This window comes from Narcine bancroftii, chromosome 2, assembly GCF_036971445.1.
Source record: "Narcine bancroftii isolate sNarBan1 chromosome 2, sNarBan1.hap1, whole genome shotgun sequence".
Lineage (NCBI taxonomy): Eukaryota > Metazoa > Chordata > Chondrichthyes > Torpediniformes > Narcinidae > Narcine > Narcine bancroftii.
In genome coordinates, this window is record NC_091470.1 from 299,283,439 (window position 1) to 299,355,527 (window position 72,089).

Below are 72,089 nucleotides of genomic sequence, written 5' to 3' on the forward strand. Positions count from 1 at the left end.
GGGAGGGTGCATTGCTTTGAGACCATGGACGGGAACTGTTTCAGGGAGGTGGCCACCCACACATGTCATGTAAACATAGAGAAATGTGCAAGCTCAGTGATTGGCTACATCAGCAAGTTGATTGAGGATGCCACTGAGATCAAATGCTTCACAACCAGGGGTAACCAGAAACTATGGTTGGATGCAATGGTCCAGTCCCTTCTAAGAGTTCATGATACTGCCTTTAGGACAGGGTGTAGGATGGCACTAAGATCAGCCAGGGCTGGACTCTCCATTGCAATCTAAAAGGCAAAGCTGTGGTATGCACCGAAGATCCACAGACAGCTGTGTGACATCAGCAACATGAGGCGCACAACGCAAGGGATCAAGACTATTACAGATCACAAGTCAACCTTGTGAATTAAGGACTATGATGGTTTCCTTCCAGACAGACTGAACGCCTCATATGCATGGTTTGATGAGAATAATAGGATGACATCAAATAAAGCTCCATGTCCCCCTAATGAATGGGCACCCCACATGGCTCAGCCAAGGTGAAAAGAACCCTATCTAAGGTGGCAGGATCAGACACCTTACCTGGTCAGATACTGAAGAACTGTGCAGACCAATTGATGGAGGTTATCACAGATATCTTCAACACCTCTCTTCAGAAGTCCATCATTCTCACAAGGTTCAAGACAGGCACCATCATCCCAGTACCCTAGAGGGTGACAATAATAGGCCTCGATTACTGCACCATGTGGAACTGACCTCCATCATTATAAAATGCTCCAAGCACACCTTTCAGAGTTGCTGGACCCATTTCATTTTGCCTATAGAACTATAGGAGAAACCATTTCACAAGCAATGCTATAGCCTTGTGGTTTCACTCTGTCCTAATCCACCTGAAGAGCGATAACTAGTATACCAGGCTGCTGTTCATTGAATTCAGCTCAGTGTTTAATACAATCATTCTCCAGAGGCTGGGACTCAACACCCTCTCTGTAATTAGATCCTGGTCCTCGTAATGCAGAACGTCGAGCACTGTCACTGGCGCAGCCCACTCCTGTTCACATTACTGATTCACGACTGCACTGCCAGATCCAGCTCCAACAATGTCATCAAGTTTGCAGATGACACAACAGTGGTTGGCCTCATCAGTAACAGCAATGGGTTGCACTGCAAAGAAGAGGTGGAAAATCTCATGAAATGGTGCAAGAGTTAACACCCTGAGTCTCAACGTGGACAAGACAAAGGCAATGATCGTGGACTTCTAGAGGACCAGGAATGACCATTCTCCACTACACAGCAATAACTCTGTAGTGTAGAGAGTGGTGAGCACCAAATTCCTTGGAGTTAACTTCACTAGTGACCTATCATCAACGTTCAACATCTCCTCACTTGTCAGGAAGGTACAACAGCGACTGCACTTCCTGAGAAGACTGAAACTACCAGCCACCATTATGTCAACCTTCAATAGGAGCTCCACTGAGAGCATCCTGGCCAACTGCATCACAGTCTGGTATGGTTTCTGCAGATAAATAGATTGGAGGTCAATTCACAGAGAGGATCACTGGAGTTTCTATCCCCCCCCACCCCCCCATCAATGTGATCTTCTAGTATAATTTTCTGAAGAGACCATGTAAAATTATTGAGGACCTCTTCCACCCTGCTCACAGCATGTTTCAGCTGCTCTTGTTGGGGAAGAGAGACAGGAGGATCAGAGGCAGCGCCACCAGGCTGAGGAGCAGCTTCTTCTCATGGGCAATGAGAATGCTGAACGACTAAAGGTACTGCCAACACTAACCATCCAAAAGACTCATTTATACAAACCAATATTTATTTATTTGTATAGAGGTAATACTTGTCCTGCATATGTATTGTTTGTCTGTATGTGAGTTATGTCTGGTTGTGTATCTGCATGTTTTTGCACCAAGGACCGGAGAACACTGTTTCATTGGTTTGTACTTGTACAATTAGATGACAAAAGACTTGGCTTGAAATTATTTATCTAATTAATATCTTAAACTTTAATTATTTCAAAATGGATTGCAGTTGGTTTTCATTGTATGAATTTATTGGGTAACTGAAGAGTATCTCCTGAAAGAAATAATCAGATTTGTGATGCTATATTCCTAACTCCCTTTGCTCAATATTTGCAGGAATACATCAGTCATGTAACAACGATCAGCAAAGGTCATGTCAAAAACTACCTGAAGCAACACACAGGATGCTGGAAGAACTCAGCAACATCCATGAAAGGTCAACGTTTAGGTCCAAAACTACTTATTTTCCTCCTTCATGTGAAGATAAAATTAGAAAACAATTCTTCTTTCAAGTTAAGTTGCAACAGCAAATTTGATCTACAATATAAAACTTCCCTAAAAATCCATCATGCAGAGAGAGTACCTTAGTCCTGGATTAGACCATCTCTTTCTGTCTTTGCATATTGGTGCTTGCCCAATTGGACTTAAAGGAGTGAGTAAAAGTTAACACAGCAAGAAAAAAATGCAAATCTCTATGACTTTCCATTTTTTAATGATTTTAAATTTTAAGAACAAGTAATCCTTATCTATATCAACCATCAATGCCAGCACATTCTTGGACCTTGGCCAATCCCTTCTAAAGAGAAAGATTCCAGTCCCATCATGGTTCAGCTGATTTCATAAAAGAGACAAGATCCATGGAAGATGTAGACAATTGCACTGTGTGTCTGTTGTGGGATTATTGGCTTTCTTCATTTACTTATCCATGTAGGTTTCGGTAAATCATTCAGGTGTCCACATTTGGCTTTCCCAGCTTTGTGTCATGAATGGAGCCTTCCAAAACTACACCCTTTTCATCCTGAAGTCAAATCATAAAAAGTATTTTCTCACTCTACAGCAAATATAAAATATTCAAACAATGCTTTTAGATAATTTAGAATAACGTTTTGGCATCTGTATTTTCAGAAAAATGTGTTGCATTAATAAAGTTTAGTACAAGAAGAGCATATTTAATAATTGCTTCAGAGAGCAGCCTGAAATGGGCTTACTGATATCAATATTGTTCTATCTAAATGTATATTATTTTGCCTTTTTTTTTTAAATATTTGTTATTTGAACTCCCTATTTTCAATCTTACTCTTTCCCATACATCACAGGACATGCTTCAAGCCAGTTGTAGTAAATTAAATACATTGACACTAACTTACTCTTTAACTACTAGCTTTTATTTGTTCGGCCCAATGTATGTGTTTTTTTGTGATGCTGGTTTTAGTTCAGGAAGCTCTCTGTCTAGCATATGTGTTATAGCCATTGTCTGCATCTTCAAATGAGGTGTGAATATTTTTAGAATATTTGGATTTCTGCTTCCTTAAAAAAAGCCAGAAACTTCCTTTCAGGACCAAAAGTTCACATTTTGCTGAAGCAGCAACATTCTTTGGAAAAGTTTTCTCAAAAGTACAAACTAAAGTAAAGGTATGTAAACTCTTCTGACATGCAAATAAAAAGAAATAATCCTACTTTAGTGAAAATAAATCAGCGATTTTTCTATTTCATTTCTGATTTTCATGGCAATATTCTGCAGTCCAGACTTAGCACAAAGGTGCGGATATGTGGTGGTCTACTCCACTTTTCCCCTGCTTCTGAGCCTGTAGTTCCTCTGTTTTGTTTAATCTATGACAGGCTGTCTCACTCTGTTTTTACACCTCTGCCTCTAATCAATCCATGTATTTGTCCACTTTTGTCTTTTTTGGTTTTCCGTTCTACATAATTTATTTATCTTATTTCAACTTTACATTCTCGCCCATGCTAAAATCCATATCTCCCATGCCCTTTGATGTCAGCTTCCTCATGGGCAAAGAATTAACTTCCAGATAAAGGCATAACTTCGAAATCTTTCTGTTACTTTCTCCCAGTGCCTTTTGATGTCCAGTTGTGTGCGCGCTTCCATATTTTTTGTGCACTTAATCATTTCTATACTTCCAAATACAATTTCTTCTGCCATGCTACAACCAGAATCTCAGCCTTTGCTAAGAACTTACAGACGTCCACTCCCAATAATCACTCCCCAACTTAATTCTACAGCAACTTCTCCTTTCTACTTTGTCAAAGTCTTTGAAATACTTTCTCTCTAGTCAAGATGCATTATTCTCTCCATCCCACAGTTTCCTTCTCCTTTTATCTCTATGCCCATTGTTGAAAATTGCTTTTTAAAGTACAGTACCGAGATGTTTGCTTGATATGTTTATCTTCAGATGTAAAACCAAATTTTGTCCATGGAGCAATATTTTAAACAAATGGGCAGTTCTCTAATAATTAGGAAATTTAAGTGTTTTGTAAGGTCTTCATATTATTTATGGTGATTTTTGAGTAGCAGTACACTATGCCAAGAATTTTTAAAGCACTTCCCTAATCCAGGAAATTCCAGGCTATCTTTAGAGAAGATAAAAAAGCAGGAGATAACTAAAAGAAGTGGATTGAGGGAAAAGCCCAGGATGTTAATGTGATTATTCAGATTTCAGATTGATTGTCAAAATATGACATACAACCCTGAGATTTATTTTTTCCTGTGGCCAAGGCAGATTTACCACTTATAAGTAGTGTAAAAGAACACTGACTCAACGTACACATGTAAACAAATTTAAAAAAAACCTGACTGTGCAATACAGAGAAAAAAAATCAATAAAGTACAAAAGTAAGTCTTTAAATGAGTCCATGACTGAGTTTGAGCGTGGTTACCCCGAGCCCAATGATCTCTTTTGTTTCATTAGCGTTCACTTACAGGTTGTTAGCTCTGCACCAGTCCTTATCCCTGTATGGCTGACTCCTCATTCTTACTAATAAGGCCATCCACAGTCATATTGTCAGCGAACTTGATGATGCGGTTCAAACTGTATTTAGCCATACAGTCTTGGGTCAGCAAAGTGAACAGCAGTGGACCTAGAGGGCCCCTGTGTTCAGTGTGATGGTCTTTGAAGTGGTGTTACCAATCTGGACTGCTTGAGGTCTCTCCGACAGGAAGTCAAGAATCCAATTGCAGAGGGAGGTGTTTAGACCCAACAGTCTCAACTTTCTTTTCAGGTACTGAGGTACGATGGTGTTGATTGCCAAGCTGAAGTCAATGAACAGTAGTTGAGCATACAAGTCCTTATTTTCCAGGTGGGTGAGGGCTAGATGGAGGGTGGTGGTATCATTCATAGAGTGGTTGTAACTGTATGAGAACTGCAGGGGGTCCAGTGACGGGGGCAGCAGGAGCTTGATGGGCCCAATGATGAGCCTCTAGAAGTACTTCATGATGATGATGGATGTGAGTGCGACAGGGTGGTAATCATTGAGGCAGGGCATAGATGACTTTTTCAGCATGGGGACAATGGTGATGAATCATTCTTTTAATTAGAATATGATAATAATATCACAGTGTTTGAAATAGGATTAACAATGTTTAATGATGTCTTTTATGATTTATTCATTCCTGCTCATGTCATGAAATTTAAAAGGAGCATTTGTTTTGTCAGATAAAAGATAAGTTATCAAGGCTGCCATCGTTATCTCAATACATAAGAGGGCAACAGTAACAGGCCTCAATGACTACTGCCTAGTGGCAATGACCTCCACCATCATGAAGTTTTTTGGGCTTCTGGGGATAGAATGTATCAAGGCACACTCCTAGCGACACTGGACCCATATGAATCGCCAACCGATAGAACCATTCCACTGACGATGCTACAGCCTTGTCCCTCCACTCTGTCCTAACCCATCTGGAGACCAACACCTTATATCCCAGGCTGATGTTCATTGACTTCAGCTTGGCATTTAATATAATCATACCCAAGAGTCTAGTGGAGAAGCTGTCCTCGCTGGGACTCAACATTGATCTCTCTCTCTGGACCCTGGACTTCCAAATGGAAAGGTCACAGTGTGTCTGAGTCAGTAGCAGAACGTCGAGCGCCATCGCACCAAGCACTGGTGCACCTCAGAGCTCAACCTGCTCCTGTTCATGCTACTGACCTACCATGGCATTGCCAGATCCAGCATCATCAATGTCATCAAGTTTGCAGATGACATAATAGTAGTCGGCCTCATCACCAACAATGATAATTTGCACTACAAAAAAAAGGTGGAAAATCTCGTGAAACGGTGTGAGAGTAACAACTAGAATTTCAACATCCACAGGGCAGAGGAGATGAGCGTGGACTTCTAGAGGACAAGGAATGACCACCCTCCACTATATATCAATAACTCTGTAGTGGAGAGAGTGGAGAGCACCAAGTTCCTTGGAGTTCACTTAACTATTCACTATCGTGGACACTCAACATCTTCTCACTTGTTAGGAAGAGAGCAACAGGTGGCAGAAAGGATCAATGGGGTCTCCCTGACCCCCCCAAGATCATTGTCTGAAGAGGGTGAGCCAAATCATTGATGACCCCTTCCACCCTGCATACAGCATCTTTCAACTGCTCCTGTTGGGGAAGAGATGCAAGAGTATCAGAGCCCGCACCACAAGGTTGAGGTATAGCTTCTTCCCATGGTCAGTGAAAAAGATGAATGACCAAAGGAACTGCTCACATGAACCATCTGGCACTCTCATATTTATGAAACAATATTTATTTATTTGTATGGATGAAGTACTTATCAGCATTGTTTTTCTGTATGTGAGTTAAGTCTCATTGTATGCCTGCATGTGTTTTGCACCAAAGACTGGAGAATGCTCTTTCATCAGGTTGTACTTTGACAATCAGATTACAATTAACTTGACTTAAGTTGAAAATCATGTGAGATGATGCAAGAATAGCAACCTGAGTCTCAACCTGAACAAACCAAAGAAAATGATTGTGGAGTTCAGGAGGATCAGGAATGACCACCCTTCACTACATATTAATAGCTCAGTCATCGAGTGAACGGACAGCACCAAGTTCCTCGATGTCCACTTAAGAAGTGACACACAACATCTCCTCACTTAACAGGAAGTTGCAACAATGACTGGATTTCCTTAGAAGGCTGAGGTGGGCAAGGCTTTAGTTTCTTCCCACGGGCAGTGAGACTGCTGAATGACTGCAAAAACAAGTCTATGTGACTCGACTATTAATTAATAATATTTTAATTTATGCACATAATTGATGTGTACATGTATCATTTGTATGCATGTTATGTCTGTAAACTTGTTTTGCTCTGTTCTGTGCCATGGACCAAAGAATGCTGTTTCATTGGGTTTTACTGTTACAATCTGATGACAAATAAACTTGAACTTGAACTCAATAGCTGATAATTCTTGTATGAATTTATATTTTTTTGTGACTTAACTGCAGAGTGGATCATCTCCACCAAACAGTAGACATTAGCCCAACAACATCATCATTAGATCTAGAGGCTATGAAGACCTGAAAAAGTGAAAAGAAATGGATCCAATGTTTTATACAACTGTTGGCAATCCAGCATGCAAAGAACAATTAAAAAAAAAATAATTTGAACTAATGCTAGAAGGAAATCAACATATAGATTCATAACTTACTATCTGATTTCATCAGTGTGCCTCACAGAACAGCAATGGCAAATAGAAAATAGGATTGAGGAGATATTGACTTTGCTTCAGCATAAGAATTGTAATGGGTTACAGGGAAATAGGGAATTATCTTGATGGGATTGATCACAAAGCTAGTCTAGGATCAAAGAGCTAACTTGTCTCCCATTTTGTGTGAAATAAAAAATTTCAACCCCAAAGTAGCTCAATCCAATCTCGTGACACAGGACAAGCACCTTCTACATGCGGACTGCTGAAGAACACCTCAAAAACCACCTGAAAGTCCACATCCTAATTTGGACAGCATGAATAATTGGTATCAATAATTAGACAGAGATAAACATGGCATCAATTGTATTGACAGTATCATTTGACTCTTCACCAATTATATATTCATAAGGTGTGTGATTTGTTATGGGAAGGGTTACAGTATAACTTAAAGTTCTCCTGAAAATCAGAATGGGTGAATAACCAAAGAAAACCTGAAATTTCCATTTTACCACAAATGTCAGACCTGTGGTCAATCTATTTTTAGAAAAAAAAACCCTGAGTGATAGCAAGATAAAAATATGCAGTCATTTAATGTGTGAAAAACAGTGTATGAACTAATCCTGAAACTAAAGAACCAGGTTTCATCAATAGTTTGCATTTATTCTTCATTTCGGGAATAAATGGGAATTTTTACTTCCTTAAACAGCATCGAGTCCACGCTGCTGAAGATCCAGCTGCGCTGGGTGGATCACGTCTCCAGAATGGAGGACCATCGCCTTTCCAAGATCGTGTTATATGGCGAGCTCTCCACTGGCCACCGTGACAGAGGTGCACCAAAGAAAAGGTACAAGGACTGCCTAAAGAAATCTCTTGGTGCCTGCCACATTGACCACCGCCAGTGGGCTGATATCGCCTCAAACCGTGCATCTTGGTGCCTCACAGTTCGGCGGGCAGCAACCTCCTTTGAAGAAGACCGCAGAGCCCACCTCACTGACAAAAGGCAAAGGAGGAAAAACCCAACACCCAACCCCAACCAACCAATTTTCCCTTGCAACCGCTGCAACCGTGTCTGCCTGTCCCGCATCGGACATCAGCCACAAATGAGCCTACAACTGACGTGGACATTTACCCCCTCCATAAATCTTCGTCCGCGAAGCCAAGCCAAAGAAAAAAAAGAGAAAAAGAAAGAAACATGAGAGAGGTGAATAGCAACTCACCTGCCTAATGTTTAAGGAAGAACAAACAACTGAGTCCATTGGCTACCTTTGCTGAAATTATTGGATACAACCCTGAATTGCAGATCCTTTCTTTCCATTTGTAGTCACCCATGTAGCCACAATAGGCATACAGTGAGGGAAAGAAACATGCAGAGTCGAAAGTGACTACATGGGTGACTACAAATTGAAAGAAAGTTCTATCATCTTTGAGCTGGTGTCCCGAGCATGTGCAATTCAAGGCTGTATCCAGTAAATCACATCAGGATCACCAGTGTAGTCCCCCATATAATCACTTTCGACTCTGCATGTTTCTTTCTCTCACTGCGTGCCTCATGCAATTACAAATTGCTCTTTTAGCATTGTTCAGAACAGCAAGGTTCCTGATGCCTCCTTATCCTGATGAAGATGGCTGGAAATAAATCAGGAAGAGGGACCCTTCCAAAGGTTTTGGTTGGACAAAGACTAAGCCCAACACTAGCAATGGAAATGTAGACTTTCTTCATTTCCAGACTCAACCACATGACAGCTCTTCTACTCTTGCCATCTTTCCAAATGCTGAGTGCTGTGGAACTCAATATCTACACTGGTCACTAATATATCTCGTACCATTGCTTACTTAACCACAAATTGTTTTCTGAAAATTCAGTCAGCAGCAGGTTAATGATACTGCCTATCTAGGCCTCCGTTCCTAGCCATACTAATTGTTCACAATGCTATTTATGTTCTCTCTAATTAATAAAACTATCTTGGCAAGACAGATTACTCAAATGTAATAGCTTTTATGTTGACTAGATATTAATTGTCTGATAATATTCAGAATTCAAGAAAACTAATGATTTTCTGAAATGTAGTTAATTGATTAAGAATATAGTTAAAGCAAAAAAATATATTTTAATATATTTCAAAGCACAAGAACCTCAAATTTTCCCATATCAGCAAACAACAAATTATAATATTCCATCAGATTTTTTAAAAATTGGTGATTTAAAACAGACCTTGTAGAGCCTGTTCTGTAGAACATTCATTGTTGATCAATTCCATAATCGTCAGAGAGACTTTTTTTTACAAGAGTGTCCATTTTGTTGATCAATAGGGTTTTCATGGGAATAAAAGTCAGAGAAAATGATTCAAAGGAGCTCCAAACCTTCTTGAAGACATGAAATTGTCTCTCTCATTCCAAAGAATATTGGGTCCAGGACCATGGAAAGAGAAAGAACAGCATTTGAGGTGGTGCTGAGAACCAGGAGGTCATCGATTTGGAGCATATAGCAACCATGCATAAATCACGGAAGGAGCAGACCACATCTTCTGCTTAACCTGTTGAAGAATTACATAAGGTTAATCAGTCACCTTCCAAAGCAAGAGTGCAAGAAAGTCATCCTCCATAATGAGGGCCTGCTTTAAAAGAAGAGAGAGCAGAGGGAGAAGGGAGAGGAGCTCAAAATATATGATTTTTCTTTCGTCTTCCAGGTTTGGCACAAAAATCTGAGTCTTCACAGAGTAGAAGCTTCCTGAAACACATGACCTGGCTGTGAACTATGAAAATAAATTGTGAAAAATAAATGCAATCATATAATGTTGTGAATTACTTCACAACATTTACCCAGCATAAAATAAAACTAGGGGAGAATTTGAATAGAGCAAAGTTTAAGATATGTTTCACAACACTACTTCCCTTCGTGCCTTTCCACTGTTGCTATCAAACCTCAGCCAAGCCATGAGAGAACTCGTGAAAATGAAAGAAGGCAAACTTGCATCTATGTACAATCTTTCCATCAATTTAGCCTAAATCATTTTTAAGGGAATGAATTGTATTCACTATTGGAAGCATGGAAGTATATTTTTCCACAGCATTTTCCCATAAGCTCTGGAACAGGAAGATCCCCTCTGCTCTCCTTCAAAATGCAAAAGCCTGGAAAACCTTTTGCATCTGGAGAGGTGTGAAACTTCAATGTGGCTCAGTGACCCTTGTCACTGAGGCGTGCCACTGGAAAATTCTAGAGTGCGTGGATCCAAAAGCCCTAACATGATGAAAACCCTTTATCTATTCTTCTCATGTGACTCAAGGGTTGGATTAAGTCACTGGAACTAGGGTGGGGTGGGTGGGTGAGATTATCAGCAGTTTATGGGCATGAGCAGATTAAGTTCAATATCAGGGATGGAATTACTGTACACAAGATGGAGATGTGAGAAACGGGGTTCACAATCAAGAGAATGTTCGGGTTGATCTGATAATTGTGTTGGGGTGATGGAGGGTATCACAAAGGTGGTGAAATCAGGCAACCTAACGGGGAGTTCCTGCATGAGAGGTGTATCTTATCTTTAATTTCTTCACAATTAAAAAAGATGGGTTTTTTTTGTAGGACAGAACACTTCATCTACAGGCCTAATATAACACTGAAAAGTGAATAAATAATTACATATTTTGGTGATCATTCTGCCACAGAGCACTGGTGTAATACTAGTCAACATTAGGGCTCAGGCCTGAAAAATTGGTTATATCCTTTTGCTTCCTATAGATGCTGTGTGACCTACTGAATATCTCCAGCACTTTTGAATATTGCAAGCAGATTACTTAAAACATTTTTAATTGTTTTTGATAATTGAATTGCAAGGACATCATATCATTATCAACTAATTTCAACCTTTTGGAGAACAGTGAGCAAAGAGGGTGGGGGAAGCTGCATTATAACATCAGATTCAGCTTTGCATGCATTCCCTTGGAACATCATGAGAGTTAAAGAAGGCATCATGCTTTAAGAACCACAAGAGTTTTCATAAATTAAATTTGAATCAAAAATAAAATCACTCCTATCTTTTGCAACAGGTAGTTTAGATTAAAATTGCATCCATGTGTTTTACTGGTTAATTGGAGGGAACAATAGAAATCGAATCAACCCGTGTAATCTTCATGCATCTTTTGAAGACTTACCTACCTGCTTTTTGTCAGAATATAAAGTATGAGAGAAAAGATTAAATGGAGAGAACATTTTTTTTCAAAAATGAATCTTACACATATAATTGGAGATACATGATTCAATTGGAACTTTGTGAAACAAGAATGAAATCTTTTTTTTTCCAATTTGCACTACGGAAACTACCAAAAAGGCTTTGTTCTTCAATTGTGATTATTGCAGGACCAAAAATATCTGTGCAGCAAGCTACCATAAGCCAGCTGCAGCATTAACATTCAAGTCATTCAGCAAGTATTGGTGAGGCATTGTAAATTAATTAGTCAAGGAAGTAAAACAACAACTGTAAAAACACTCCAGCAGAATGAATTGTGGACATTAAATTAGAACATTAAATAAACTAGTCTGATAGTCATTGAAATTTAAAGACAAACCGTGCAGCGTAATTTCAGCAAATTGTGCAAGTCCCACTGATGACTGTTCCATCACAACACCCAAATGTGATGTGGCTCCTTCATCCCAGATTTTCAGTCAGGCATTATGGTGCTGCATGCCTGTAGTGTTTGTCCCGTGGATGCCATGATGTTGCACAAATTTTTTAAGATATTCTTGTGTTCTATTTCTGTCATAGTTTTTGAACTAAATTTATGAAGTCACTGTTCCAAGCAAAGTAAATATGAATTCACTTTATCCAGCTGGGGGAATTGTTCTTAAAGGCTGGAGACTGGAAAATCAAAACTTTTGAATTAATTGTTTTCTAACTTACCAAGTCCAAAGCTGGTTATAAAGTTGTGCATGATGTAAGAAAGGGTCATGATGTCACTGCAATTTTATATATATACTTCCTTTGGCCTTTGAAATTCTCAGTTTAATTTAAGTTGATGCTGTAGTGAGAAAGCAAAATTTCTACTTTTATACTACATAAATTGTACAGACAAGTTCACAAGAATGTTGAAATATAGTACTGGAACCAACAGTACAGCTCCATTCAATATAGTAATCACATACTTTCAGATTGCTGTCCAATTCCCATATCTCTTAATTTCTTTAGTAGCAAAAATCTATCAATTTCATCTTTAAAAGGTAGAGAATTCCAAAGGTTTACATCCCTGTAAGTGAAGTATCTCCTTATCCCTATCCTGGATGGTCACTTTATTTTCTTGAGACTTTGTTTACTAGTTGTACATTCTTCAACCAACTTTAAAAAAACTTCCCAGCATTTACTTTGCTTCTTAGCCTCCCAGTACCCTTTCCTGTATCTTGTAGGCATCCAGATTGCCACACAGGACCAACCTATTCGATGTCCCCTCACTGGCCACACCTGATTTCTGTAAACTGGGCCCAAGGCAAATGTGTTCTTTCTAGGTTCAGAGACTGAAACTTCACTTCTGTTTTATCAAACCAACACATCGGACAATAGTTGCGTGACTTCTTATTCTTGTACTCAAACTTTTTTACAATGAAAGCCAAGTACCTTGTGCCTTCCAATTGTTTGATAGCCTACATGCTGATTTTCTGCAATTCATCGACCAGTCCACCCATATCTTTCTGTAGATCAATTTGTTTCCCATCACTTAAAAGAGATTATTTTACTATTCTTACCATTAGGTATGTTTTATGTCGGACTAAATCTTAATATCCCTTATTGCACTCCTGACACTTGCTGCCTAGACTCTGTGAGGTAACCAAGTGAGTGGTGGCATCTTCAGGGTTATCAAGTGGGCACCCTTCTTCCTCAGTGTTTTGATGGTAGACCCACGACACCTCCGAAGGGTTCAGCAGTGAATCCTGGCATCCCAGGCTCACCCCCTAAATGCCCTTCACTCACTTGGGTGCCCAAGTGGAATCCTTTCTCCTCATCCAGAGTCACTGACTACCCTTTTCAGCAGCTCTGGAGAGATCTTTGACTGCTTGTTGGTGTATCTTTCTTCGCATTCTCAACTCCTGGAGTAGTCTTGATGTCGACGTAACTACAAGTCCTCTGCAGCCTACATCAACTGGTCGGACTCTTGCCTTTCAGCCACGTGACTGCACATCAGCTGCAAGCTCAGCATACCTCAGTTACTTTTGCACTCATAGCCCTCCAGCACTGCATCCTCCCATGGCACTGTAAGCAATTATATAAATGAAATGGAGTGAGGCCTACCAAATAAATAGTAAAATTTTCTCACATATTTCATTTCACACCTTCTTCCTCATTCATTCAACCTCTATGTACCACTTGGCAGACTCTGAATTCTCACACATTACATTTCTCACCAGTTTTGTTTTATCAGCAAACTGTGACAAACTGCACTCAGTTTTTTTTCATCTTACGCATTAATATAAATTGTCAATTCCTGAAAGCCCAGTTCTGATCCCTGTGGCAACACACTATTATCCTAATACCCCACAAGTGTTTATTCCAACTTGCTACTTTCTCTCCTTTAAATAATTTGCTCCTTGTGTAAATACACTATCTGTGGCCATCTGAGCCCTTATTTCATTTGGTAACCATTTAGAATATTTTCTTTGGCTTGGCTTTGCGGACGAAGATTTATGGAGGGGGTAAAAAGTCCATGTCAGCTGCAGTCTCGTTTGTGGCTGACAAGTCCGATGCGGGACAGGCAGACACGATTGCAGCGGTTGCAGGGGAAAATTGGTTGGTTGGGGATGGGTGTTGGGTTTTTCCTCCTTTGCCTTTTGTCAGTGAGGTAGGCTCTGCGGTCTTCTTCAAAGGAGGTTGCTGCCCGCCAAACTGTGAGGCGCCAAGATGCACGGTTTGAGGCGATATCAGCCCACTGGCGGTGGTCAATGTGGCAGGCACCAAGAGATTTCTTTAGGCAGTCCTTGTACCTTTTCTTTGGTGCACCTCTGTCACGGTGGCCAGTGGAGAGCTCGCCATATAACACGATCTTGGGAAGGCGATGGTCCTCCATTCTGGAGACGTGACCCATCCAGCGCAGCTGGATCTTCAGCAGCGTGGACTCGATGCTGTCGACCTCTGCCATCTCGAGTACTTCGACGTTAGGGATGTAAGCGCTCCAATGGATGTTGAGGATGGAGCGGAATATGGTAGCTAATTAACCAACCTTTCACAGTACAACCAGCATTTTGATATACATTCTTATCTACCCTGTTAGTTACATATGCACAAAAAACTATTTTAGATTTGTCAAAGGCTCTAGTGCTCTAAAAGGCTTCCTACAATGTAATGACCAGAATTGCAGGCTGTACTCTATCTGTGGATGACCTAATGTTTCATATAAATGTATCACAATTTTCTTGCTCATATTCTGTGCCCTGGCTAATAAAGTCAACTATCTTGTTGTATGTTTTTTTAGCTGCCTTATCTAACTGTGCTGAAGCACAATATATCACTCAGAGTCCTGTCATTTATTGTGCAAATTTTAGACATTTACTCCCAAAGTACCACAGCTGGATTTTTTGGGGTGATTGAGCCCCCTCTGACCTGTATCTGCCCACCTTACCAATGGAGAAATGTAATTTTATAGGTAAAGATTCCAGCCTCAAAGGCTTTCCACACACTGTCAATCTTCCTTTCATTAATGAACTTACAAATCAAATAATTTGCAATCACATTCCGATAATTCATGTAAATAACACAGAACACATATCCGAGTACCAATCCCTGTGGTAGACAATGGGTTACAGGCCTCCAATCGCATAACCTCTGCCCTTCTGGCTATGTCAAAAATTTTCAATTAATTTCCATGAAACCAATTTTCAAGCCCTGAAGTAAAGGGGGAAAAAAAGACTTGTCATCATTTATGGGCAAGGGGCCAATCGAATGGGACTGATTGGACATTTCTTTCAAAGAGTTATTAATACCATGATGAACTGATTGGCTGCCTTCTGCTTGAATAATATTGTTATTTAGATTGTACAATACACCACTTGCTGCAGCCAACCAGGTACATGTATAAAAATAGAAAACTGAATTGAAATGAAAGAGTCCATATATACATAAGATGGTTACAGGTCAAATATTCATAGTTATCCTAATGTACAAATATAACTTTCAATAGTACCGACAAATCTTTTGTGCTGTTGGAACCCACCATAATGAGTGCAACAAGGTGAGGTTCAAAGCCTGAGAGGTGTGGGAAATAATTTCCTGAACCTAGAGGTGCTGAATTTCAGACTTTCTGCAGCTTTTCAATCAGAATCAGAATTTATTGCCAGGAGCATGGCACAAAATTTGGTGGCATGGACCCATGAGCTGAAAGATCCAGTTACCATGCTGCATATTTAAATTTAAATCAAATAAAATTTCAAAGAAATTGGTGGTTTTCTAGCAGCAAAGAAGAGAAAGTAAGGCGATGTCAGTGGTTCTTTGGATATAATTATGTGCCTTGTCCAGCATATGGAAGGCACTTGTGTCTATATTGATCCGCTGGATTAGTATCTTGTTTTTAACACCTCTTTTTTTTCTTTTCCTTTTCTCATAGTTAAAACATACACATTGAGTTATTGATTATCTTCATAGTGATGGCAGCGTGATGCAACTTCCGAGGGCTGGGAATGTTGTGTGTGGAGGAAATGAGGTTTCCCTGCCTGCCTGGAATGTGTGTATTGTGGGTGGTCACGGGTCTTCTCCATCTGAAACTTATTTGGAAGTCAAATCACCTGTCAACCAAGGTTGAACATAAATACATACTGGCTTTGGAGGCAGTGCAGAGGAGGTTCACCAGATTGATTACATAGATGAGGGAGATAGCCTATAAAGAGAGATTGAGTGATCTGGAACTATACTCATTGGAAAATAAATATATCAAATTATGAACAGGATAGGTAAAATACAGGCAGGAATTTTTTTCCCATTGGTAAGTGAGTCTGGAACTTACAGACATAGCCTCAATATTCAGGGAAGAGGATTTAGAATGGAGATGAGAAGGACCTGCTCTTCCCAGAGAGTAGTGAATTTGTGGAACTCTGCTCAAGGAAGAAGCAGAACCTCCATTATTTGAATTGTAGGGGAAGTAAGGGTTATTGGGAAAGAGAGGTAGATGCAGCTTCTAAATGGTGGAGATGGCCTTCTCCTGCTCATGTTTCTTCTGTTCTTATGGTTTCTGCATCATTCTCATGAAGGGTGACTTCACATCTCTTGATACTAGTGCAGATGTATTTCTGAGGAAATAAATATCAAAATGTAAAATGGGGTTGTTTGCCTCTAGTCCAGAGAGAACATCTAAAATCCTGATTCACTATATTTAAAACTTTTGGTTTAATGTCTCATCCAAAGTTGTTACCTCCAGTGAGGCTGAGACTTGCCTCACTACAGACATAATCAATGCCAAGCCATGGCAGCACATGGCTCTCCAAAATGTTGTTGCTGTTATTCGTCTCATCTGGGAGCCAGGAAACTAGAAATTCTACATGCTGGATATTTTATGTAGCGTAGACACTGTTTGATGTTTAGCTTTTGTGTCTGTTGTTCCACTTTGGCACATGCATCATTTAATATTGTGAAATTTGATGAATTGCCATGTGATTATTCCTCAAATGCAAACAAAGTGGGAAATTAATTTGGGTTATTCCTTTGGGAGAGCCAAACTAAAATCACTAGCACTGAAGTGGTCACTATCGAGTAACTAAGAACAGAAATTATGCTTCCTATTATAATCCCTTATTTTTATTTCCTTATCATTTTGATCTTTGATTATGGATAAACACAGACCAGGACTTTAAAAATTTTTAAAAAAAGGACTAAGTCCTAGAAATATACAAGAAACCATTGAACATTTTATAAAAGACAATACTGCTTTGGATTACAAGCCTTCATCAGACTGGTGAAATGCCAAGAACTTGACAAGGTGCACTTACCCAAAAGCTCCACAAGTGGTAAAACCTCACAAGATAATTACAGATAAGAACATTTGCTCCTGTAGGATCTAATTGTTTTCTAAATAATTCCAGGAATCTCACCTCTGTGTAAAAGTGTTGATCTGTAGCGACAAGGTAAATTTTTGTTACAGACATATATATATATAATTTTCTGTAACATTTTAGATTTACTTTTCTATATCTTGTACTATGTCTAATCCTGAAGAAGAGTACATGCCCTTGTAGACTTTCTCTATAATTCTACATTGTGAATTGACAAATACTGTGAAATTGGTTTGAAATTAAATCTCAAGACCAGCGATATTGGAAATCTCCATGTGTTGAATTTTACAGGGAGAACTTCATCTTTTAGGAACATCAGAAATAGGAACAGGAGTATGCCAAAAATGGCCCATCGAGCCTGCTCTGCCATTCAAAACGATCATGGCTGATCTAACTTATGACCTAACTCCACCTACCTGCCTTCTCCCCATATCCCCTAATTCCTCTATCATGTAAAAATTTATCTAATCGAATTTTAAATATGTTTAATGAAGCAGCCTCAACCACTTCTCTGGTTAGAGAATTCCAAACATTCACTATTCTCTGGGAAAAACTATTTTTCCTCATCTCTGTCCTAAATCTACTCCCCCGAATCTTGAGACTGTGTCCTCTCATTTCAGTTACCCCAGCCAGCTCAAAAAACCTTCCTACATCTATCCTATCCATACCCTTCATAATTCTATATCTTTCTATAAGATCTCCTCTCATTCTTCTAAACTCGAGCGAATTCAATCCTAGATGATTTAATCTTTCATCATAAGTCAACCCCTTCATCCCAGGGATCCACCTAGTAAACCTCCTCTGGACTGTCTCCAAAGCTAGTATATCCTTCCTCAAATATGGAGACCAGAACTGGACACAGTACTCCAGGTGCGGTCTCACCAGTACCTTATACAGTTGCAACATTACCTCCCTACACCTGAATTCAATTCCTCTAGCGATGAAGGCCAACATTCCATTTGCCTTCTTAATAACCTGCTGCACCTGCAACCTAACTTTTTCAACTGATTGTTGAATGCATTGAAATACTTCTAACTGAATGAAGATGTGAGCAAACTAATAATGGTCATACACAAGTATGCACACGTTTAGACAAAGATAAATGTATTGGTTTGTATTTTAAAGCAGTGGGACTCAACTCTTGTATGTTTTTCTAATTATTAATTCTTTCCTCGAACTTACTGTAACAATCCATCCCATAGTAAACAAACAGAACCTGTAAGAATCAAGTTTATTATTACAATATTTATTTAAATATTATTTCTATTGTTTCTGTCAAAGAAACAGCCTGAGATTGGTACTGCTGGTAGTCATGATTTGTCAGTCATTATGCCTCCACAGTGGGATCATCTTCACCAGTGTAATAATGAAGTCAACTCATGTTAATCCTGCTGGGTATTCCACCTCTGGAGCCTGTTAGCCTTTGGGCTGTCAACAACTCACCAAGGGATCAATTTACACCAGCTGGGATAGGATCAACAAACCATAATTTGGTGAGATAAGAGCCACTGGCGGGATTATCAGTCTCTCCTGACTACATGGGGTGCATCAAGTCTGGATAAATCCCCACAGTAGGTGGCCTGTATTAACAGCAAGGGCCAGGTTGAAGAAGAGATTACAACAGGAGCCAATAGATAATGGAGAAAAATTAGTTTATCGTATCTTTGTTTACAGCAGGACATTACTTAGCCTTCCACCCCAACATTAGGCATTAAAATACTTTTTGGTACTGAGGCTGATAAATGTTAAGATTTTAACTGAATAGCAAAGTCCACTACTTAACCTACTAAATTTCACCAGCATTGTCTTTTTATTATAATCCCTACACCATCCTCTATGCAAGAAGTATGTAATTCTTTTTTATGGTTTATTAATGGATACACTGAACTAAAATTAAATAAAAAATAGGTAAAACTGAGATATTTAAAAACAAATGCAAATTGACAGTACTTCAAAATTAATGAAAACTAAAGTGAATCATTTGAGTAGCAACCACTCTTCATTTGTTGCAACCGCACTTTCAAGGAAAGGTATAGATATTAGTTCATGATATATGCATATTATTAATTGTATGATTCATTACTATTCATTGCTATTTATTAGGAAATTAGTGAAACTGCCAAAATGTTTGGCCTGGAAGTCAGCCTGAAGAAAACTGAGGTCCTCCATCAGCCAGCTCCCCACCATGACTACCAGCCCCCCCACATCTTCATCGGGCACACAAAACTCAAAACGGTCAACCAGTTTACCTATCTCGGCTGCACCATTTCATCAGATGCAAGGATCGACAATGAGATAGACAACAGACTCGCCAAGGCAAATAGCGCCTTTGGAAGACTACACAAAAGAATCTGGAAAAACAACCAACTGAAAAACCTCACAAAGATAAGCGTATACAGAGCCGTTGTCATACCCACACTCCTGTTCGGCTCCGAATCATGGGTCCTCTACCGGCACCACCTACGGCTCCTAGAATGCTTCCACCAGCGTTGTCTCCGCTCCATCCTCAACATCCATTGGAGCGCTTACACCCCTAACGTCGAAGTACGCGAGATGGCAGAGGTCGACAGCATCGAGTCCACGCTGCTGAAGATCCAGCTGCGCTGGATGGGTCACGTCTCCAGAATGGAGGACCATCGCCTTCCCAAGATCGTATTATATGGCGAGCTCTCCACTGGCCACCGTGACAGAGGTGCACCAAAGAAAAGGTACAAGGACTGCCTAAAGAAATCTCTTGGTGCCTGCCACATTGACCACCGCCAGTGGGCTGATAACGCCTCAAACCGTGCATCTTGGCGCCTCACAGTTTGGCGGGCAGCAACCTCCTTTGAAGAAGACCGCAGAGCCCACCTCACTGACAAAAGGCAAAGGAGGAAAAACCCAACACCCAACCCCAACCAACCAATTTTCCCTTGCAACCGCTGCAATCGTGTCTGCCTGTCCCGCATCGGACTTGTCAGCCACAAATGAGCCTGCAGCTGACGTGGACTTTTTTTACCCCCTCCATAAATCTTCGTCCGCGAAGCCAAGCCAAAGAAAGAAAAGAAAGTGAATCATAGATATATTTTAATTGAATGTGAATCGTTGGCCAGATGAATTCTATGCTATGACTTCAGAACGGCAAATACATTAACTGATTGACATTGCACTAGAGGTGGAATTATTGGAATGTACTCATTTTTGTCCATTGGTTTTCCCTGCATTCCATTTTTAAATGGATTATCAGCTAAGAAAAAAAAATAGCTTCAGAGTTCAACTCCTGCATGACTGAACTATTCAATGGGTATGATCCCACTTGATGTCACTTTAAAATGTTGCAACTGAATTTCTTCCTTAAGCAGGTTTTTCAGGAAAATATTGTCAATTTGGTTCCCACATCTTTTAGGCCAACCTTCTTATTTTTCTCCTTTCATTTGTATCTCATGAAGCATGTTATAATATTGACGTAGAAACATGAGCATCATTAGTCTGTCAGAATAACCATTAATCCAGAATGTGCATTCAGAAAGTGTTAGAAGGCTATCTGATGTAAGGATGACAAGGGCAGAGTGAGAGTCTTCAGAAAACCCTAACATTATGTTCTTCTAATAGGCAAGAACACTTAGAGCCATAAAATTATTGAACACCACAGAAACAGACTCTTTGGCCCAACTACCATATATATTCACGTAAAAGTCAAATTTTCTCGATCATTTTTTAATGTTAAATTTATGAGGTTGATATTACTTCTGAGGATCTGAAATACACACAAGAATCCAAAAAACCATATCAGTTTATGACGTCCAAATGATCTCTAAACAAATAAATAACAAAAAAAGGGAATGATACAGAATGAGAGATTACTTCTCATCAAGCAGATGCTCATCTGAGGTGCATCAAATTGGGTGCATGGTGACATTAGTCATCAATTGCAAATTTCAACACTCTGCAACAATAATGTCAGCACAATTTGACCACTGTAGCAATTGCACTCTCTCAGTTGATTCTGCACATGCACATTGGTTCTGCACCTCACCACCACATGTTCACAGCCAAAAAGCCTTCCCCTCTTGTTATCAGGGTGAACCACACCTCTCTCGCTGGTTTCAGCATCAACGGTAAAGATACTGATGAGATCCTGTGAGGATGCTCATTGTGAAGCAAAAGCAATTTTAAAGGGATAGGAAATAAAACTATTAACATCAAACAGAACTGCTAACAAAAAAAAGTAGGAACAACTGTATGCAAACATATTGCGTTTCCTTGCATTTTTTAGTTATACCCTGAAACTATGAATGCTTTAGAGGAGTGGTTTACAGACATTCTGGCCAAAAATAGGGGTTGACTTTTACATGATATCAACTTTTACACAAGTATATATGGTAGTTCATGCCAACCAAGATGTCTTTCTGAGTTAATCCCATTTCAGGAAGATCATTTTTTTAAGATTATATGTTGGGGTTCTAATTTATTTTCTCCTTCCTTATTCAGTGATTTGGACGCCAATTATTTCATCTCTAATCAGCCATACATCCTTAAAATTGACAATGTATCTTCATTAGCAATGTGATTCAGCTCCCCATTGCAGTAATTCATCAAACAACAGGAAAAAACAAAGTAAACAAAACTTTTCATATGACCCTCTGTATGGATATCAAATAAGGATACAAATTATGATAACATTCATGATTAAACATGCAATATTGAGCAAAATTGGCCAAACTTTTTCAGGAGGGTGTATTCTCCTTATATTTATTGCACTGTGCTTCTCTTTATAGGTTTCTTTGAGAGATGATCTTGTATTGGAGCCACAGGAAGTGAAATTGGACCCCATACTGCTTCTGCTTGGCATGTAACATAGATTCGCCATATCTTGGCAAAGTCTGTGCTTGTTAAAGCAGAATTATGGCAGGACTCTGGCAGAAGCACAAAACACTTTGACACCATTCATTCTCAATTTTAGTTTTCTTTCCCAAATTCAGTGCTTTCAATGAGTCATGGCACTTGCATGCAGCATATATTCATGGTGTGTACTGCAGATGGTGCAGCCTTCTCACAGTTTCATTGAAAGGGGTTTAATCCTGAATATATAGAATTTGCATGCTTTGCCTGTGACCTGCAAGTTTTCCCCACATGGACAAGTTTCTTTTATCCCCCACGTACTGATTATTAAGAGAATTGGCACCATAAGTAGCCCCAAAACTAACTCGGTGGTTGGAATTGATGGACATGTCAGAGAACAGATGGCAGGGAAATAAATTGGGGGAAATGTTGTGAGAGCCAGTGTGGATCTGATGGGATGAGTGGCCACTTCCTATATCCTAAAGAAATATGAGAACTAATAGTAGAAATATTGGGAAAGAAATGCATGATGCCATGACTCCATGAATTTAACAGGCAAGGTGGGAGAAAGTAAAGATGGAGGAGGAAAATAGAGCTCCTTTTTTTTCTCATCTTCCTCCTGACCAGCCTTCATGTTCAATGAGAGCAATCGTTTGCTATTTCTGCCACCTCCAAGGTTCCATCACAAGATTCCCCTTGCCCCCTCCATCAGTATTTTAAAGGGACTTATCTTTCATGACTCACTCATCCATCCTTTCTAATCATACCCCTTCTTACAGCACTTTCTGACACCACTGGAGATGCAATATCTTTTCCTTTCCCTCCATCCAGGAACTCTCGGTGAAGCAGCTGTTCACTTCCATTTTTTCCAATCTAGTGAATTGCATGTGATGTTTACAATATGGCCTCTTGAACATTGGAGAAACCAAACACTGATTGGGTGACTGCTTTGTGGAGCAATTCTGTTCTGTCCATAGGGACAATGAGGTTCCTGTTGCCTGCTAAAATTGTTTTCTCCATCCTATTCCCATTCTGATCTATCTCAGAGCCTTCTTTCTGCTTTGTTATAACAGGCCCAATGCAGGTTAAATGGACAGCACCCCATCTTCAGACTGGAGAATGACAGAAAAGGGAGTGAGCAACCTGAAAGTAGAAAATTTTATGTTTGTGGTAGGTACAAAGTAAGGGAGGGGCAGTGAGCACAAACAAAAAGAGGAAGGATTGTGATTGACCCAGACTGTGTCTCCCCTATGTCTCCTGAACTTTCCCTGCAATGACATGAGGCCATGTAGCCTTCCAGTTCCAGCTGCGGTCTTGCCGCTATCATCATCCACAGCATGGAGCATTCGCTGAGCAGTGACTGGTCCTCAGGTAACAGAACGCAAGTCCCTGCTCTGGACCATCTAGTTGCTTAGTAATTTGTACTGTTAAACCTTTTATTTATATGTCTGATAATCAGCATCGAAGTAAATAGAAATACTTAAAAATCAAAAATATTTTAAAATTATTTTAAGATGTTAAAAATAATAAATCTATTTAAAACACTTTGAACTGATGCAAATTAATTAAAACATTGATATAAATTAATTTAGATAACACTTACTTATAGTAATCTTTTCCACATTCAAATGGGACCATTTTTCTGATCCAATAATGCATAATTCAAAAAAATATGTTGCCTGTCTATCCATATTTTAATGCAATTATATATTGTGTGTTAAACCTATCAATGTTCTGTCACTTCTTGCAGTCTATGTCCATTATAGTCAGAATAAATGTGAAATTAATCATAATGTTGTATGGCTGCATGTACAATTAGTTTGTTTATATCATGTCTGCAGTGTCTGCTTTCTGTTGAGACCAAAACTCTATCACATGTGGAAAACCATCAACTCGCATTAGCACTGTGTGGAGCTAAGACTATTCACCAATATACAAACAAACTGCTTCATTTTAATCTCCTTATTAGAAGTAGCTTCGGATTACTGGAAATACAGGTAAATCCCCATTAATGTGCCGCTGCCAGCTACACTTAATCTCTGTCAAGGATATAATTCCTTATATTTTTAGATTGCATTCTTTCTCCCTCCCCTGTCATTCCACTTCAGGCAAATGGAGAACAAGGTGGGAGGGAGGGGGGGGTGGTGGGGAGGGGATGGAGTGGGGAGGCAACCAGTTTCTGCCTTTCTCTTGCCACTGTTATCACAATCACTCTCATTGGCCACAAACATCTTTCGTGGAACTAACTCACAAAACAAAACTCTAAACTCCCATCCATTTATGATAATTTGCTTTAATTCAAATATAACTTATTTAAAATTAAATTCCATCTGTAATGCCACTTCTGTTATTTGAATGATTTTTTTTTGTCTTCATTGCATGGATGGTCATCGGGTGAACTCCATTATTGATAACAATTCATTCAGCCCCATTTACCTGATCACTATCAACTTTGTGCACTAGATTAACATTCCAGACTGGGCTCAAATACAGGACATTTCCGAATGCATTAGGTATTACAGTATTGGAAGGTTGAATTGAAATGTTGATTCGTTTGCAATAATAAAGAAATTGCCTGTCCTTGGGCAAAGGAACAAATTGCATCCAGGTCAATTTCTATAATTAAAGATAAAAATATGCAAGTTCAAAACACAATGTTTTCAGTTTAAATTAAATGATGTTATTGTACTTAATGTTGATGTAAATGCCTGAAAATGTGAATGTCAAATATTTTATTTTCCCTTGCCAATGAAAAAAATAGTTTGTGGATTATCGAATGGATGCAAAGTCATCAAGTTCTGCAATTATTGTTGTTGCATCTTCAAATAAACGATTCAAAATTATTATGTGACATTTCATCGTTCATAATGTGTAATTCAGAGAAAAGAACATGCAGCACCATCTTTGGCTGAACTCCATTTCACTATGTCCTTTGGTGAAAAAAATCAATCTTAAATTAAAATGAACAGTTAATACAGGAGCAATAGGCACTTCTGAAAAAAGAAATATTAAACCTTTCCAAGTTTGCAACCAGAGAATTACTTTATTCCAAAAAGTTGGACCCTTATATTGGCACAATAATTCCTATTCCAAGTTTCTCTACCAGCTAAGAGAGTGTAATTTAATCTACACTATCTTTTAAATTTTATTTTTTTTAATTTAAATGTTAACATTTAGACATACAGAATGGTAACAGGCCATTTCAGCCCACGAGTCTATGGTGCCCTATTTATACCCAACTAACCTACACCCCTGGTACACTTTGAATGGTGGGAAGAAACTGGAGCCCCTGGGAAAAACCGACACAGACAAACTCCTTACAGACAGCACTGGATTTGAACCCCGGTTCCAATCACTGGCATTTTAACAGTATTTCTCTAACCACCCTTAATTCATCTTATTGTCTTAAAGAAACAATAAATGCACTCTGACATTTTCTGTAATCCTTCATCATAATTTAACTCCTGGAATCTCAGTATCGTTACCCATTCACTCCCTCAAGATCTGATATTTGGTGCTTTGAAGTGTTTATTGCCTTCTAGGGGCGTCCAACCATTATTTACACAATTAGAGTCATAGAGTCATAACACATGGCCCAACTTACCCATGCCAACAAAAGTGCCCACATTAGTACCACCTCCCTGTTTTTGGTCGATAACCCTCAAAACCACATACCTGTCCAAATGTTTCTTTAACATTGCAATAGTACATGCTTCATCCACCTGCTCTATCAACTTGTTCTGTACACTCACCACCTTCTATGCAAAAACAGTTAGCCCTCAGGTTCTGATTAAATTTCTTCCCCTGCACCTTAATTGTTTGTCCTCTGGTTACCAATTCCCCTACTCTGGGCAAAAGATTCTGTGTGTTCATCCAGTCTATTCCCCTCATGATCTTGTGCACCGTCATAAAAATCTGAATCCCTGTGCTCCAATCCTCTGGATACAAAGGCCAGCATAGAACTCATTTTTTGATGCTTTTCTGTAACTGTCCATGAACTTTTCATGATCTTTGATAATGAACCACCCACCCCCGCCCCCCAACTTAATTGTTTCCCAGTTTCTTTGGCATTGTCAGCTTTTCACCGTTTAGGATGCTCATCGATCTTCCACTTTTACCTCCAATAATAGATTATCTCAATTTATCCTCACATTACAAAACAAATTTATTTTAAAGAAAAGCCTGACCCTGGTGAAGTAAAGGTTCAAATGACCGTTGTGTCAAATTCACCAATTGAAGAAAATGTGTGCAAGTCAAAGTCCAATAAAAACAATTCTAGATTTAAAATTAAACTGCAACTTATTGTGCCATTGAACAAAATGGATAATTTAATCATCTGGGACTGCAATTGCTTCATAGATTAAATATTAATATAAATGCCCAGATTTATTCTCAGCCAATAGATCTTTCAATAATTACTTTTGAGTCAAGTTTTCCTTAACCAATACATTTCCCACAGTTTTGCCATTTTACTTTAACTACTAATTTTTCTTTGAGATTTTATTCCTGTGGCAACACTGATTAGAGTGTTACCCTATCTTTGTGCCATCTGCAAAATTGGAGAGATGGCTTTCTATCCTACCATCAGCATTATTTATACATCAATGAATATTTATAATTCTTTGCTCAGTTATGGAGATAGCTTTTTCTGCCAAATATTCAAAGCTTACTCATTGAGTAAGGACTTGTATCATTCCCTTCTGTTATAATCAACATCGCTTAAAGTAAAATCTAATGCTTGTGTCCCAAATTGAGCTAATAGAATGATGTAAATAAATGTATATCATGTCACAGCCACCAAGGACTAATTTCAGCCAAAAAAAATGCAAGGGAAAGCACCGTTAGCATAGTGGTTAGCACAACGCTGTTACAGCACCAGTGATCGGGCAGGAGTTCGAGTCCCGTAAGGAGTTTTTACATTCTCCCTGTCAGTGTAGGTTTCCTCCGAGTACTCTGGTTTTCAAAAAGTACCGGGGTTATTGGTTAAATGGGTGTAATTGGGTGGCATGGGCTCGTGTGCTGTATGCATTAAAATTGTTGTGTTTAATTTAAATGAATTATTCAGCAAGCAGTTCTTTCTAGACCTAATTATATGGTGATGTCCTTCTTCAGGTCGAGGTGAAAGTTACTCCCTAATGGCCTGGGGTGTCAAAGGTAAATAGATTTAGAATAAAACCAAGAAGATCTCAAGTTTGAGCCAGCTGCCACATTTGGGATTCATAATCAGGGAGGAAAATATTTCAGCCAGATGTAATTTTCCTGATTACTTTCAGCACTAAGAGATAATGCTCGTGTTTGATCTTGCTTATATTTCTATTTTTCTTTCTGAAAGCAACTCTCAATGTCCTTAGATCAAATTAAAACAGCTAGAGACTGTTCAAAACACTTGATACATTGTCAAATACTACAAAGTAGAATGGCTAGCTCTTGAACTGTAGCTGTATAATATACTGATCACAGTGAATACTGGCAATAGACATACTTTTGAATCCATTAGCCTACCAATTATTAATTACTTCCTCCAGTTCATGTTCAGCTTACTTTATTCTCGCTGTTATTTTATCATAAATTCATGACTTTTATTCTCCTAATATCTCACTTTTACAATATGCCTCCATGGACATTATTTAGTAAAATTCCAACTTGACCAAGTCCCCTGTGCTATTGTCTAATTCCAAGTTAAATCTGCTCATTTGGCTTCACAGACTTCCCACTCCCAGTGCATTTAATTCTCAAGAAAGTCTCAGTCTCGCTCATTAATAACTTTGTCGTGCTACAATTCTAATTCTGACCTATCCCTAACAAGGTTAGCAAGAGCAGCACCGTCAGCATAGCAGCTAGCGCAACTGGTGCAGTCTGGAAGCTGTTTGTACATTCTCACTGTATCTGCATAGGTTTTCCCCAGGTGCTCCGATTTCCTCCCAACCACCCCTCCCATTCCAAAACATATGGGGTCTAGATTAATTTGGGTGCCATTGGGCAGCGCGGTGTAAATGGTCAGAATTGGCTTCTACTGTGTGTAAATAATGCTAATAAAAATTAATTTCCTCTTTATAATTTTCCATCTTTCTACTCCATCATTGCTGTTTCAATTAGCACTGTTTTATCTTTGCGTTCTGGGCCTTTATTCTTTAAATGGTCTGCCGTTGACAAACATCCTAAAGAATTTAGACAATATCTTTGGTCAGTTTTAATTTAAAATCTTGGTTATTTATTATTATCCCCTGCAGGATTTAGGCAGACTGGGGAACTCAGTGTTCACAGCTATTAGGATGAAATGGAAGAATAAAAACCTATTTTTAAAAACTACTTGTGTTTGCATTAATATTTTTAGTGAGGTTCTAAGTGTGCAAGTTCTTATGTTTCTTTCAATAATTTTTGAAAAAGTTAATTCTAATTTTCTTCAGATCTTAATTTTTTAAATAGTTCTGAATGTCAGGAACATTGGAAAACCTTGACAAATCTGATAAACGTCAAAGCCGATCAGTCGAGTTTCACAGGGGAATTTCATGTGCAGAGGTTGATTACTAAGTGACCCAATTATATTGTACTGCAGAGTTCCAGATGAATTTCAGCTAGCAAGATTTCTCACTTAGATGCAAGCAAGTCCAGTGCTATGTTGAATTGAATTATTTATTGTCACGTACTTTCATATTAGTCAGACAACTCAACTCACAGCTTCAACAACAAATAAACAAAGAAATAAACTGCAGCATGAGTAGTGTTAGACTAAATAGGGCAGGATATAAAGAAAATTACAATGATTTTACTGCAAAGAACAGTAAAATTAGTGCAAGGGCATCATCATTTGCTATTGAAAGATCTACTGTTCTACTAAAGATCTACTAAGAATCTGGTAATAGCAAGAAATAAATCTGGAGGCTTGTGTTCTAAAGCATGTGTATCTTCTGGCCGACAGAAAGAAGGAGAAGAGAGTATGACTAGGATGGGCCCATGAGTGTATCAGCAGCTTTCTTGAGAGAGTGGAAGGTATTCGTGTAGCTGTGTGTGTGGGCAGTGCTGTCATTCAGCACAATCCAGCCATGATCTGATGCTCTGCCCATTTATTTTCAGGTACGAGATTTCAGCCTTTAAGAAGATATGCAGTTAACTACCATATAATTCAGCATATAAGTCGACCAGCATATGTCAACCTCCTTTTTCAGCCTCATTTTAAGGGTTTTATGGTATAACCAGCATATAAGTCGACCCCCATTTTCTGGCTGCCTGAGGTACCCAATTAACTGACGTATAAATCAACCCCCAAACCTCGCGATACCTGAGATGGGCCATTGACCAGCATATACGTTGACCCCCATAGATCACACAGATTTATCAGCTGGGAATTGGATGGAGGTGATTGCTATCATGGAGGATCCATCAACACAACACCAAACATGACGAAAAAATGAAACGAGTTTTAAGTTAAAAATTATAGAACTGGCCAAGAAAACCAACAACTGCGCTGCCGTAAGAAAATTTGATGTGCATGAGAAGTTGGTAAGAGATTAGAGGAAGAAAGAAAGAAGAGACTTTAAGAAAAATTCCAAAAAGGAATCACTCATTAGCCAGAGTTGGAAAATCATATTACAGAATGGGTAGGTGAACAGAGGCAAGATTTGCTACATAGTCACCCAAAATAAAATAAAAACATTTGCACTGCAGTGGGCAAAGTCACACCCAGACCTAAGTGATGATTTTGAGACTACAGTAGGCTTGTACAATAGTTTCATGAAAGGAAAAAAACAAAAGTTGCACAGAAAATACCAAAAGTTCTTGATCATGCCTTTATTACATAAGGGCTATTTTATAGCATTCGTCGATTTACAAGATACTTATTGTTCAGTATCTATACGCCCGCTCTCTAGAAAGTACCTGAAGTTTATTTGGAAGGACGAATTGTGGCAATATAAGGCACTACCTAATGAATTTAGTTCTGTGCCCAGAATATTTACCAGATTTCTGAAATCAGTTTTCTCCCAGCTCAGAAAGGAGGGACATATGGTGATGGGTTACTTGGATGACACCATCGTGATTGGCAGTTCCATGGGTGAAACGCAGAGAGCAGTGAACGCCACTACGACGCTGCTGCAGGAACTGGGGTTTATTATACACCCAGAAAAATCAGTCCTCAGCCCAAACAGAGAAATTAAATTCCTCGGGTTCCTCTTAAATACGGAATCTATGAGAATAACCCTGCCAGAAGATTAAAAAGGTGGAAATTCTTCAGACTTGTAGTGCTTTGATTGCAGAATCTCATCCCTCTATACGGAAAGTACCAAAAGTAATTAGGAAATTGGTGGCTGCTTTCCTGGCTGTTCAGTACGGTCCGCTAAAATATAGATTCCTAGAAAGAGATAAAGTACAAGCCTTAAAAAGCACCAGGGGTCATTTTGATAGACCTATGTGCTTATCGCAAGAGACTAGAACAGAACTTGTGTGGTGGATGACAAATGTATTGGAGGCTTCTGTCATGATGGAGATTAGAAAGTTTGATATGGAATTCCGATCAGATGCTAGTGGTGAAGGATGGGGCACCACAGACTTAACTACCTCTGTCAGTGGCAGATGGACTAATTAAGAGATTAGACTGGCATCAACATCTGATATTAACTTCCGAGAAATGTTGGCAGCTCAGTTAGCACTGAAGTTTTTCTGTGCAAAGAAAAGGGGTATACATGGGTTGATGAGGTTAGACGACACTTCAGGAGTAGAATACCTGAATAAAATGGGAGGTTTGACGTCTACATCATGTAACTGGCTCGTGATACAGACGTAGAGTTGGTGCCCCATCCTTCACCACTAGCATCTGATCAGAATTCCATATCAAACTTTCTAATTTCCATCATGGCGGAAGCCTCCAATACATTTGTCGTCCACCACGCAAGTTCTGCTCTAGTCTCTTGCGTTATGCACATAGGTCTATCAAAATGACCCCTGGTGCTTTTTAAGGCTTGTACTTTATCTCTTTCCAGGAATCTATATTTTAACGGACCGTACTGAACAGCCAGGAAAGCAGCCACCAATTTCCTAATTACTTTTGGTTTCTTTGGCTTGGCTTCGCGGACGAAGATTTATGGAGGGGGTAAAAGTCCACGTCAGCTGCAGGCTCGTTTGTGGCTGACAAGTCCGATGCGGGACAGGCAGACACGGTTGCAGCGGCTGCAGGGGAAAATTGGTTGGTTGGGGTTGGGTGTTGGGTTTTTCCTCCTTTGCCTTTTGTCAGTGAGGTGGGCTCTGCGGTCTTCTTCAAAGGAGGTTGCTGCCCGCCAAACTGTGAGGCACCAAGATGCACGGTTTGAGGCGATATCAGCCCACTGGCGGTGGTCAATGTGGCAGGCACCAAGAGATTTCTTTAGGCAGTCCTTGTACCTTTTCTTTGGTGCACCTCTGTCACAGTGGCCAGTGGAGAGCTCGCCATATAACACGATCTTGGGAAGGCGATGGTCCTCCATTCTGGAGGACCATCCGTATAGAGGGATGAGATTCTGCATCAAAGCACTACAAGTCTGAAGAATTTCCACCTTTTTAATCTTCTGGCAGGGTTATTCTCATAGATTCCGTATTTAAGAGGAACCCGAGGAATTTAATTTCTCTGTTTGGGCTGAGGACTGATTTTTCTGGGTGTATAATAAACCCCAGTTCCTGCAGCAGCGTCGTAATGGTATTCACTGCTCTCTGTGTTTCACCCGTGGACCTGCCAATCACGATGGTGTCATCCAAGTAACCCATCACCATAAATGGAAACTCGCACAGACAGGGAGAGAACGCAGAAACTCCTTTCAGATGGTGCCAGATGCAAATCCAGTATCCTAACCTGCCGTGAATCGTACCAATCCAGAAATTGATTTAGGCATTTAATCTAATTTAGACATGCATAAAAATTGTAAGCTTTTGCAAAGCTCCTTTAAATCTTTGCTCACAAATTAGTTTGCATTGTTTGAAGTTTGGGAACACACAGAACAACATTGTTTTAAAAGGGTTGCTCCTGTCCTTTCACTTTCTTACCTCCAATCCTTTGTGATTTCTTCCTTCCCTTACATTATTGATATTGTGGTAATATCAGAAATTACTATGGCTTAACCCATATTTTATAAAGTTGTTTACATTTCATGCCATGGGTAATGAAGGCAAGAATCCTGTATGCTTCTTAAACACCTTATCTAACAGTGCTTCTACCTTCAGGGGCACATGGACAGGTACACCAAAGTTCCTGTGTTTCTCACTATATCCCAGGGTCCCACAATATGCTGTGTATGCTCTCATCTAGTTTGTCTTTCCAAAATGTTTAATTACATAACGTATCAGGATTAAATTCCATCTGCAATTCAAGTGCTTATTTAACTAACTCATCAATTTTGTCCTATAACCTAAGACTACCATCCTCTTTGTCAAACAACACAACCAATTTTCATGTTTTCTACAAACTTAGAAATCGAACTTTTGACATATAAATCTAAATCCTTTATGTAGGAAACAGTAGGAGTCCCAATACTGATTGCTGTTGTAAAATATGAATCACAGACTTCCTGTTACCAAATTAATTGTGAGTTCAATTTCATCAATTTACTCTCATCACACGATATTTTGGCCCAGTTTCCTGTGTGGGAATGAAGTGCATGTGGACATCAGCAGCATTGCATTCATTAATCATAGGGCTACTTTTTCAAATAATTCAATCAAGTTGGTCAGACTAGATCTCCCTGAACAAAACCAGACTAATTACCTTAGATTAATCATTGTCTTTTCAAGTAGAGATTAATCTTGTCCCTCAGAATTTTAACTCCCTACCCTTCCCTTTTGACTACAAGCCTGTAATTACCTGTTTATCTCTGCTGCCTTCCTTGAATAAATGTGTCATATTTGCAGCTTCCAGCTCCTGGCACCTCCTGGCAAGCAGAAGAGATTTAGAAATCTCTTCCAGACCCACAGCAATTTTTTTTTAAATAAAAGCATTGTCTTCAGTGCAGTTGCCAATATTTGGTAATGCACACTCACAGAACTAGGGCCTTTTCATACTTTGGTACCCTCATTTTCTCCTGTAATGCTTTGTAATCTTCTGTTATTTCCTTGTTGCTGCTTCTCCAGTCTTATTCTTCCACCAACTCTGAAGACATTCAAAGGTGACCTCTTCCATTTCTACAAGAGTGCATGTGATGATTGGTTCTGTGAAAACTAACTTCCAATATGTATGGCTTTTTAGAGGAAACACAGCTACGTCATCATGGATTTCCAGACATATTGAACTTTGGTTTCTGAGCCTATGTTTTAGAACCCTGTCCTCCCTGGTTTCAAATGAGAAAAATAAATTTGCCTTAATGCTGACTGGATTAGAAAAGCAAGGTGACAACTGTAGAGGAATTTCTCTGCAGAACCTGCACCTGAAACATAATCAATGTTCACAACTACACCTGTGCTCACTGACTTATATTGGTCCCAGAGAAGCGGCGCATCAAATTCAAAATCCTCATCCTTGTATTCAAATCTCCCTCTGTGGATTTGCTGCTTCCAGTTTCTGAACATCCCTGTCTCCAATGTCATTCAACCTCCTTAAAATGAGACAAGATATCATAGCGTTGAGTTGGTATGAATCTTCCCCTCTGCCATTAGATTTCTGACTGGACAATAAACCACAGACACTACCTTACTTATCTCTTATATTGCTGCATGAACTTATTTTAAAAAATGTAATTTATAGCAATATCCATAAGGGCTGTTGCTGGTGCAAAAAAAAATTGTGACATGTTCATGACGATAAACTCTGATTTTGTTTCTGGATGATAAAGATTTAAGCGGCTGACCATCCAGCTATTTTGAGGTGTGATGAATTTGGATTTCCATAGTATTCTCTTAACTTCGGTTGCTATTTAATTTAATTTAGAGATTCTGCATGGTAATAAGCCATTCTGACCTATAATCCTGCATTGGCCAAATGCACCCATGTGATCAATCAACCTACCAACCCTCTCTGTCTTTGGAGCATGGGAGGAAACCAAAGCACCCAGAAGAAACCCCATGATCAAAGGGAGAACATACTAATTCCAAACAGACAACACCCAATTCAGACCTGGGTCACTGGCGCTGTAATAGTATGGTACTAACGTCTACACCAGCCATGCATAGTCAGGACAGAGTGGGATTCTGGGAGCTGCTTTTTAAAGTACAGTAAAACTGCCGGTATGCGGCACCTATGGGGATTGGTAGATGCCAGATAAATGTATTTGCCAGTTGCTTGAAATGATTGATGAACTAACTGCTGGGGCACCAATTTTAAACTCCCATATGTTTTACCTATTTATTTTCTGTGATTTTTTTTTGCCAGTTGCTTGAATTCCGGATAACGGGGATTTTTTCTGTGGTATTAATATAACTTATTTTGTTGAGTTTTAAACTGGATCAAGTTTGATAAGATAAAACCAATGATGTACATATGGGAATGATCCTCAATGTGTCAACATCATCAGTGGAATGCAAAGGAATATGATAAGGTTACCTGCGGATTATTTTTTGGGACAGGTTGTTGGAGCACCTTTGCTGATGTAGTCCATGGTCATTTTCCCTGCACCCTTGTGATGGGGTCAGCAAAGATTGGGAGCTCAGTTTCTGAAAGTGCTCACCATACACTGCAGTATGAGGAATGAAACTGGATTTAATTTGAGGGTCCTATATATAACAAAAAATTTTTCTTTATTATTATTAATTTTGTGATTATTTTTGGGATTTAGTACTTGTATTAGGTATGTCAAATTTGAAATTTGCTACTTTTTATGTTCAGGGATTAAATAACCCGATTAAGCATAAGAGAGTTTTGGCCTATATCAAAAAGATGAAAATTGATGTTGCTTTTCTACAGGAGACACATTTGAATGAAAGAGAAAGTATGAAATTGAAGAGGGATTGGGTTGGACAAGTTTTTTTTTTCTTCATTTAACTCTAAAGCTAAGGGAGTAGCAATTTTGATATATAAAGATTTACCTTTTGAATTACAATCATATTAATTTCATTTTTTCTGAGGATGACTGGTTAGATATCTGTCATGATAGTGTTACTAAATTGATAAATGTTCGTTATGCAATGGCTAATTATAATTTTTTACACCAATTGTATTTAACACCTGAAAAGTTTTTAAAAAAATGGTTTTAGTGAATCAGACTCTTGCTTTAGATGTGGTAATTCGGTTGGAACTTTTTTTCATCCTGTTTGGTTTTGTGTACATATACAATTGTTTTGGAAAGCAATTCAACTGTTTTTGGAACATTTTTATAAGATTAAAATATTTTTAGACCCGACAATATTTTTGTTGGGTAAGTTGAAACCTTTGAAAGATTTGGGACTAGATAAATTTCAGATTGTTTTTGTATATTTAGCTTTATCTGTAGCAAAAAAATGTATAGCAAGTACATGGCAAAAGCTAATGTGATTGATATTAACAAATGGCATAATGAGATGAAAACTTGTTTGGTAATGGAAAAAATTACATATGTTTTACATGATAATTATTCTTTTTTTCTTAATAAGTGGTCTTTATAATCAGAATATTTACATTTAAATTTACTTTGATTAGATTTTAGTGAATATCTTTTAGTTTATATTTTAGGTTTTTTTTTCTTTTTGACTCTCCTAAAGAGAGCTGGCTGAGAGAGGGGGGGTTCTTTTTTTTTTCCTTTTCTTTTTCCCTTTTTATATTAATTTTTTTATTGTTCACAATATGTATCTTTTTCCCACTGTATGTAATAACCTTGTTGAGCGAACAAATAAAGTTGTGAAAAAAAAGGAATGAAGCTGGACATAATTGGAATGGTCTCCCAATCATCCAGCAGATTATTTCAACCTGAACATGAGCTTGTTGAAGGTGAGCTGCAAGTACTCTGAATGAGAAAGATTGAGAAGTGGATTGAAAGAATGACCCAGCTTTTCTCAATCGCACAATTGTTCTGATTTAAATGAGGTTTGCAGTGCAAGTGAAAGAGAATCAAGGTGGATTTCTGAGGACAGTCACATCTAGACAGCAGTCCTGCTTGTTGAATAAAATTAAAGGCTTTTGTAAGAAGAATAAAGACTCTGAATTGTAGTCAATGTGGCTCCCTCCATTTTCATAGCACATTGAATCAGGGAGAATCTTTTTGATCACTAACAGGGAATGTCTGAAGACGACCTTCAATAACTTTTCTGGTGGAGATATCAAAGAGGTGCATCTTACTGCAATTGGATTTTGGTTTTTTTTGGGTTCTCCACCAGAATTGGCTTAATGTGAAAGAGCAGGAGATTTAGGAGCAAATTAACCAGAAGTGCAAGATGTCCATAGATTCAAAGCTTGTGTACACCTCAAAAAGCAGGTATTTTGAGTCCAAAGTCCAACAAAATAAAGGCTTTACCTGAAGAACAATGGGGAAAAAACATAAGAGGTCCAGCAACTAACTGATAACATGGCTGGGCTCTAAATGAGAAGGACTCAACCAACAGCAATGTGAAAATGAGGAGAGTTTAACAAATGTAGAGAGGCAATCTCCACCAGAAAAACCAGCCCAAAGAATATTCAATAATGATGCTGTCCTTCCTTCTATCCCACTAATTTGTAAACTTGCAAGAGCGCAAAAAATTCAACTAAACAGGAATGAGTCCTCTAGAGTAGATGATATCCTTGATAAAGTTCTAAAATCTTGTTGACTATACTTTATGACAAAAATTCACAGCCTCGTTTCCAACATTTGAGAACAGGACAAATCATCAAAATCAAAATTTAAAAAAAAATCAAACGTCAGAAACACCATTATCACAACTGTTTGCTCATGTTGACTAGTCTCATCCAGGCCAATTTTCCATGATATTATGGCGGACAGCACAATTGTGCCACATTTTGGCAGAATGAAACTCTGCTTATATTACTTACCTGATGAGATGCAGGCATTGTCTCGCTAGATAACACTGAGATAAAATCAAAGGCCAGAAAGCTAGTAACTGACTCAATAATCATTGTCACCACTTCTGAATGAACCAACATTAGATCAACAGCGGTGCTACAGTTTATAAGTTACCTGACGGCTTCATGGCTTTATTATGAATTCCTTGTGAAGAGCATGGGTGAGAAGGTGATGGGATTGGGTTTGGGAGGGGTTTGGGGAAGGGCAAGCAATGGGGCAACATTGAAACTTATTTATTAGTTTATTTTCTCTGTAATGTAAGGTTTTAAGAAAGAGATTCAGAGATGATAATGTTAGCCATTCATTAATGATGAACTCATAAAAAACCTTAACTTAATATATTCACGTTACAGGAGTGAAACCTAATACCATGTTTCCTATATTCCATACTATGCTGTGGAATACATTTCTACATTGATTTAAAAGATTCTGGTAATCAAAATTGCTGAATACTTGGCCAAAGCTCCATAATCTTATTTCTAGATACTGCATACATGCATTTCCACAATTTTATCTTTATTACAGAATGGATTTCAGAAATCCATCATTTATATTTCTGTTTCTCTACAAGGAAAATATATACATGCTCTACTTCCTATGAGTTTGACCTTAAATATTTAGTTACACTGAAGAAACATAGAAATGTTTTTTTTAGAAGACATTTTAAAACTTTCCATGATTCAAACAGAAAGAAACACTAGGGATTGTTCTTGACCTTACTTAAAGAAGCCTCCCTTGAACATAACTACATTTATATAGAGTCTGGGAAGATTATATTTAAGAAAATATCTTATTTTTCACTACAACTTTTATATTTATATTCAATTAAGCAGAATCAATTCGAAAATTTTTTGAAAGCTGATTCAAAGCAGAGGATTTAAAACTCAATGTGATCAAGAAATACCAAAATGAATAACCATCAGTCACAATACACCAGGCTTCAAGGATTCAATGATAGATAATGATTAAATTTATCGCTCTCACTGATAGTTAAGTAAAGTAAATTATATGAAAATAGTTAATAAAATCTGATATTTCTATTAAGATCACAACGATCTAAGAGAAAAAAAAACAGGCATTTCTTTTGAAGGAAATATATTGCATTTGGTCGAACACATTTCAACACTTGCTGCATTGATATTAAAGGGAATGGCAATACCTCAACTGGCAGGAGTGACACTTATATCAGACTGTCAACATCAGAACATGAAAGAGTAGATTAGACACATAGTCCTTCAAACTATTTTAATTTAGAGATATAGCATGATAAGATGCCCATTGGCCCCTGCTGCACTAATTTACCTACCAACTCTGTAAGGAAACCAGAACACGCAGAGGAAGCCCACGGAGACATGGGAAAAGCAGATAAATTCCTTACAGATGCATTCAAAACCAGGCCGCTGGCACTATAATAGCATTGCACTAACCAATATGCTAACTATGCCGCCCTTCAATTACATCCTTTGCCATTCCATAAAATCCTTTCTCTGTACCTTGATCATACTCGTGAAATCCATCACACCTAAAGATTTGTCTTGATTATGCTGAATATATTTGCAAATCCTTTGGCTTCTCACAAAAAGTACAAAAATTCACTAACCTTGAAGTGAAAAGAAAATGTCATCTTACTGTGAGATTGTTCTTCTTAGTTCTTCTTAGTTCTTCTTAGTGAGATTGTTCTTCTTAGTTCAAAAATTTCCAGTCAGAGGAAAACTTGTCTCAGCAACTATCTGTCAATCACTATGAAACAGACATGCCCAAACTACAGCCTCTGGGCCCATTGGAGCCCTTTGCCCTGTTTTAAGTGGCCCAGGATGAATTTTAAAAAGAAAATGATATATGGCTACATCTTACTGTATGCACATTGCACTCCTTATTTTCAACACTAGATGTCGTTGCCTTTTGAACAAGTTCTAGACCGGCCATTGATCAAAACATTTACCTCAGTTAAAAAAGTTTACCTCCGTTGATTAAACATGGTAGAACCGAAAAGATGTAAAATGTCAAGGGCGAGTCGAAAATTTCAGACAAGTTGGGAAAATGAATAATTTTCCTCAGAAGTCAAGGTGTTTTTTTTTATTTGCAATGAATCTGTTAAATTTAACACCCTATCTTTAATAACCTATCTACAGATTTACACATTGCATCATAAGCCCCTTTCACACTTGCATTCCATTATCCAGTGTCCCAGGAGAGGAATGGGGGTTTGGCTTTTCACTCTTGACCACTCCTAACTGGAACACAGAACGCTTTCACGCTTACAAAGAGTGATCCCCAGGGTTAGGACTGTTCTACTTTTTACCGGTGATGTCATGATACATCAAGTGATGGTGAACCTGACCTAAATCCTGATCAATGTATTATGATCTTATATTTGAACAAAATTAATCATGCCTAATTAGAAAATAATCAAGCTTTATGTACAGCACAGTATGAGCCCTTCAGCCCCTACTGTTGTTGTGCTAACCTATATAAACCTTTATAAGAAACCATGGGAAAGTGCTAGCAGTAAATAGCAATAGCGGACAATTTTTAAACAGGGTGGGAAAGTTGGTAGCACTATAATGCACAATTTATACAGTGCATGAAAGTTAGTAGTGCTATCTCATGCAATTTATACAGTGTGGGAAAATTGGTAGTATTATCGCATACAATTTTATAAATATTTTGGGAAGAAGCGATGGAGGACCTGACTTTCCAGAAATTCATACTGTAGAGAAAGGGCTATGTGCACAGCTGCATGCATGGAGCACTTATGGAGGAGTTTCTCTGCCACACAGCATTTTGGGAAGTCAAGTCAACCATTGCTTTTTCCCACAGTCTTTATAAATTGTGTGCTATAGTGCTACCAACTTTCCCATGTTGTTTAAAAATTGTCCACTATTGCTATTTTTTGCTATTTATTTCTTCTCTCTCTCACTCTTGCTAAGTTTATACCTTCATTTTAACCTTTTCTTCCTTCACGTTCCTGCACTCATGCAAAAACTTGGGTTATTTCAATCCCACAAAGCAATTGTCCCCAAATTTACATTCTACACTTGCCTGATTACAACGCCAGCATCTGCAGACGCCATGGATTGTGCCAGGGGTCGAGACTGTGAATCCCTGGCACGAGATGATGTTATCAGATGTTGGTATGAGGTGATATCATCTGACGCTGGCGTTGAGAAAGATTTTCCTTTCACACTAGACACTTTAAAGGCCGATTAGCCATTAATTCCTGGAATCATTTGCAAGTGTGAATGGGGTGATTATTATTAAGGTGGACACTTGGGCCATGAACTGTATTCACTGAGAGTTGTGGATGAGTGTTGGAGACTGCCTTGTTCCTTTCTTGAAATTTTGTCCTGTTCTTATTTTGCGCACACCTTTTTATTTTGCATTGCTTTTTGAATGAGAGTTTTATTGTATTCATTCAAATTAAATTTAAGAGCAGCAGATATAGAAATGCCATCTGTGATAAGAGCAGCAGATACAGAAATGTCTGTTAAACTGTGGAATAGTGTTGTATTGTGGTGGCCCACAATTGCAGAGATCAGGCCGGCACATTGCAGTGGTCGCGGACAGAGATCGCTAAAGCAACTCCCAGGACAATGAACCAGCAGGGGTAGAAGCTGGCGCAGCATCAGTCCAACAGCCCTAAAATGGCATTGGTCAAGCTGCCCAGCTAACTCAGCAGAAACAGTCTGGGGAAGAAGGGCCTTCATATGCATGATGTTCCCACCCGCTATTGTTATTCATATGAATGACTCAGTCAATCAGCAAAAATGGCGGGAACTTGAACAGTATAAAAGCAACCTTTCCATCCCTAATAAAGGAGTGAGCGTAACCTGCCACACTGTGTGTGTGTGTTTCTTTGTAGCGGTCGGCTACAGTATAGTTATTTTCAATGAAATATGGGTTTTCTGGTCTAAAGACACCAATTTTATTTCAGTATAATTGGTTGAAAACTGTCAGGCTTAATATTGTTTGGCCCATAACCTCTTAAATATTTCTGTTTGTGGCCTACAATCAAAAATGTTTGGTCACCCCTGATATAAAATATTGTCTGTTTCAATTATGTCATGTTTCAGTCTTCTACACAAGAATGATATGTCAATCTTACTTAATTTGCTCATAGTACAACTCTTTGGATAACATAGTGGTACAGCTGGATGAAGCTTGGGTCCAGTGATCCAAGTTTAATCTTGACCTTTGATGTAGTCTGTGGGGAGTTTACACATGCTGCATGTGATCGGGTGAGCTTCACTCAGATACTTTGGCTTCCTCCCATATCTCAAAGATATGCTGGTTGGGAGGTTAATTGGCGACTGTAAATACCTCTTTGTAGGTGGATGGTAGGAGAATTTAATGAGTTAGTGGACATAGAAAAGAGAATAGATTCCAAGGAAGCAAATAGGGGAATGGGACTGATGGGATTACTCAGAAACACCGTAGGCAATATAGCCTGCTTCTATATCATAATGGAAATGAGAAATTGTAGATAAATACATCTGCCAGGATTAAAATTTAAAATGTACAATACTGTGTTTCATACTGACAATCCTTTTGACTGTTAACCACTTCCATTATGATTTGCTATTATTAGCCCAATGATTCCCACAAATAGTCAGTAGATTTGTTCTTACCCATTTAAACTTCATTATATTTTGTGGTACAGGAACGGTGGGTGATCTGGGATCTCATTGAAGCAGACTAACAGATTGACAGATTGTGTACTGAGCACAGAGTTAGAATAAGGAATTCAGTGTTAAGCCAGGTACAAAAAGAGAAATGATGAAAAAAGAACTGCTGGAGACACCTAATGGGTCAGACAGCATCTAAGGATAGAAAAAGTCAAGCAAAATTTTGGTTCGAGATTATTGTCAAGATATGGAGTCCCAAATTGAAACATTACAGCATATTTCTACCCATGGAAGCAGTCTGACCTGCTGAATTTTTCAAGCAGTTCATTATTTATATAAAAGTTGGTTTAGAGAGTAGTCAAGTAATGAGCATAACCTCCTCAGTGAATCTCTCCAACTTGATAGAGATGCCCTATGTGGCTCGATGGCTTCTGACCATACATATCACTGAAATGCTACATAATTCACAAATATTTGGAAATTTACAAACAAATCTATTGTTGGTGCCTCAGAGCCTCAGTGATCCAAGTTCATGCTGACCTCGGGAGTTGTCTGTGTATGGGTTTTATACTCTCTTTGCGATCATGTGCTCCAGTTTGCTCCCACATCCCAAAGTTGTGTTGATTGAAAGATTAATTGATGACAGTAAATGAAGTATATTTGGTTAGCAGGAGGATCAAGCTGGGGCTGAGGGACACGTGAGACTGAATAGATTAAAGGGAATGAATGAGAGGAATGCAAATGATTGAAAGGCTCAGAGAGCCAGCATAGATTTGATGGGCTAAATTACATCCTTCTGTATCATTATATTAAAAAAAATGAATGTAAATCATCAAGCAGAAAAATATATTTTCATCCATATGAATGCACGGGCAAAAGTTTTAACCCTTATCAAACTTGTAGGGATTAGAAAAGAGATGTGGAACAGGAACACACTGGAATAGTCTGAGTCCTAACTAAGGGATTCAGCAGCAAGAGAGCTGAAATAGGAGAAACATCTGCAGAATCATCAGTATTATGTGCAATTCTGGTCACCCCATTACAGAAAGAATGTGGAGGCTTTGGAAAGGGTACAGAAGAGATTTACTGGGTGCTGCCTGGATGCGAGGCTACAACTAGAAGGAGAGGTGGGACAAATTTAGGTTATCTTATCTGGGCTGAGGGACACCTGATGGAAGTTTATATAAATAAGATAGCCATCTTCTTCTTTGGCTTGGCTTCGCGGACGAAGATTTATGGAGGGGGTAAAAAGTCCACGTCAGCTGCAGGCTCGTTTGTGGCTGACAAGTCCGATGCGGGACAGGCAGACACGATTGCAGCGGTTGCAAGGGAAAATTGGTTGGTTGGGGTTGGGTGTTGGGTTTTTCCTCCTTTGCCTTTTGTCAGTGAGGTGGGCTCTGCGGTCTTCTTCAAAGGAGGTTGCTGCCCGCCAAACTGTGAGGCGCCAAGATGCACGGTTTGAGGCGTTATCAGCCCACTGGCGGTGGTCAATGTGGCAGGCACCAAGAGATTTCTTTAGGCAGTCCTTGTACCTTTTCTTTGGTGCACCTCTGTCACGGTGGCCAGTGGAGAGCTCGCCATATAACACGATCTTGGGAAGGCGATGGTCCTCCATTCTGGAGACGTGACCCATCCAGCGCAGCTGGATCTTCAGCAGCGAGGACTCGATGCTGTCGACCTCTGCCATCTCGAGTACTTCGACGTTAGGGGTGTAAGCGCTCCAATGGATGTTGAGGATGGAGCGGAGACAACGCTGGTGGAAGTGTTCTAGGAGCCGTAGGTGGTGCCGGTAGAGGACCCATGATTCGGAGCCGAACAGGAGTGTGGGTATGACAACGGCTCTGTATACGCTTATCTTTGTGAGGTTTTTCAGTTGGTTGTTTTTCCAGACTCTTTTGTGTAGTCTTCCAAAGGCGCTATTTGCCTTGGCGAGTCTGTTGTCTATCTCATTGTCGATCCTTGCATCTGATGAAATGGTGCAGCCGAGATAGGTAAACTGGTTGACCGTTTTGAGTTTTGTGTGCCCGATGGAGATGTGGGGGGGCTGGTAGTCATGGTGGGGAGCTGGCTGATGGAGGACCTCAGTTTTCTTCAGGCTGACTTCCAGGCCAAACATTTTGGCAGTTTCCGCAAAGCAGGACGTCAAGCGCTGAAGAGCTGGCTCTGTATGGGCAACTAAAGCGGCATCATCTGCAAAGAGTAGTTCACGGACAAGTTTCTCTTGTGTTTTGGTGTGAGCTTGCAGGCGCCTCAGATTGAAGAGACTGCCATCCGTGCGGTACCGGATGTAAACAGCGTCTTCATTGTTGGGGTCTTTCATGGCTTGGTTCAGCATCATGCTGAAGAAGATTGAAAAGAGGGTTGGTGCGAGAACACAGCCTTGCTTCACGCCATTGTTAATGGAGAAGGGTTCAGAGAGCTCATTGCTGTATCTGACCCGACCTTGTTGGTTTTCGTGCAGTTGGATAATCATGTTGAGGAACTTTGGGGGACATCCGATGCGCTCTAGTATTTGCCAAAGCCCTTTCCTGCTCACGGTGTCGAAGGCTTTGGTGAGGTCAACAAAGGTGATGTAGAGTCCTTTGTTTTGTTCTCTGCATTTTTCTTGGAGATGTCTGAGGGCAAAGACCATGTCAGTAGTTCCTCTGTTTGCGCGAAAGCCGCACTGTGATTCTGGGAGAATATTCTCGGCGACACTAGGTATTATTCTATTTAGTAGAATCCTAGCGAAGATTTTGCCTGCAATGGAGAGCAACGTGATTCCCCTGTAGTTTGAGCAGTCTGATTTCTCGCCTTTGTTTTTGTACAGGGTGATGATGGTGGCATCACGAAGATCCTGAGGCAGTTTACCTTGGTCCCAACAAAGCTTGAAAAACTCATGCAGTTTGGCATGCAGAGTTTTGCCGCCAGCCTTCCAGACTTCTGGGGGGATTCCATCCATACCTGCTGCTTTGCCACTTTTCAGTTGTTCGATTGCCTTATATGTCTCATCCAGGGTGGGAACCTCATCCAGCTCTAGAACTATTTTTCCCCCAAGTAAAAATGTCAAACACCAGAGGGCATGCATTCAAGGTGGGAGGAGGAAAGTTAAAAGGAGATGTGTGGGACAAATGTATTGTAGAGTGATGTGTTTGGAACAGGCTGCCAGGAATAGTAGCAGAAGCAGATACGATCATAGTATTTAAGTAGTTTCTAGATAGACACACAAATCTAAAAGGTAAACTGTGAAAGTATGATCACTGTTTTTAGAGAGCTAGTGATGAAGGTTCTGATATAGTGAACAATAACCAAAGAGGTGCAGAGGGAGATGTTGGGTTCAATCAAGAGTGAGACTGAATAAAAACACACATGCACAGAATTCCCTTAAGGCTTGACAACTTGATTTGCACCAAGCAATAAAAACATGAGAGGAGGACTCTGGTCAGTGCATAAATTTAACTTGGGAAACATGTTATTTTTGTATGTAAATTTTAAAAACAATTATCAGAAAGTTAAATATATAGTTCCAATCTAAACTCATCACTGGTTATTTCTGACCACATGTGAAACATTGAGATCATTGGTAAAGTACAGACATAACAACTTGAAAGGGCCACAAGCCATAAAATAACAAACCTCCATCGGCATGTCCGAAAGGAGAGGGTGATGAAAACTATATCAGATAAAGATAGCATGCCCTGTGCTTAACAATTGCAGCAGTATGATTACACCCATCTGATTTTAAAAAATGTGTTGCATTGTGAAGGCAGTGGGAGTGTAGCTGCTTTTCCGTGGGTGTACTGTCAAGTGCTTGAGTAAGAATAAGAGTGTTGATTGAAAAGCCACCAAGAATTGGCAGCACTATGCTGAATTATCACAGAGGAGTGGTTTCAACATTTGCAAAAAAAACAGGCAAACATGAAGCAGATCGATTTTAGCTGTAATATCTAAAGAGCATTCAGTAATGATTCTATCAATCTCACAAAATCAAAGCATACATAAGTGACTCTAGACACCTGGTTTAGTTGTCATATATATTGTATTCACTTTCTAGCTTAATTGATACACAGATGTCACAAAAATGAATGTTAAAATCATATTGCAAGGAAGAATTTCTGCCCCAGTGTCTAATTTGAAGCATCTCTGAGATTCAGTAAACTGGAAGATGTATGATTTGGTAATCTTCAGAACTGGGGAAGGGATGGATGGTGATTGCAGGCTACCCAGGGGAAAATAATTAGGCCGAAGTGTTGCTATTGTAAAGTGAAGTGAACTTGCCAAAGGCAAGTCAGAGTGCCAGAATTTAACGTTGCCAGTCTAACTAGGGTTCAGGTACAAATCCTGGTGCATCACACAGGGTATACTTGGCTTCACCTCATGGATATATCATCTTAATCTAAATTAAAAGGAGCAACATGGAAATCACAATGAGCTACAAAACCTTGGCATTGTAATATGTAATGGCAAATCATAAAAACAAAAGTCTACTATTTGCAAAATACTTTTTATGTCCATAAAATTACATAAAATCTTCACAACTAAACAATATCAGCAATCAGATTATAAAATGAGAATAATATGGATCATCTGAAGGTTCAGAGATAAATGCAGACACAATAAAATTGTCTACAAAAGAAAAGTGTGCAGTCTTTTCACATTCTCAGTGTCATATTCCTACATATATTTTGATATTGTCGTGTTAACCATTCATTTTACTGCATAGCAATATTGGCACTAATGTTGGGTTACTCCCCTTTCAATTGTTTAAAGAGATTCCCCAGCAGTCTCAACTCCTCAATCCCCACTAGCAGAAGGACCCAAGACTGTGGTCCTTTTCCAGAAAATCTTTACATTGTTTGCACCAAATTTCATTGCATCCCTGAGCATGTACTCCTGCTGCCTAGAGTGTGCCAGTTAGCAGCATTCCCTCACTGATATCTTACCGTGCTGGAAGAGGAATAAGACCAAAAAGCATCTTTCAATGAGTTGATGATCTTCCAGCAATGTTGGATGCCTGTTTCAACTTCTACAAACAGCCTACAGATCAGAGAGTCTATAACACTGTTGTTGGGGATGAATCGTGACAAGGACCCATGAATACTTCAACACACACTATTAGCAAATCCACAGCCTATAAAAGGTGGGCGACTCTCTCCTCCCTATTCCAGTGCTTTCGGATGATATCTGGGTCACACAGGAAATATCTGACCAGGAGGGCTCCTCTCACATCCAGCCAGGCCAGCTCCTGGTGCTTTTTAGTGAGCTTCAGCGATGAAGTATTTTGGCAGATTATCTGGATTGACTGCTCAGGGATCCGCCCCACAGTATCCATCAAGACCTTGTCTCTCAGTGTCTCCAGGATGTTCTGTGCTGACCACTGCCTGATGGACTTGTGCTCAAAGGTGCTTGTCTATAAAAATGTTTACATGAAGGATACATGATGTGGCAATGTCCAACTGACTAGGACATTGCACGCCAATGGGGACAGGCTTATCTTTTATAACACCTGGGACTGATAGAACCTCAACGCATAGTGGCACTTGGTGTCATTGGACCTTAGTTCCACACTGTGATGATACACCACTGGCCTACTGCAGGGGGCAACCTCTGTACCTCCAGGAGTATAAGGGGACAGGACAACACATGGCCACTGTCAATAAGTCAGCCTGAATGGATCAAGCCCCACCCGGTCAGGTGTCAATCACCCTCCGGGATATAATCCTCCGCTGGCCTCCCAAGGCCTCACTCAGAGTTGCTGCAGCCACAGCCAGCCTGGCTCGGTGGAAGTCTTTGTGGATTAAAGCCTGTTGTACAGTCTTTACCTTTGTGTGTGTCTGATTCTGTGCACCACAATTTAATCCACAAAATTTTCCCACAGTGGCTATGGAAAAACTCTTGTGTGCAGGGAGCCTCGAAGTCGACACACACCACCCAGAAGCCCAGACACACTTAGAGATCTGGCAGCATGCAGTCAAGGCAATCACGAGGGCGACATCCTGGACTCTGATCAGAAGAGGTTGGTCCTACTCCGGTCAAAGCTGGGTTCCCATGCCTTCCAGGTACAAGAGCACAATGGACACTCTCAAGAACTTGTACAAGCCCCCCATGAATGCGGTCTATACAAGGTACCTCCTCAACACCCGAGCACAGCAACACGGGGATATGGCTGAATCTTACCTGGGACACTTGCGAGAGTTGGCCCAACCGTATCTGACTGAAACAGTGGTAGGTGCAGAGGTGGTCGAGAGGGTGATCCAGGATGCCTTCATCTGAGGGCTATGCTCAAGGTCCATCCGGCAGAAGCTGCTGGAAGACAACATCTATGCCCTAACCAGGACTGTGGAAATGGTCGAAACCCTGGAAGCAGCAGCCTTGCATGTCAAAGCCTTCAATTCCAGGTTCCCCCAGGCCCTCTCACACTGCAGCTGCAGCTCCAGGCCGAGCTGGGGAGGAGAATATCGCTGCGGCAAGCACCCGGCAACCCTGTAAGTACTGTGGGTCCTGGTCAGAATGAAGATCACGCCAAAACTGCCCAGCTAGGAACCAGTATTGTTCCCAACGCAGCAAGAAAGGACACTTTGCAAAAGTGTGCCTCTCTAAACCTGCTGGCACCTCTGCAGCCCTCTATGACCACACCACCTCCCCAGCAGACCCCGTCATGTGTGCGTGCCAGGCGGCACCATTGTCCCCACGATGATTTCCGCCTTCCCCGAATTTGACCGCGCAACATCCGGCACCACCAACGACCATCACAGCGTGTGCCACGAGCATCTGCACCAGCCCCCGCCCTTGCCGGTGCCGCTCGCTGAGAACTACAGTGACGCCACTTCCTGCTCACGGCGTGACATCACTTCTGGCTGATGTAATGATGTCACTGCTACCGGCCATGATGACATCAATTCCCCCGGTGCAGCGGACATGGCTGGGGAAGGAGCCAGCAGCAGCCCCACACGTGCGGCCCGACACGGAGGGCCTCCAATGATGCTGAGAGTGACGTGATCAACACAGGCAATGACCAGGCCACCCTACCAATGCTCCCCATGCCTCCGGCTGCCATCAGCTGCCGCACACTGCATCCAGCGACCAAAGGCAATGTGGTCAACACGGGCGAAGACCAGGCCACCCTACTGACGCTCCCCACGCCTCCGGAGGCCATCAGCTACCGCACGCTGCACCTCACGACCGATGTCAACGTGGTCAATATGGGCGATGACCAGGCCACCCTATCGATGCTCCCCATCCCTCCGGAGAGCGATGACTCCAACTCCGAGATGGTCCTGGCCGCCACCACGCTGACCAGGGACATTCCCCACGATTTCGGGCACTCGATGATGGATGTGCGAGTTAACGGGCAGGTAACAAAGTGCCTGTTCAACAGTGGCAGCACCAAGAGCTTCATTCACCTGAGCGTGGCCCATTCCCTAAGGTTAAAGATCCACCCCTCCACCTGCTCGATCACCTTCACTGCCAAGGATAAAACTGTTGGTACCCTTAGGCACTGCTTGTTCGATATAATGGTGGGAGGAGAGACTTGCACAGGATTCAGACTCCTGGTCATGCCCAAACTCTGCACACCACTCCTCCTGGACCTGGATTTGCAGTGCTACCTGCAGAGTGTCACCCTTGCCTTCGGGGGGCCCCAACCTCCACTCACATTGAACAGCACGACAATCTACCAGCCCTGGCCAACTTGCGGCCTCTCCACACTGTGCATCACCCCATTGGCACTCTTCCCACATCTTGCGCTAGGCTGCAAGCTGATCGCTGCCAGAAGTAGGCACTATTGTGCCACAGACAGAGACTTCATCAAGGCGGAGGTGCGACGACTCCTGGCGGAAGGCATTGTAGAACCCAGTAACAGCCCTTGGAGAGCCCAAATCCTGGTGGTCAAAGAGGGAAGTCAGCCGAGATTGGTCGTGGATTACATCCAGCTGGATGCCCACCCCCAGCCAAGGATCGCGGGCATGGTCAATGAGATAGCCTACTACTGGGTTTTCTCCACGATTGACCTGAAGTCAGCATATCACCAAATTCCTATCCACTTGAAGGACAAGCCCTACACTGCCTCTGAGCCAGATGGGCACCTGTACCAGTTCCGCCGGGTTCCTTTTGGGGTCACGAATGGATCCAACGGGAGATGGATCGCATGGTAGACCGGCACAAGCTGAAGGCGATGTTCCCTTATCTGGATAACGTCACTATCTCGGCCATGACCAGCAGGACCACGATGCTAACCTGGAAAAATTCCTCCAGATGGCCGCAGAGTTGAACCTCACTTACAATAAGGAGAAGTGTGTGTTCAGCACCACCCGCCTTACCATCCTGGGGTACATCATGGCCCATGGAGTTGTCGGCCCAGATCCGGAAAGGATGCACCCATTAATGGATTTACCCCTCCCCCCCACGCTAAAGGCCCTCCGCAGGTGCCTGGGCCTGTTCTCTTATTACTCACAGTGGGTCCCTCACTTCTCGGACAAGGTCCACCCATTGGCCCAAGCCACAACTTTTCCCCTCCCACCTGAGGCACAGGAAGCCTTAAGCCACATCAGGCAAGACATCGCAGATGCCACGATGCAGGCTGTGGATGAGGACTCCCCCTTCCAGGTTGAGAGCGATGCCTCTGAGGTGGCCCTCTCTGCTAATATCAACCGAAGGAGGGCGCCCCATTGCCTTCTTCTCCAGGAACCTCCACGAATCCGAGCTAGGACACTCCACCATTGAAAAGGAAGCCCAGGCAATTGTGGAAGCAGATCGCCACTGGCTCCACTACCTGGCCGGCAGGAGATTCACGCTCCTCACAGACCAGCGGGCCATGGTGTTCATGTTTAACACTACCCACAAGAACAAGATCAAGAACGACAAGATCCTGCGCTGGAGAGTCGAGCTGGCAACCTACAGCTACGACATCCAGTACCGCCCTGGGATGTTTAACAACTCCCCTGATGCCCTCTCTCACACTTGCGCATCTCTGCATGATGACAGGTTGCAGGCATTGCATGAGTCCCTCTGCCATCCGGGCATCATCCAGTTATAACATTTTGTTAAGTCCCGAAATCTGCCGTATACCATCAGGGATGTCAGGGCCATGACAGAGGCCTGTCGGGTCTCTGCGCAGTATAAACCCCGCTTCTTCCGGCCCCCCCAGGCCCACATTGTAAAGGCTACTCGGCCTTTCAAGCATCTTGGCATGGACTTCAAAGGGCCCCTGCCTTCCACGAACTGAAATGTCTACTTCCTCATGGTAGTGGACGAGTATTCACGCTTCCCTTTCGCCAACCCTTTTCCAGACACCTCCATGGTCACCATCATCAGGGCCTTGGGGCAGATTTTCACCATGTTTGGCTACCCCGCCTTCATCCACAGCAACCGGGAGTCTAGTTTCATGAGCGACGAGCTGCGCCAGTACCTAATGGAGAGAGACATTGCGACCAGTCGCACGACAATCTATAACCCGAGAGGCAACGGGGAAGTGGAATGCGAGAATGGGGTGGTCTGGAAGGCAGGCCTCCTGGCTCTCAGGTCAAAAGGGTGGGCCGTTGAGTACTTGCAGGACGCCCAGCCCGAGGCACTCTATGCCATTCAGTCACTGCTGTGCACAGCTACAAACGAGACTCCTCATTCCCCAGGAGGTCGGCGACTGGAATGTCACTCCCAGCATGGCTCACATCCCCAGGACCGGTGCTTCTGCATAAGCATGTACAGATACACAAGGCCGAAGCCCTGGTCGAGCAGGTTTTCCTCCTTCATGCAAACCACAACTACATTTACATTAGGTTCGGCAGTGGCAGGGAGGTCACCGTCTCAAGCAGGGACCTGGCACCAGCAGGAGCACCCACCACACCACACCATCCTCCAATCCAGGATGACGCTGACCAGGCATACATCCTCATCCCCAGGCAGCTATGGGCACACAGGGCCTCCTTGACCACCAGAGGCCTGCTTCAGCCTTAGGAGATGAACTCGCCCCCCCACCCATCCAATATGACCCGCATACGTCGATCCCAGCCCCTCCGGCCACCCCTCTATGCAGCACCACACCAGCCACACACACCCCTGCCGCCAGCCCCCCCACTTCCTATCTGACCACTGACCAGGAGCCAGTCCTACGATAGTCACAGAGACCCCGGCAGCCACCGGATCGTCTCAACCTGTAAATATTGTATGTGCAAAGTGGGTGTGATTCCTTGTTACTGCCCCCTCCCCGGGACAATTTTAAAAAAGGGAGTGAATGTGGTGGTACACCACCGGCCTACTGCAGGGGGCAACCAAGGGGACAGGGGACAACACCTGGCCAGCTGTCAATCAGTCGGCCTGAATGGATCAAGCCCCACCTGGTCAGGTGACAATCACCCTCCAGGATATAAGCCTGCGCCGGCCTCACTCAGTGCTGCTGCAGCCACAGCCAGCCTGGCTCTGTGGAAGTCTTTGTGGATTAAAGCCTGTTGTACAGTCTTTACCTTTGTGTGTGTCTGATTCTGGCTAACAGTGCACCACACACTCACAACTGTATGTAACCATACATTAAGTTGGTCACCAGGATAAGACCCACGTTGGATATGTTCTTGCATCCATTGTCTGGTGACTTCTACATGGCCACTTGTTGGACCTATTCCATTCTGGATCCCCTTATGAATCAGAAGATGGCTCTGATGACTACAAGGGCAGAGGCATGGATGATGGGCTATGCCTCCACTAAGTACATCAGTATTGAGTACACTTCACAACTGGCAACCAAGCTCCTTCTTGTTATTGAGCATCCCATTTTTTGGTGTACCTTCAGACCAAATTTTGCTACACGCCTCTAAATCAAATCTATAGAATCTTTAGGTAATCAGATCTAACTGTGAAGGGCAGGCCAGACCAGTTGCCGAAAAGCATTTCCTCACTCTTCCTCCAATGAACTCTGGTGCCCAATGCCAAGTTTGGAACCACCCTCATAATACATAAAGTCAAAGTAGAATCAATTCTGGCTGTAAAAGTTAATAATTTCATGGGGAAATTCTAGATAAGGATCCTCGAGTTTCTTCAACTATCTTCCAAATTTCCAATCAGAAATTCAGCAGAATGTATTTGCCACTTCAGAAATTCAGCTGTCCACCTTTATCCTTATTTAAAGGTGACATTATAAGTTATTAGGTATTTGCATTTAAAATACTGATTGTTATACTTAATTATTCAATATACTTCATATAAAGTGCAGTATATCACAATGTCCTGCTGACCTATGTAAACCCATCCACATCAATCTCACCCTTCCCTTCCTCACAACCCATAACCCTTCATTTTACTTACATCCATGTGCCCTTTTAGAAATCCCTATTGTATCAGCCTCCACCACCACCCTTGGCAATATATTCCAGTCACCCACCGATTTCTACATTTAAAAAAACTATCTCTGACTTACCCCTAAACTTTCTTCCATTCACCATAAAAGATGCCCTCCTGTATTGGCCATTGCCACTCTGGGATAATGGTGCTGGATACCCACTCTTCTATATCCCTCATACTGTTATATCTCTACTGTCACCTCTCATCCTTTGTCACTCTAAAAGGAAAGGCCCTAGTTCGCTTACCCTTTCTTCATAAGACATTCTCCAATCCAGGAAGCATCCAGGTAAATTTCCTCTACACCCTCTCTAAAGCTTCCACTTTATTTTCATAATGTGGTGACCAGAACTGAATACAAATCACCAAGTGTGGTCTAACCAGAGTTTTATTGAGCTGCACTATTACTTTGCAGCTCTTGAATTCAATCCCCAACTAATTAAAGCCAGTACACCATACACCTTCTTAACCACTCTATCAACTTGCACAGCAACCTTGAAGGATCTATGGATGGATCCCAAGATCCCTCTGTTCCTGCACACTGCCATTAGCACTCGACCTCCAAGTTCAATCTTCCAAACTCTATCACTTCTTACATTTCCAGATTGAAATTCACTTCACTGCCCACTCTGCACCCTGTCTATATTTCATTGTAACCTACCACAACCTTCTACACTATCCACAACCTCTCCAACCATCCAGTCATCCACAAACTAATTTACTCACCCCTCCAGTTCTTCATCCAAATCATTTATAAAAATTACAAAGAGCATGAGTTGCAGAATAGATCTCTGCGGAACTCCACTAGTTACTGACCTCCAGTTCTGAAAATGTTCCATCAAGCACTACCCCCTGCCTTCTGTGTACAAGCCAATTCCAAATCCACGCAGTCAAGTTTCCACAGATCTCATGCCTCAAACACCTTACTAAAATCCATATACATTCACCGCCCTAACTATCAAACAGAATATTTCAAATATTTGTCATGGCTCAAAATTTCTGAAGACCGATGGCCGCTCCTGAAATACCATGATTTGGTATATCTTAGGAACAAACTAAACTTTTATTCTCCAAAAAGAAACCTTCCTTGCATCAGTATATTCAAGTCTATTGTCATCTGATTGTCCATATACAAATAAAGCCTCATGAAACAGCATCTGTTCCGACCACAGTGGACACACACAGGCACAATGTAAACACTTCAACCAAACAACATATATACATATTGATTTAAAATAAACAAACAAATACACACACACACACACACACACACACACACACACACATATATAAATTTATGGGTTTCTAGGATTGTTCCGTGGTCTCACTGCCTGTGGAAGGGGCTGTTTCTCAGCCTGGCAATTGTAGTTTTTATGCTCCTGTTCCTCTTCCTTGAAGGTAGTGTCTCAAAGCACTGCTCCCTGTGGATATCATCAATAGAGAGAAGGGAGACCTAAGTGAACTTCTCAGCAGTTTTAGTCACCCTCCATCCTGATCTCCAATCTGATGCTTTGCAGCTACCATTCCACACTATGATACAGTCAACCACGACATTATCAATTGTGCTCCTTCATTCCTGTTTGTTTATTGTTCCTTATCTTGTAACAACTCAAATACAAGAAAATTAAATCTTTAACATCACAATTCACTCATCAAACTAACGAAATTATTAAGACCTTTAAAATAGGTTAGCGCAGCACGTTAAAAAAAAGCCTCGATAATACTAGGCAGATGGTACAATTTAAATAAGGCATTAACTTTGAATTCTGCCAAGTTGAACAAAATTGGAAGTGTTTGTTGATTTTAATTGGTAGGTGAGGAGTGGATTGGAGTTCCTGAGGGAAAACCAATTGTTTCTTAATATTGTGTGTTGTATCGGATTGGGGATGGGGGAGGGGGAGGTGAAACATATGTGGCCCTCCATAACTGATGGAAAAGACTTTTTTTTGTGAGGTAGGGGAAGGATGAATTTGACTGAAATGTGGACCTGTTCTATCAAAACACTGAAGAATTAGGAAGTTGTTCTGACATCAATTCATGTTTTTCTTGGAATCTCTCTACAAGTCTGAAGCAGGGAGCAAAGGACAAATTTCACATTTAGATCTAGAAAGTTTATGTTAATTACAGAGTAGAGCAACAGGCACATCTCCTGAGATAGAAGGTCATTTGGCTTTGCAATCATCGAATGAGAGGAAGGAATGTGGATGATTTTTTTTGTTTCCTTTGCAGCATGCATTAATGTATCGTTGGTTTCCATAGTACATTTTGATATACAATTGCATCAGGATTAAAAGAAAGATCGATAAAAAGCTGAATCATCACTGAGTCCTGAGTGCATGTTCCAGTGCTAAGATTTTATGAATATTTTGACTTATTTTAGCATTTTAAAACTTTAAATGGGTATTCACCCCATAACAAAATTGCATTGATCAAATTAATCAAAGGTAGCACGATTGATGTAGCAGCTCGTGCATATATAGCACCAGCAATTGTGACTGGGGTTTGAATCCTGTGCTGTCTCTAAGGAGTTTGTACTGTTATGGGCCCAGTGGACCCCAAAACACAGCAACAATAGAAATTCACCAAGACAAATTGTTACTTAAACAAAAGTTGCTTTTAATTAACTTTAAACATGAAAACAGGATCAAACTCTAACTTATTAATATTAACTTAACCTAAATTAACCCCCTTCAAGTTATAAACACACGTGTATGTAATGTGTGTGTAAGTTCAGAAAAGTTCTTTGATTCACAGTCCAATCTCACTTCTCACTCCTCCAAGTTCACTGGTTGCAGGCAATTCTTACACTGTGCACAGAATTTAACATTTATGAATTTCACTAGGCTTTCGTGCTTGAAAGATAAATGGTTACCTCATGAAGGTTCTTGTTGGTTTTCAGAGAGATTTGTTGCTCATTGATTCCTTCGGATCTGCTACTTCAGTGTCTTGTCGAAGAAACTTGCCCCATCAGGGTTTTCCAGATGATAACCTCTTTCTTTCAGGTCACCACAGAGTTCCTTTTTGTTTCTCTTATTCCAAGCCAAACATTATACAGCCAGCCATCTCCTCTTCCATGGACCACAAAGGCTTTGACCAGGCTGAAATAAGAAACTCACAACCCATCTTCAAAATGGGGTTTTTCCACAAGCTTGCCAGCTTGTCGTGTTCCAGTCCCAGCTCCTGCTGCTGAACTGTAGAACTGTAGAAATGAATTCTCTCTCTCTCTGAGAAAATCATGTGACCCTCTTAAAACAGCCAACTGCACTCATTAGACTGTGAGTTGCTTTCCCAAACAATAATCCATTACTCTGCAGCATGTCCAATTAACACCTACTTATGAAGTCCTTATAAGCATTCTTCAAATTTTTCAAAGCCACTCGGAGCCTGGATTGTCTGGCTTGAGCAGAGCTCTGCCATTTTAAATGAGATTTGTTTTGAAGTGTTTGTATGTGTCCTCCACTAAAAAAAACATAATTTATCTCCTTTAAAACATATCTATATACAATATAAAATATAACATAATCTGTCACAGTATGTTCTCCCTATGTCTGTGTGGGTTTTCCCCAGGGGCTCCAGTTTCCTCCCGGCATTCAAAACATGGAGGTGTAGGTTAATTGGGTGTTAATTGGGCAGCATGGACTTGTGGGCTGAAATGGCCTGATACTGTGGTATGTCTAAATCTAAATTTAAAGGTTAATACCTCTATAAATGGTTCAATGCACACTTTCCATAAGTGTTAATGATGCACCATCAATTATTCAAAAGATTGTTGTTGAGAAACCAGTAGGCTTTTAATCACAAGAACAATAGCGTATCAATACTGTTCGACTGTCCTGCACTGAGGAGGGAGCTGTGGGACAGCCACGTTTATACAGAAGCCTGTGTGGAGGGGCCACAGGTACAATCGACCAATAAGTGTGCCCGACCAGACATAAGAGTGCCATATATTTTACTGAGTTAAATTATGTTACAATCAGTAACTTTGTGAGTTACAGAAATGGTTTGTGCGTGTTGATAAAATGGTTTGCGACTTGGATGAAATTAGCAAAATCAATTCAGGTTGGCTAGAGTCTGAAATATCAGCTTTAGTTCTTCATGGTCAAAAATATTGGACAATGAAGATTTTTCTTCCTGAACACTTTTGGGTGTATTTTATGGATTTTGGACTGCTGATCAGGAGAATCACCTTCAAATTTTCCTATCATATTTTTAACATGTTTCAAGCATACAAAACTGCAACATGTCATTTAAAATTCTTTTCCTGCATCTGCGCTTGAACTTCTTCGCTGCTGATCTTCGTGCACCCAATGATGAACATGGTGAAAGGTTTCATTGGGACATTGGAAAAGCAGTATCAGGGCAAGTGGAATCCATCAAAGCTGGCCGACTATTGCTGAACACTAACACAAGAGGCGTCGGTTACTGAGTACAAATGAGAATCAGTGGCCAAACATTTTTAGGTCATTTGAGCTAATGCAATGTGTCTGCATCATTATGTGATTGAACATGCTAAAATCAATAAAAGTTAATTTAATGTTTCTACAACTTCCTACGTGATACAGCAAATCTGAAATTATCTTTGCATTCATCTTGAAATTGTCTGTCATAAACCCTAGTTTTATTTTCAGGAAGCTAACACTTTGAAAAAAAAATGTCCGGTAATATTATTGTTTGAGCCAAAGCAATTATTTTTACCAATGGGAATCTTGGGTACCACAGTAAACTAGAAAACTAAAATGCTGTATTAAATAAGGCCCATCTGTTGAACCACAAGATGTGGGGGAATTTCTTGCAAAGTATTTCTCATCTGTTTTCCTATTGAGAAAGACATAGAGACTAGAGAATTCTGAGAAATAAATAGCAAAGTCTTGGAGAATCCATAATGCAGAAGGGAGGTGCTGGAGGTATTAAATGCATTAAAGTAGGTAAATGCCTGGGGCCTGAAATTTGTAGAGAGAAATATCTATTTGCATTTGGAAAGGTAAGAACAGATTAGGGATAGTCAACATGGCTTTGTGCATTGGATATCATGATTCATGAACTCGATTGAGTATTTTGAGGAGGAAACCAAGAAAATTGATGAGCGCAGGGCAGTGGGAGCTGTCTTTAAGGACTTTAACATAGTCTTTGACAAGGTACCACAACTAGGCTTGTCTGGAAGGTCAGATCAAGGGTGAGCTGGCCAATAGTATACACAATTGGCTTGATGGTAGGATATGAGGGTGGTTGTGGAAAAACGTTACTCAGATTGGAGGCCTGTGACAAGGGGTATGCTGCAAGAGTTGGTGCTTGGTTCTCTGTTGCTTATCATCAATAGTAATGACCTGGATGACAAAATCGTCAGTAAGTTTGCGCATGACACCAAAATTGATAGCATAGTGGACAGTAAAGAAGATAACAGGAAATTGAGCTAAGAATGGCAGATGGAATTTAACTCTGGCAAGTGCATGCTCATAGGTCGTAGGGACTTGTTACCATGCTGTACATCTAAAAACAATGTATAAGAAAAGTTTAAATGGATATGGCCTGAATGCAAGCAAATATGTCAAGCTAGATCAGCATGGACAAATTGGACAAATAGCCTGTTTCTGTAATGTAGAGGTCTCTGACTCAAAACGTGATTGAGTAAAAATAGGGTGTAAGGTGATAGCATTAATATTTGCACATTTTGGTGGATGTGGTGTTGAAGTATCACTTGAATTTCTGACATGCACTTTCACTATTGTATTACTACCTTTACAATTAATCATAATATAATTCATATCTCAGGACACAATAGACTCACCCTGATGGCATATTCAAGGAGCGGAGTTAATTGAATTAATTTGGATTCATACTCATATCAAGAAGTAAGCTTTTGTTATGATTTAAAAGGGTATTCCAAATGTTTATGTTTATGATAAGAAGTTCTCTTTTAATCAGGATATCTCTAACTAAGTAGAATAAACATTTGATTTAAGAGCTCCCTGTACAATATTAATAGCTGACAGGTCTCTTGTTAAAATATTAATAAAAATCTCAACACTACATCCTTAAATTGATTGCCAAAACAATTGTTCTTTCCCTCTTTCTTTGTATGAGCAGTTCCCTTGAGTGAAGCAATGATTTCCACAGATAATAGCAAAATGACAGCGCCTATAAATAGTCCCATAAGTAGAATCATCCATTTAGACAGAGACAAATTATAAAATATGAAATTCCCACTCAAATCTTTCAATAGTAATATCTTATAGGAAGTTACTGAATTTATGATAGACTTTTGTTTATATCTGGAATAAAATCTATTATGCATATGTTTCATACAGAGAAATGTCATGCATTTTTTAAGATGTTTCAGTATATCATATTAATTTTGCATGTATGATAGTGTAAGTTCAAATTTATAGCTGTATCTTCATGGATTTTAGATTAACCTTCAACTTCATTTAATCAGGAACACCACTGAACCCCTGAGCAAATAGTAGAGGCAAGTACAATTGTAACATTTCCTAGACAGGTGCTTGAATAGGAAATGTTTAGGGCAATATGGGCTAATAAGACTGTCCTTGTGTAGACTACAAGGACAGCATGAACAAGTTGGACTGAAGGCCTGTTTCTGTGCTGTACTTGGAGGAAAATGACAAGATAGGCCAAGAGGATCATGGTTTCCTTCATGGAAAATCTTGCTTGACAAACTTATAGGAATTCTTTGAAGAAGTGACAAGCAGGCTAAGAAGATGCAGTGGATGTTGTGTATTTGGATTTTCAGTAGGCTTTTGACAAGCTGCTACACATGGGGCTATTTAACAAGATAAGAGCACAGCATGTTACAGCAAACATTTTCGTTTGGGTACAACATTGGCTGCTTGGCAGAAAGCAAAGAGTTGGAATACAGGGATCATATTCTGGTTGGCTACCAGTTGTAAGTGGTGTTCCATAGGGGTCGCCATTAGGGGCCTTTTATTTTTATGTTGTAAATCAATTATTTAGATTATGGAATGAATGGCTTTGTTGCCAAGTTTTCAGAAGATATGAAGGTAGGTGGAGGAACAGGAACTATGCAGAAGGGGACTTAGATTAGGAGAATGGTCAGAGAAATGATAGATGAAATACAATGTCAGAAAGTATGCAGTAAACTTTAGTAGAAAAAAAAATAATGGGTAGGGTAATTTCCAAATGGGGAGAAAATTGAACATACCCAGATGCAAAGGGACCTGGGAGTCCTTGTGCAGGATAGTGTGAAGGTAAACTTGCATGTTCAATCAGTGGTGAAGAAGGCAAGTATATTTCAAGAGGATTAGAATATAAGAGCAGAAATGTGATGCTGAGGTTTTATAAAGCATTGGTGAAACCTCATGGAATATAGCCTCCTCATTGAAGAAAGGATGTGCTGATGTTGGAAGTAGTTCAGAGAAGGTTCACAAGGGGAATGAAAGGATTATCATATGAGGACCGTTTGACAGCTCTTGGCCTGTACTTGTTGGAATTTAGGAGAATGAAGGAGGATTTCATTGAAACATTTTGAATGTTGTGCAGTATGGGCAGAGTAAATGTAGAAAGGTTGTTTCCCAACGTGGGAAAGTCTCAGATGGATGGTCATGACTTCAGGATTGAAAGGCGTCTGCTCAGAAAAGAGATGAGGAGGAATTACTTTAGCCAGAGGGTGGTAAATCTATGGAATTTGATGCCACAGATGGTTGTGGAGACCAAGTCATTGGGTGTATTTAAGGCAGAGATTAATAGGTTCTTGATTAGCCAAGGCATCAAAGGATATGGGGAGAACAGTGGGGCCGAGTCAGAAAACTGATCAGATCATGATTAAATGCCGAGGCAGACTCATTGGGCTAAATAGACTAATTTTTCTCTTTATGGACTTGTATTCTTAAAACTCTATGTCTCGATGCTCCATCCATCTATAGCTTCTGCCATATCTCCAATGAGGCCCAATATAAATTCTACAAACATTGTATTCTTTGTGAGTTAATATCAGTTGCCATTAACTAATTTTCTCTCTTTGATCATGAAGAAGGTCCGCCAGGGGATATAATTTGTGAGGTGCTTGAGGAAATATGATATGTCACCGAAGACTCTTGAAAACTTCTACAGATGTACTGTGGAGAGCATTCTGGCTGGTTGCATCATTGTCTGGTATGGAGGCACAAACTCTCAGGCCAGGAAAAAACTCCAGGGAGCTGTTAGCTCGACCTGTGACATCACAGGCACCAAACTTCACTCCATCAAGGACAGCTACATGAGGTAGTCTTAAAAAATCATCCCCTATCCTCAAAGACCCCCACCACCCAGGCCATGCCTTCTTCACTCTGCCACCATAAGGAAGGAGGTACAAGAGCCTAAAGCTGAGCACTCAGCAGCAGAGGGACAGATTCTTCCCCGCTGCTGTCAGATTCCTGAATGATCAATGAACCAAAGACACTGCCTTACATTTATACAGTACTATTTTTATTTTTATTTTTTTTTGTTGTAAGGTGGTTCATAATATGAATGTTTACCCTGTGCTGCTGCCACAAAACACCAAATTTCGTAAGTTGTTTATGACAATAAATTCTGATTCTAATTCTGATTCAAAGCTAACCAATCTATTGCTAGATTATCCAATATTCACTCAGTTCTTTTCTCTTCTCTTCTCAGTCACTGCCTGATCTACTGTGCATTTTCAACCAAATAGATTGAACATCTCCGCCTGTTTCTTATCCTATCAGAAATATTGCCTTTTTCCTGTCCATTGCTTTCTTTCTTTCTTTCTTTCTTTCTTTCTTTCTTTCTTTCTTTCTTTCTTTCTTTCTTTCTTTCTTTCTTTTTATTTCAGGTTTCCAGCATCTCCAGTTGTTTGATTATTGTATCCTAACTCTAACCTGTTTTAAAATAATATCTGCTGTGCAAACTATGCAGTTATTTCATTTCCATGGCTGCCATTGTGTCAGATTTCACAAGCACACTCAAAACCTATTATGTAGCTTCATTGTGTCAGGCATAATTGTTATCTAAAAGCATCATTTCATTAGGCCATCGAAGTAATAAGGCTGACAACACTGAACAACAATTTTTTTTCCAGAGGTTTGCTTCCTAAAAATAAATTGGCAACTTCAAACTGAATACAAAGATAATTTCAGATTTGCTGTATCGTGTAGGAAGTTGGAAGAACATAAATTTAACTTTTATTGAATTTAACATGTTTAATTGCATAACGATGGTGTCACATTACATTAGTTCAACTGACCTAAAAATGTTTTACCACTGATTTTCATTTATACTCAGAATCTGATACCTCTTGTGCCAGTGTCCAACAATAGTTGGTCAGCATAATTCGATTCTAGATGCATTGATTTCTATAGTTACAATGTCCTGGTGAAATGTTTCAGCATGTTCATTACTGACTGCACTAAGAACAGCAGGGAAGAAGTCCACATGCAAATGCAGCAAATGAATATTGAATGACATACTGCACTTCATGTTTTTGTGTGCTTGAAGCATGTTTTGAATCAGATGGATGTAGTTTGGTACTTGGTAGTTGCCAAGAAATTCTGTACAATGTCTTTAAATGCCTTCCATTCATGCCAGGCCTACTGAGGGCACACTCAGGCAGGTTGGGACCGACCAAAACAGCTTGTTTTGTGTGCAACATAGGAGTGGACTTCTTCTTTGGCTTGGCTTCGCGGACGAAGATTTATGGAGGGGGTAAAAAGTCCACGTCAGCTGCAGGCTCGTTTGTGGCTGACAAGTCCGATGCGGGACAGGCAGACACGATTGCAGCGGTTGCAGGGGAAAATTGGTGGGTTGGGGTTGGGTGTTGGGTTTTTCCTCCTTTGCCTTTTGTCAGTGAGGTAGGCTCTGCGGTCTTCTTCAAAGGAGGTTGCTGCCCGCCAAACTGTGAGGCGCCAAGATGCACGGTTTGAGGCGATATCAGCCCACTGGCGGTGGTCAATGTGGCAGGCACCAAGAGATTTCTTTAGGCAGTCCTTGTACCTTTTCTTTGGTGCACCTCTGTCACGGTGGCCAGTGGAGAGCTCGCCATATAACACGATCTTGGGAAGGCGATGGTCGTCCATTCTGGAGACGTGACCCATCCAGCGCAGCTGGATCTTCAGCAGCGTGGACTCGATGCTGTCGACCTCTGCCATCTCGAGTACTTCGACGTTAGGGATGTAAGCGCTCCAATGGATGTTGAGGATGGAGCGGAGACAACGCTGGTGGAAGCGTTCTAGGAGCCGTAGGTGGTGCCGGTAGAGGACCCATGATTCGGAGCCGAACAGGAGTGTGGGTATGACAACGGCTCTGTATACGCTTATCTTTGTGAGGTTTTTCAGTTGGTTGTTTTTCCAGACTCTTTTGTATAGTCTTCCAAAGGCGCTATTTGCCTTGGCGAGTCTGTTGTCTATCTCATTGTCAATCCTTGCATCTGATGAAATGGTGCAGCCGAGATAGGTAAACTGGTTGACCGTTTTGAGTTTTGTGTGCCCGATGGAGATGTGGGGGGGCTGGTAATCATGGTGGGGAGCTGGCTGATGGAGGACCTCAGTTTTCTTCAGGCTGACTTCCAGGCCAAACATTTTGGCAGTTTCCGCAAAGCAGGACGTCAAGCGCTGAAGAGCTGGCTCTGAATGGGCAACTAAAGCGGCATCGTCTGCAAAGAGTAGTTCACGCACAAGTTTCTCTTGTGTCTTGGTGTGAGCTTGCAGGCGCCTCAGATTGAAGAGACTGCCATCCGTGCGGTACCGGATGTAAACAGCGTCTTCATTGTTGGGGTCTTTCATGGCTTGGTTCAGCATCATGCTGAAGAAGATTGAAAAGAGGGTTGGTGCCAGAACACAGCCTTGCTTCACGCCATTGTTAATGGAGAAGGGTTCAGAGAGCTCATTGCTGTATCTGACCCGACCTTGTTGGTTTTCGTGCAGTTGGATAATCATGTTGAGGAACTTTGGGGGACATCCGATGCGCTCTAGTATTTGCCAAAGCCCTTTCCTGCTCACGGTGTCGAAGGCTTTGGTGAGGTCAACAAAGGTGATGTAGAGTCCTTTGTTTTGTTCTCTGCATTTTTCTTGGAGCTGTCTGAGGGCAAAGACCATGTCAGTAGTTCCTCTGTTTGCGCGAAAGCCGCACTGTGATTCTGGGAGAATATTCTCGGCGACACTAGGTATTATTCTATTTAGTAGAATCCTAGCGAAGATTTTGCCTGCAATGGAGAGCAACGTGATTCCCCTGTAGTTTGAGCAGTCTGATTTCTCGCCTTTGTTTTTGTACAGGGTGATGATGGTGGCATCACGAAGATCCTGAGGCAGTTTACCTTGGTCCCAACAAAGCTTGAAAAACTCATGCAGTTTGGCATGCAGAGTTTTGCCGCCAGCCTTCCAGACTTCTGGGGGGATTCCATCCATACCTGCTGCTTTGCCACTTTTCAGTTGTTCGATTGCCTTATATGTCTCATCCAGGGTGGGAACCTCATCCAGCTCTAGCCTTAGGGGCTGTTGAGGGAGCTGGAGCAGGGCGGAATCTTGGACTGAGCGGTTGGCACTGAAAAGAGATTGGAAGTGTTCTGACCATCGGTTGAGGATGGAGATCTTGTCGCTGAGGAGGACTTTGCCGTCTGAGCTGCGCAGCGGGCTTTGGGCTTGGGGTGAGGGGCCGTACACAGCCTTTATAAGATAGGAAATCACAAGAATATATTATATCCAAAAAAGCAGTACATGCTAGAAATATTCTAAGGTGATTTTCATGACCAGCAGGCCAAAATCCATAAAATACACCCAAAAATGTTTAGAAAGCAACATCTTTGTTGTCCAGTGCCATTGAATAAGATGCTAAGAAAGTTTTCCTTTAGTAGATATAATGTTTTTCAGGTATTAAGCTTGACCTGGCTCCTATATCAAGTGGATTCAAAAGATACCATAACAAGATTTCTTAAAAGGGCAAGAGAAAGGGCCCACAGTGCCCAATCCAGTTATTATTTCCCAATCAATATCATAAAAAGAAGACATAATTGAGATCACATTTTATTTATCTGTACAAAGTTTTTTTTTCAAATCTGTAAAATCCGAATCATAAGACAACTTCCAATCATCTTCCTTTAACCATAAATATTAATGATGCTTTCTCAGAGTGGTAAAACACATTTTTCTCTTATATTGTATTTATAAATTGATTCATCGGGATATTTTCATAAAATATTTGTCCGGTGACATTATAATTCATACACTAACAAGAAGAAAAATTCCCTGCAAGTTGTGTTTAATTATAAACATAGTTAACACACTCTTTCTAATCAACTTGTGAGTTTTCAATTTTGTGACATGCTGTTTCTGAAGCCAGGATAGAAGCAGAAAAGGAGTGGACTTTAAAGTAGCTCAGTAGTTTACATAACCTTGTGTCCTTTCGCTTACTTATGTTAGACATAGATTTCAAAGTTATGGCAATAAATCTCTCGAACCTGGCTGCACTTTACTTTAAACTCCCTTTGCTGCTGTTCCAGCCTGTCTCTGTTGCCACCTTAGCAGCCTGTGTCTGGTGCCTCAATGATTGACTGTGTGGACAGTGGCCAAAATGAAATGCACAATAGATCTTAGAACACATTGGCGAGGACAGCAAGTAAGAACATTTATTGCACCGGGGCATTGGAAGAAGCTACATTAGAGAGAAGTCAGGAGTTCCTGAAGTATTCCTAAGAATATAATTTTAAGTACTTATTTAAATTATTCTAGACCAATTTTAACACTATCTTTTTATCTGTTTACTTCAAGAACTTTTTCTGCATCTCAAAGGTCATCTGTTTTCATCTCCATTGCAACAGCCCTTAACTTAAATTGTGTTCTGGTGGGTGTACATCCTCTCCATTTTTACAACCTCATTGACCTTACATTCTGTATTCTCCATTAACATCAGCTTACCAGAACCTTCGGCTCTTATCATAGCTTTTCTCCTATACTTTTATGAAGCTTACTGCCCACTCTATTTGTCATTGTTGAATGACTGTAATCTTTTTGCAGAGAAGCTAATAATTAGCACAGAAAGTTCCAAAATTTAGACGCAATGATGATGAAGGAATAGTGATATCGTTTCAATACACAAAAGTACTGAAGAAACTTAGCGGGTCACGCAACATGCATAGGAAGTAAAAGGCAAACGATATTTCAGGCCCGAACCCTTCCTCAGGAGTGTGGCAGCGATGGACTCAGTCCTGATATATTGATTGCCTTTTACTTCCTATGGCCTGCTGAGTTTCTCCAGCTCCTTTGTATATTGCGTTCCACCCCATAATCTGCAGATTTTTCTTGTTTAATGTGATTTAGTTTGCGTAAGGATAGTTTGTGACTTGGAAACTTGCCGATTGTACACCTTCTGTGTTGCCTTTCTTAGTGGTGGAGGCTGTGGGTTTGAAGGTACAGTTGGAATGGTCCATCAAAGCAACCATAGAGTTCTTTACAGCTGGTCCATATGATAGTCACAAGTGCCCTGATGGTGGAGAGTATGAATGTTAAATTGGTGCTGGAATGCCAATCAACCAGACTGCTTTGTCCTCAGTGCCATCCTGTTTCTCAAATGGTATTGGAGATTCACTTATCCAAGTAAGTGGAAAATATTCATCACACTTCTCTATATTCCTTGTATCACAAAGTATTTCTTGTCTGTCTCAATTCACTCAATTCCTACACTGCTATCCGGCAACTATTAGTGCCTGTTTAAATTCTCTGCTTGCCTTTAAACTTTCAGGATTTCTTCTCTTCCTTGTTTTTATACTTTCTCCGACACAATTTTCCAGCTCATGGCTTCATCTATTTTTGACATACACATCGTCCTTCTTTTAACTATTATTGATAATCGCTTTAAAGACTAGACTTCAAGACCCAAAATTTCTTGTTTTCCTGTAATACATTTAAGAGCGTTAAAAAACAATGCAAACAGTCACTCAGTTTCCTTCACATCTATTTCCCTTCGATAATCCCAATAATCCTTGTACGAAAATGTATTCAGTCTCTGTCTTAATACACTTGATGACTGGGCCTCCACAACTGTTGGGTAGAGAATACCAAAGATATGCAACTTTCTACTTGAAGAAGTTTCTTCTCATCTCTGTTCTGAATGGCCAAACTTTTATTTTGCAAAATCAAACCCAGGCTCTGAATGTCATGTGAAACATCATCCTGTCAAACCCAAGAAGAATTGTACATATTTCAGTGAGATTACTTCTCATTCTTCTACTCAAGAAAGTATATATCCAGTGTGCTTAATCTCTCCTCATCCCAGGGAACAGTCTGGTGAACTTTCATTGCACTCCCTCTATTGCTTGCATATCATTCCTTTAGTAGGGAGATCAGACTGCACACAATATTCTAGACACAGCCACCCTGTATGATCATTAAATGGTATAATTAAAGTGCCTTCTATGTTTTTTATGCTAAGTACAGTTTATAAGGTTAACATGTAACTAGTGTTGTTACTGTCCCATGTCTTCTTTCTTCTTTTATTTATAAGATCATTGCCAACTTACCTTACTTATGTTGTTATCTTCATTCCCTTTGCCTAACCTGTTTTGTTTTGATGCATCTTCTCTTCAGCATGTAATACATCCAAAAATGTATAGTCTAAACCGCTCTCATCTTCCTTTGTTCTTATTCATTTAAGTCTTATTTAGAAATTATTCATAAATGCTTTCTTTTCTTGTCTGAAACTCACTTCAGACCTACCTTCCTGCTTGCAGCTTCTTCCTTTTAAATGTTAATTTACACTAAGCCTATCAGTTATCATATGCAAACATTCTCGACTCTTTTCCCTAATTATTTCATTATGTTCGATCTTTCATCAACTTCATAACCTCCTTTAAAATGTTCATTCTATCCCCTGGCTCTCCTTTCCAACTGTGAAACGAGTTGATATATTTTACTCTGTTGAAAGCTTCATGCAGAGATGGAGAAAAGGCAAAGCAACAATGGAAGGCAGAGTTCTGACAGTGAAGTATTCGCACATCTCTCTCTCTCTCACACACACACACACACACACACACACACACACACACACACACACACACACACACACACACACACACACACACACACACACACACACACACACACACACACACACACACATACACACACACACACTCATACACTCTCAGTGGCATCCAGTTTCTCAAGTGGCATTAGAGATTCAATTATCCGAGTAAATGGAAAATATTCCTCACACGTCTCCATATTCCTTGTGTCACAAAGTCTTTCTCGTCCATCAATTCTTTACTTAACTCCTACATTGATATCTGGTAACTATTAGTGCCTGTTTAAATTCTCCACTTGCCTTTAAACTTTCAGGATCTCTTCCTTGCCTTTAAACATTGATCAGAGGTTGGGAGAGTTTGCATTTCACTGAGGAGTAGTGAGCACATAGAACCTCCTATATCTGGGAACAGCTGGGGCAAATAATCGATGAACATTTAAGGGTTTCCTTGATAAGTATATGAGGGAAAATAGAATTGAAGGATGTGGTGATAGGGAATGGTAAAGGTTCAAGAGGATATAAAGCATGAGAATGGTGAAATTGAGCTAAATGACCAGTGTCTGTGGAATTAATTCAATATGATATAAATGCTAATTATTCTTATACTTTAGCCAGGGTTTTATGAATTTCTAAATTGTAATTTATTGTTCAACATATCCCAGCAGATCATATAATTTTGCAAATCTGTACCATGTCAAAATAAGTACATATTCAAGATGCAACTTCCATCTGTAAAAACGATCATATTTAGAACATTGTCATTGTTCAACAAAGAAAAAAAAAACAGTTTTAAACAGGATATATGTGGGATAAATTGAAACATTAAATTGCAATAACAAGAAACTTTAAAGTAAATCAGTCACAGTGAAATAATTGCACAATACCTTGGAATAGAACCAAGTTCAGTGGCTCCGAAACATATTCTCTCTGGGTAAATGTAGCAGCCACCTTGCCAGTGAACAATTACAATATTCCCCTGACAGCTTAAAGCATTAGACATAAAACAAGTTTCTCTTCTGATAAGCAACCTATGGAAAAATATACTGATTAATGTTTTTAAATGTATTGTTAGAAATCAAAACAGTAAAAAATAGTCAGAATTTAGATGCAGCCTTATTCAATACAAACAGTGCATCAACTTCTGTGGATTTTGACCATGGTTATTGCAGAGTCATATTTTTTTAAATGCAAGAAATGTCTTCAATCACCTGCACCTTATGTCAAAATACATATCATGAAATAAAGCAGAAAATACTGTAACTACAGAAGAAGTCAAGTGATATAACTGAAGAGGGAAATGGAGTGAACATTTCAGTCTGATAGTCTTTCATTGAAATTCATTCCAACTATTTTCCAAGAATCTTTTCAATATTTTCTGTTTTATTTCAGACTTCCATGATCTACAGTAGTGTCATTTTTACATTTTCATGCACAATAATGATACTGTGTTTATGAACAGATACATTGTACAATGTGCACCAAAATTCTTACTCGAACAGATACTCTGTAAACAAACATAATTATACCTAGGAATTTAAAAAGAAACAATAAATACAAAAGATATATAATAAATATTCACACTTATCCAAGCACAAAAGAAATGACATTGCAATAGTGCAGTGGAGTCAGTGAAACTCAAAAGTCTGCAGATGCTGTGATTGTAGTAAAACCCACCCTGAAATGCTGGAGGAACTCAGCCGGCCTTTTATTCTTCATAAAAAGCAAAGATATATTGCTGACAATATTGAAGGGCTTGAGCCCTTCTTCAAGGAACAAGCAGAATGAGTTCCTTTATCATTTTGGTGTGCTTTTACTTCTGTGGTGTCAGAACAGCCCACAATTAGTGGAGCAAGGAGACAGATGTTGGAAAGACCCTCTTCTTGAACCTAGAGGGGCTGGACTTCAGGCTTCTGTACCTTCTGTCCAATCTATGTTTATTAAAAAACGTTGTGATTTTGCAGGGGAGAACTATTCTGACTGCTGAAGAGAAAACAGTCTATTTGAAGCAGCTCTCGTGGCCAGCCATTTTTGTGGAATTCAGAGCAAAGCATGCTTTGCGAATGACTGGGTGTTTTGGGTGGATTGACCTGTGCCAGGAGGGTCTCTTGGGAAGCAAAATGCCTCATTTTGATTGTGACTAACAGTAAAGGTACTTGGAGAGACTGGTGCCAGGGTCTTGGAAGCTTCGTGGAGGCCACCCAGTTTGAGTCTTGTCTACAAAAGGACCAGGAATGCTATGACCACAGTTTGTATGGATAGACATTTCTTCAAAGGCAACACAAGGAGAATTCATGAGTTTGTAGCAGCCACAACTCCACTCTTCCCATCAGTTCGACAATAATTCTGGCCATCAAATTTCAAAGGCCTACACTTCAAAACTTAATTTAAAAGACTGAACTTTGAAATAACCTAGATTTGGCACCCACACGCGCGCGCGCACACACACACACACACACACACACACACACACACACACACACACACACACACACACACACACACACACACACACACACACACACACACACACACACACACACACACACACACACACACACACACTAGTACACCTGTGCATAGTCAGTGATAGTTTGAATGTTAAGACTATAAGAGTTAGAAATAAAATGAGTTTTAAAATTAAACATGTCTGGTTCATTGTCTATTGCTTCTTGTTACATCCAGTTTGTTACAATACTAAGACAGTTTGATATTCTATGAATATCACATTATGTTCAAATTCAAATTTGTGCCATGTGTACCAAGACATCATGTCAAAGGTTGTTCTGGAAGCAGATCAGTAGACATCTCAGATATTATATAAGTAAGACATGATATAAAAGTGTGGAGTTACAAAGAGATAAGTTTGTATTGAGCAAAGGCAGCATAATTTTACTATTTTGGGTTCATTCCAGATTTTGATAACTTCTGGAAAAAACTTTCCTTGAACCTGAAATTTCACACTTGTGAACTTTCTTCCTGACAGGTAGGAGATGAAGAGAGTGTGGTCCAAAATAAGCATTTTATTATGTAGGCTGCTTTTCCGAGGTAGTTGAAGTTATAGATGGGGTTAATAGATGGGAGGGTGATATGTGTGATATCCTGAGGCAGATTCACAAGCCCTCTGCAGTTTATTGTGGCCTTGTGTGAAGCAGTTTTTAAGGTGATGCTGCAGTAGTTGTCAAGGGTGACATGCTTCTGAGGAAGTGGAGCAATGAAGAGATGCAGGTGGACTGGGTCAAGCCACTGGAGGTGTTCACCCCAAGGAACTTAAAGGTGTAGCTCAGCATGTCTGATGAGGACAGGGGAGTGAGTTCTGCCTCTGCTCCACAAGTCTATAACTGCCTCTTTGCTCTTAATTAATTGGTATTCAATTAGTATATTAACATTGGGTTGGACTCTGAATAATTCTGTATATCATAATGTAATATTAGCATACACTTTGGTATCATGTACAAGTTAATTATTTATTTATCTGTTACTGCCTGATTTGTGTCAGTCTAAGTTTATTACGAACACAAAGGAAAAGAGAATGGATGAAATAACCTCAACTGATCCTACTGTGTTTTATTTTCATTAGATCTGGAAAAAATAAATATTCCTTGGGAAGAGAACGCAAAGTAAGACTACTTAAAATATTAACCTTATATTTTCTTATTCTTGTATATATAAAGATTGAAAAGTTTATGATTGTGTCCTTGTATTTGTAAATGATTAAGTATTCTGAATTATGAAAAAAATGTAATATCAGTGAGGGACTCTGATAGTTGACATTTATAAGTGCAGTTATTATACGCAAAAAGGTTTTGAACACTTCATATGCATACATGCTCATCAATTCCCTCCAGATTCCATCACTCACCTACACTCCAGAGGCAATTTACAGTTGTCAACTAACCTACCAGCCAGCACATCATTAGGATGCGGGTGGAAACAAAATAAAACAGGAGA

General features: G+C 40.3%; 1 long non-coding RNA gene across 2 annotated transcripts; it reads right to left on the reverse strand.

The window, feature by feature from the left end:
* Positions 1 to 2,509: 2,509 nt before the first annotated feature.
* Positions 2,510 to 12,310, reverse strand: LOC138752741 (uncharacterized). 2 transcript variants are annotated; one of them, XR_011350891.1, is made up of 4 exons: positions 12,034 to 12,310; positions 9,683 to 10,004; positions 6,286 to 6,421; positions 2,510 to 2,823 (listed from the first exon to the last, which is right to left on the reverse strand). It is a non-coding gene; the product is annotated as an uncharacterized lncRNA (long non-coding RNA). The 2 variants fall into 2 exon arrangements; XR_011350890.1 differs by lacking the exon at positions 6,286 to 6,421.
* Positions 12,311 to 72,089: the final 59,779 nt, after the last annotated feature.